This window comes from Nipponia nippon, unplaced genomic scaffold, assembly GCF_047370975.1.
Source record: "Nipponia nippon isolate SJK-2023a ecotype South Korea unplaced genomic scaffold, ASM4737097v1 scaffold_25, whole genome shotgun sequence".
Classification (NCBI taxonomy): domain Eukaryota; kingdom Metazoa; phylum Chordata; class Aves; order Pelecaniformes; family Threskiornithidae; genus Nipponia; species Nipponia nippon.
Genome location: NW_028262342.1, coordinates 6,149,736 through 6,217,539, shown reverse-complemented (window position 1 = coordinate 6,217,539; position 67,804 = coordinate 6,149,736). Strand labels below are relative to the sequence as shown.

Genomic DNA, 67,804 nt, shown 5'->3' with positions numbered 1-67,804 from the left:
AACAGGTTCATTCCAGCCCATTGACTGAGGCTCCTGGATGGGGAAAATCTCACGTCATGTTTCCTACGAGCAGGGAGCCTCGGAGCCCTCTTGCAAAGTGCTGAACCCAAGGGCCCCATCCCTGCCTGTCCCCAAAGCTGTCCACAGCCCTGTCCCCCAGCCCCAGGTCTCTCCTCTCCAGCTTTGAGGGCTTGGTGTGGACCTCCCCCTCCTCCTTCTCCTCCTCCTCCTCCTCCTCCTCCTCCTCCTCCTCCTCCTCCTCCTCCTCCTCCTCCTCCTTCTCCTCGGTAAGCTTGGTACCCAAACCTCTCTGCAAACAGGGTTGCAGACACACCAGGAGCCAAATATAGACCCATGTAGAGATTAATAAATTATAACCAACAGTCTGAGCTGCATCAGGCAGCAAACAAGGAGAGGGTCCTGGTGCACAGAGCCCTGCTGCTGGGGGTCCCTCCCGACTCAGTGGGGATCACTGGAGAGGAGCAGGGCGAACGTCTCCTGTCCCGGGGTGCCTTTAAAACCGCACATCTATCACTTCTGTCAAATGATGCTCACAGTCTTAAAGCACAGCCTCCCAAATCTACTGCCCTGTGAGTGAAATGCAGCCAGCTCTGGGGTGGGGGCGGCAGTGCTGGGGGGGGAAGGCAGGGCCTGATCCTGTCCCCCCGTGCCCTCTGCAGCCGGGTGCATCCCCGCAGCCCCGTGGTGGGTGCCCGAGCCCGGCTGTCCCATGGTGTGATCAGCCCTTCCCCAGGCCCTCGTGCTTCCCCCCAGCTTCCCAGATCCCACCTGCTCTGGGAAGGTCACGGCACCGAACTCCCCTCCCAGATGGTGCATGGGCTGTTTTTCTCTCTAAAGCATCTGAAATATGAAAAAAATAAAAAGAATAGTGAAACATCAGCTGCCTGGGAAACCCATTAGCGCTCCTGCCTGCTCCTGCCACCTGGCTTCCCGCGCTAGCAAACAAATCAAAACGTCCCACTGCCTGGAGCCTCTTCGCCTTGGCATCGTTTCGGCCGAAGCAGAGCTAAGCCCTGCCAGGGGCCACTGCAGCGAACCTCTGCCCTCCTCTGCCCTGGCTCCCGTCGCCACGCTCGGGCCTTCTTCCGAGCTGCAAACACTCCTCCAGATGAAAGGCAGGCATGGTTTTCTTTTTTTTTTTTTAAGAAAAAAAAAGCTTTGGAGATAAACAGGAGCAAGAAGCAGGGCGTGGGCGTTCTCTGCTTTCACTGCTGTTCAGCTGAATTGAGCTGTTTGGGGGAAACTTGGGGTCCTGGCAGCGCCTTTGCAATTTAGGGAGATAAAAAGAGCATCTAGAAGGAGGCGGCGTTGGAGGGACAGGACCATCCCCTTGGGTTCGAGGTGGCGATGCCCCTCCCTGCCATGCCCCGGGCTCTGGGGTGCATCCCTGGAGCCCTCTCCGCCTTTCCCCCGGAGGGTGGGCGCTGGGATGTGCATAATCCCCTGGACGTGATGCTGCGGCCCCGTGGAGCGGGGACTGGCAGGGGCCGGGGCTGCCGAGGGTCCGTGGGCAGACGCAGCAGAGCTGGGGGTGGGCTGGGTGCTGCAGAGCTCACGCGGGTGCTGTCAGCCCATGAGCAATAATTAGCGATGATCAAAGCGGCTTCTTCCCGACAGCCCCCAACACGGGTGCTTGGAAATCTCAGCGAGCGTTGCGCCTACCGGCAGGGAGAAAACAACACCCGCTCCTGCCTGCGGGCAAGTGCCTTGTGCAGGCAGTTGTCTGCTGGGGTTGAGCTGCTCCCAGGACCCCCAGCACCAGTGGGGTGAATTTTGGGGGGCTGGGGGTGAGCGTCCCTGTGGGCAGAGCTGTGTGCGCATCACTGGTGTGCAGGGCACGGGGGGCTCCTCTCCCAGCCTGGCAGCGACCAGGTCTCCGTTGCTGCATCTTTGCAAGTCAAGAAGAGAGAGTTAAGGTGAATAAGGAGGAGTCTGGCAGCTCCTCGGGGACTGGAACAGGCTGAGAAATGTCATGGTGCAGCTGCTGAGCTACCCCTGCCTGGGATTCGGCCCCTCCTGCACCGAGCTGGGGTTGTCCCACAGCCAGGGCACCCTGCCGCCGGCTCCCTCCCGGGTTATCGCAGCAGAGCGTGTCACTGCCCAGAGCTGGCACTAACCCCCTGCACTGGAGTCAGAGGCTGGCAGACCTCTGCTCCGTGCCCCGGCCTGCCTTTCCCTCCTCCTCGGAGCCCGCAGCAGGAGGGCTGGATGAGCCGTGCCTCGGCCACGCTACATGTGGTTTGATAAATTCTTGCTTTGTTTTTGTTCGATTTCCGCTGGCGCTCTCCGAGGACAGTGTGTGCGGGCTGATCGGAGCGGGGACGGCTGCCAGCTGCCTCCTCTCCATCATCCCCAGCCGAGGCACCAGTGGCTTCTCCTCCTGCCCTCGGGGTGCCTGTTCGCTCTGGGAGAAGCCGTTGACAGGACCCAGCTCCTCTCCCCCGCTGCCGCTGGCTGCGGCGGCTCCGTGGGTGTGCGAGATGCCCCCATGCTCTGCTCCGCAGAAACAAGCAGGAATCCATGGCAAACCCTGCCCAGCGCTCCCGGCCTCCTCCCAGCCTCAGCCTGCCGAGAGGGGCATCTAGAAAAGCCCCGTTCTCCCCCAAACTGGTCCCAGCAATTTCCCCGCTCACCCCCGACCCCCTCCACTTGCTCAGGGCTTGCACCTCGGCTGCATCCCCACCTGCACGGCTCCCCCAGCCCCCTGGGTGGTTTTCTCCTCCCTTCTCCTCTCGGTCCTTCCCTCTGGAATTGCAGGACAGAGCACATTGTGTCTGCAGAGCCCCGGGACCTCTCCCTGACTCTTGGGCTCAGTTTTGTCTCTGCCTTCAGGGAGGGAAGCTGCTGCCACGCTGAGCCCGACGGCTGGCCCTGGCTGCTGCGGGACCGTGTGGTGGGAGTGGGGAAAAGGGGGACATTTGGTACCTCCAGCCCGGAGGGGAAGGGATGAACCTGAGCCACGGGTCTGGTTTTGGGGGTGCTCTCCATGCTCCCACCTTGTGCCCCCTTGGCTGTCTGCAGGCACCCGTCCTCCGGGCTGTCAGGCACAAGCAAGCGGTGCAAGCATCCCGCCGTGTCAGGGACACGGGGCAGCCCCGGGGGCGGGAAAGCGCGGGGGTGTTCCTGTATTTCCCTGGGAAGAGCCGGGCTGGTTGCGGCTCAGCCCCAAGCGCGGCTCAGCCCCAAGCGCGGCCTTTGCTGCCCACCTCGAGGGAGGGGAGGAGAGGAAAGGGGGTGCCTGAAGCGGGGCCAAGCTAAATACGGGGCTGGGAGGAAGGTAGGCTGTTAGTCCCCAAGAGTAACCTCAGGGAAAACAGCTCCTGCTATAAGGATTTCCTTCCTTTATTTTTTTTTTGGGAGATTGCTCCAGCTCCTGCTCTCCCTGCCGACAGCCAGCTCCCTCCCGGCCGGCACCGCGCTGGAGGGAGGGGTTGGCTGCCTGCGGCTTTCTCCCTTTTCCCTGCAAGACCGAGATGCTGATGTGTAAGCTCTGGGTCTCTTTGGCTCCCCAGGTCCTCCATGGCTGAAGCAGCGGCCGCGGGGAGGAGGCAGCCAGGAAGCCGCCCCTATAGACGCCGCTATACTCCTCCAGGCTCCTGCACATACATTTCCACTGCTGTCTGCCTGTGCTGGAGGGGGAACGTGCAACTCCGAAGAGCGCGGGGATTAATGGGCTGTAAGGAACAGGGTGGCTCTCGCCGTGCCGTCCCTGTCCTGGCCGGCAGCGGGTGCAGCCCCGGCACAGCCAAGCCCCCGCTGCCCCGAGCCAGCTCCGCTCCAGCAGCTCCTCCGAAATATCCCGCCTCAAAGCAATTTTAAAACAAGCCTTCACTTCCAGGGAGTCTGACCTTTTCATTAATAAATCAGCTGTGTTATTGAACGTATGAATAATACATGATCACACCCAGCCCTGCGCTAAGCTCTGTGTGTAAAATTTAATTAATCCTCTCACATAACGCCCCCGAGGGCTGGTGATGAATGGTTACGCACAGCTCCGGCTGCCAGTGGTACCCAGCGATGGCTCTGGGGCATCCCAGCCCCAGCAGCTGCATCCCGGTCACCCCAGAGGGGTTTCCCTCCAGCAGTTTTTTTGGATGTTTCTTTCTCTGGGTGTTTTAAAGGGGAAAATTCCCCTTTGCTATGGAGCTGCTGGAGGAAACCCTGGCAGCATCCTCTCACCGAGCATTTCCTATGGGAAATAACATCAGCTTTTTCTTTCCCCGACCTTTTCCTGCTGTGGCTGTTAATAATGTGAAATCCTAAGTAAATGTCTCCATTCAGGTGTGTTTAACAGCAAACCATGAGCAAACACTGTCACCGCCGGTGCAATCTCCAGGAGACCCCCGGGTATTTAAATGGGGACCAGTCCCAAAGATGGCCTTGATCCCAGCAGGGTCCTTCCCTCCAGCTGCGACGTGGGAGGGGTGGGAACATGTTTGCTTGTTTTTAAACTCGACAAAAGCGTTGACCCCATGGACCGTGCCAGGGAGAGTGTTGCTTTGCCTGCGGGGGCCACGCTGGTTGCTCCCAGGCTTTGCCGCTGCCCACCGCTCCTCACTCCCCTGTTTAACCTCGCAAGCGCTGGGGATACGGAGGGGGCTTCTGCAGCGGCTGCCTTGGCTCTGCCCCCGAGTCAACAGGCTGGGGGTCTTGCAGGGGAAACCGCAGCAGCCCAGGGTTAATTAGCAAGCAGCACAACGAGGTCTGGTAGTGATTACATGCACCCTTCGCCAGGAAGCAGCTGCAGACTGACGTGGCCGGTGCATGGGGGGCTGAGCCCCTCCTGCCCTCCAGCAGACCCCCGGCTCAGCACCCTGCCTGGCGCCCTGCAGCCCAAGCGGGACGGCACCCGCTGCCCCACGCCACGGGGCTGCCCGGGGCCACGGGTGCCGGTGGGAGGGTCTGGGTGGGCAGTGCATGCATGGCCGGAGCCGGGGGGGCTTCGTGTGGGGGGAGCCCAGGTCCTGGGGGCTGCAGGGGTACCCAGCCCCAGCTGCGCCCCACGGCTCTGCCGGCTCTGCCAAGGGTGCTGCGCGGTGCCAGAGATGGCAGCCAGCTGCCACGCTCTCCCTCTAGCGGACACGGCCCGTGGGTGGGCGGGGGAGTGGGGGCCCCACTCAGCTCCCTGCGCCTGGTGCTCCCCAGGAGGTGATGTGCCGTGGGCTCTTGGGCACATTGGCATGGGCGCTGGGGATGCGGCCGCTGTCCCTGCTCCCGGCTGGCTTTGGATGCGACGGCGTGGCTGTGAGAGGATGGAGCGCTTCACCGGCGGCTGTTGCTGCCGGGAGAAGGGATGTGGTGTCACGGGGAAGAGGACGGGATCACGCAGGGACGCCGGGGTGGGTTTCGGGGCTGGCGTAAGCTGGCACCGGTCCCTCCGATGTGGGGAAAGCTCTGCCTGCTCCCACCAGCAGAGGAGCCGGCCCCTGGTCGTTACCTCTCCCCACCTGAGCACGCAATATTTCAGCGAATGTGCCGAAAAATAAACACGTTTCCTTATAGCTCCATATGTACAAATGTTACCCTTGGCTGCACGCGAGGGGCCGGCCGCTCCGGGACTGAAGGGGCTTTTGTTGGGGAAATGTCTGCAAGAATAATTTGAAAACTCCTTCTAGGTTTCTCTTCCTGCCTCCTTCTCCCAACCTTTCCCCGGCTGGCAAAGATGATCCTGGGGGATTCACAGCTCTGCCCCACGGCTGCAGCCTGCATGGCTCGGGGAGCATCCCCCTTCGCTGGGGCAACCACCAGGTCCCGATCCCCTGCGCTGCAAGCTCCTTCCCAGCTTTTCTCCCTGCTCCCTGCGGGCTGTGTACTCCCTGGGCTTCCTCCTCTCTCCCTCCCAGCCCTCCCAATTAAATGTTTCCGAGGGAGGTTGTCTTGAAGTGTCTGCAGCTTCAGAAATCCCCGGCAGGTTGCCTCTGAGGAGCGGTTTCAAAGGCTTTAACCGCTCTCTGATATTGGCTCCGCGCCGCTGCCGGGAGCTGCTGTAGCTCCGGGGTGGCTGCACGCAGCAAGCGGGACCTGGGGATGGGGACGACATGGCCCGAGGCACCGCTGTCCCCAGGTTTATACGAAATGTCAGGGTTAGGGTCATCAAACCTCCCAGCCCTTCGTGCATGGCTTGAGCCCTGGGTGCGGCTTTCTACAGAGGCAGCCCAGTCTGGAAACATCGCTTGTTTGCATCCGTAGCTACGGCTATTTTCTTCAATAGCCAACAGCTACGTAAGGAGGAGTTTGATTTCATACATCAGGATGGTGGCTGATGGAAAGAAACTGGGCGGTAGCTGGGCGGGTGTGTGAGCGACACCGGAGCGATGGGGAACGTTCAGCCTTGAATTTGGGAGCTCTGACTTGGTGTGTGAGGCTCGTGGTTTGCTGGGCCACCGGCTGCCTGCTCAGACAGGAGTTAAAAGAAATGCAGGCTGTGAAGCTGCTGCTCAGGATGGTCCCTCCTGGGCCCTGGGGACAATTTCCAGCCGCCGAGCAGAGGATGGTGCCAGCCCCAGCAGCGGCTCGGCAGATGGTCCAAGGAGCCACCGGGCTGGGATGTCCTGCCGCCCGTCCCGGCCATGGTGGGACAGCTCTGGCGCGGGGTCCGAGGGACGCAGGGCTGCCTGATGCCGCCGGGACAAGGCCCCAGGCTCCCGGACAGAGGGGACAGGCACTTCCCAGCGCAGCCTCCAGATGTGCATTTCACTCTGATTTAGTCAGATATTCACTGTGAGACCATAAAGCCGTGAACTGCCCTGGGACGCATTTCCAGGGCTATTCCCCAGCCTCTTCCCTGCACTGCCACCATCTCCAGCCACCAAGCCCTTCCCTTGCTGTTTAATTGCCTCACTTAGTCAATGCAAATGAGTTATGAGCCATGAATGGTCCCTGATCCCGGTGCAAATCCCTGTAAAACATGCAGCTGGAAAAACTCTTCCCCAGCCTTTGGCTGGTTTTCCTCACGTGTTTGCAGAAGCACGTGCTGCTCACCTCCCAGAGGCAGGCTGTACCTGCCGGGGGTGGTGTCCATTTGTCCGCAGGGCGCCGGCAATCCCACCCACGATGTGCCCTGCACCGGGGTGGCTGGCCGAGCTCCCCTGGGAACGTCGGAGGGCACGACTCAGGGCACCAGGTGCCCCCGTCAGCTAGAAAATCATCAGGGCTTTTCCTTTGGTGCTGTCCTCATAGCAGCATGGCTCTGCCCTGATCTGCCTCCCCGCCGATGTCCTTGCCTTCCACGCCTGCCCTGAGCCGCGGGTGCTGCACGGTCCGGTCCCTGCACTCCTCCCTGGGCATGCTTTTAATAACCCCGTTTCTGTGTATTGCCTCTGTCCTGCACGCAGCCCCGGCTCACGTTTGGCAGGTCGGCCGGGCTTGAACACCCCCAACTGTCAATGCCGAGCTGTATCAATATTAATTTCCAGTCCCACACGAAACCTACTGAGCCCTGGTGGCACATTTGCAAGAGTCAACCCTTTGGGGGTTTATTGAATGGTTCATTGTTGCAAATGTCAGGGAGGTTGGTTGTGAAGCATCAACAATTTCCTCGGAGGACAACAGCTGGATCTATTGATGTGTCCATCCACCCATCCATCCGTCTGTCCATCCATCCCTCCATCCATCCACCCATGCACCCATCCATCCATCCATCCACCCACCCGTCCATCCACCCATCCACCCATGCACCCATCCGTCTGTCCATCCGCCCACCCACCCGCCCATCCACCCACCCCCCAAACATCCCCGCTGCCCCACAAGTGCAGCAGGAAGGTAAGGGGGTAAGGAGGGAGGTGGGGCCACACGGAGGTGATGGCGAGCTGCGGGATGCGCCTGTCGGGTGCTGGGGATGGGCGAGGGGAGCGAGGGGCCGGGGGGGCGAGCACGGCAGGGCCGCGGCTGTGCTGCATGTGCCAGTGCAGCCGCCGGGGTTGCTGGCAGGGGCCGGGCTGCTGGCGAGACGCAGCTGGATGGCTGCACTTTTTTCCAGGCCTGTGTCTCAGTTTCTCTTTATTTTATGTGTTTTTATTTCCTATTAAAAGTGCGCTGTCTCATTTCCTCCGTGAAAAACAAGGCTCTTTCAGCGAGATGAATTCCTCCAGCTCCAGCAATGCCCCAGCCTGCACTGAAAAATAAACAGGCTGTGCGGGATGCAGCCACCTTCTCCCCACATCCCTTGCTGCTCCATGTCCCCCGCTGCCGGTGCTGGGGTCGGCTCAGGGCAGAGGTGCCGAATCCCCTCCCCAGGGGCAGACGGACGGTGCTGCTGCAGGCATCCATCGGGCCAGCGCCATTTGCTGCCCCGTGCCTCCCCTTCCCTCCCAGGAACCTTCCTTGTTTCGGGCAGGGTTTGGTGGCGGCTAGAGGAGGAGGAACAAGTGACACTTTTCCAGGCTGCTGTGTCCCCTTGCCATGTTGGGAAGATGCTGGGGGCTGCAGGAAAGAGCCTGGAGCCCTCTCAGCGCCCCCGGCATCTGCAACCTTCTACCCGCAGGAGGGACAGATCCCCGGAGGCTGCGGGAGCAGCTACCAGAGCATCTGCCTCAGCTGGAAGCAGCGGCGCAGATGCCTTCGAGATGAAAACACTTCCTCTGCCGCTCCACCTCCACCTGACATTTGGGAAAGCAGAGCCGCGGCTCCCTGGAGCTTTCCGGCTCTCTTAATTGGAGCCATTACACACGCTGCTCATCGTGCCGAAAGGCGTCAAGCGGTGGCGTGGGGCAGCGCTGGCTCCGGGAGGGAGCCTGGAGAGGAGCCGTCCCGGGCTGTTGTCCGGGGAACGGGGTGTTTATCCCAGCCGCAGCGCGGACCAGACCCGGGGGGGTTGTCTGCAGCCCAGGACAAGGCTGGCCTGCTGGGGGACCGGCTCCGTGGGTGCACTGAGTTGGTGGGTCCTCGGTGCCCGTTTCTGATGGGTACCACAGGCTGTGCCACCCGAGCGAGAGGTCTCTGGGTGACGGGTGAGCGCTTTGTGCAGTTGACCTCTTGCAACAAGCCAGCCCTTGCAGGGCAGAGCTGAGCTGCCTGGCGCTGGAGCACAGCCCAGCCGCCTTCCCCGAGCCCGAACACCCCGGGGTGGTGCCTCCGCGGGGGCACCCCTGCCTGCACTGCCGGTCCCCGCATCGGCTGCAGCTCAGCTCCAACAGAGACCCCCTGGCTGCAGATTTCCACCATTTTGGGGTTAATCTTTTTTTTTTTTTCTGGCCGTGCTGCAATTTAGCATCCACCCTTGTGAGCAGAAGGCAGTCTTTTGATGGTGCTGTGGCAGCGGGAAGATGTTGGGGTGGTGATGCCCTCCGGGGCAGCGACTCTGCCCTCCAGAGCTGCCTGTGCTTTGCTCTGGCTCAGCTCCAGCCCGTCCCTCCATGGCAAACACGGTGGTGGGTACGGCTGGAGGACGGCAGCTTCTGGGAAGGCTCCTGACAGCTGATTTTACAGCGTTGGCAGCTCGGCTCGGCCTTCCATCCGCTTCTGCTTCAATCAAAATAAATGTGCAATATTAAAGTATCAGAGCCGAACTCCCCAGGCAGAGAGAAACAGAAAGCCGTTTATTTTCCAGCCCTGAGCTATGTATTTATTATGAAATGTTGGTGCTTGTTGGGGTGGAAGGCCTGGCAGGGCTCTGCAGCCGCAGCTTGCCAGCCACAGTGCACGCCGGGACAGGGCAAGCACCTCTGGCCAGATCCTGCCCATGCCCGGCTCCTTGGGGACAGGCTGCAGGCTGAGGTGGCCACCGCAGGGACTGTCCCTTAAGAAGGAAAATAAGAAAGGGAAGAAATGAGATGAGGCTGAGGCATGTTGCTTTGACAACTTCCCAAGGTTTCCTTTGGAGGCTGAGGGCCATGGGAAGAAAATCCACCTGGGGACGGGGCTTCCCGGCACAAGGCGTGATGCTGGCGGAGGGCAGGGGGCCGGGGAGGGTAGCAAGGGGCTGGGAAAAGCGATGTGAGCTGCCAGCACGTCAGGCTGAGGTCTGACCCATCAAAGGAAAGGCGCAGCGATACCCGGAGCTGGTATTGCCTGCGAACACCCGACCTCCGAGCAATGTCTCGGGTCTTCCCAGGTGCAGGGTGAGAAGCAGCTGTAATTACTGAGTGCAAGCGATTGCATTAGCTGGGGAGTTATCAAATGCCCTGAGCTGCAAGCAGCACCTCGGTTACTTCTGGATGGAGGTATGAACGTTTGCACCTTCAGCCAGCAATTCCAGCCAGTTTTCAAGCCTGGGGGAACCACAGAGGCATCGGGAGGTGAGCCAGCAAGGGTCACGCTTTCCACGCCACGCTGGTGCTGTGCTGGGAGCTGAGGACACGCGGGCCTGTGGTCGATGGCATCAGGTGGGGTTTGGTGTCGTGCACAGAGGATTTTAGCCGTGGCTGGCAGATGTTCGGGGTTCATGGACTTGAATTTGCTGTGGAAATGTTTGTGTCTTCATCTGAGGATTTTCAGGACTCTGCAAGTCAGAGAAGATTGAAAGTGCAGGTCCGGTGGTGGTCCACGGGGACCGGCTGTGTTTACTGGGCTTGGGGAGCTCTCTGGATGAGGGAGGAAATAACACATGCACAAAATCCTCTGAGGATGCAGAACTGGGAGGATTTGCAAATACCAGAGAGGACAGAGAGGTTAGAAAAATCTGCAGGAAGCACAAAGGCCCAATTTGGAAAATACAAAGCAATTCATCTGGAGGGGACCGGGGAATGGCAGCGGCACGTTGCGGGTGCTGTGAGCTCCTCGGGGCCGTGGGTCTGGGAAAGGCATTCAGGAGGTGCCTGCTCAAGTGCCCCTCTCTTTTAGGAAGAGGCTAGAGGGGCTCTGTCAGCTTTAATCCCTGCTAGCCCGATTGTCCACACAGCTTGGCCTCTGGCTGAGCAAGCAGCCAGGTTTTTGGCAACGCCGAGCTCTCCGTAAGACCCGCGAGCGGCGGCTGGCAGGAGCCCTATATGCTGACCCGGGTCTCTGGCCACAGCCTCATGCTCTTGCAGCCGCTTTATCCCACGGGCGGCAGCTGGGATTGCAATCCCCAGGCTGAAAATGCTCCCTTCGGCTGCGGGGTGCCGTCCCCAGGCTCCCGTCCCAGCCCCAGGGCCACAAAGGCACCTTGCTGGCACCGCAGGGGTGTAGCGATTGCTGCCCGTCGGTCGCTGTCTCTTTGCTAAATTGCTGTTGCTGTCCTGAAGCGCAAAGGCAGCGCAAGGGGCAGGGAGCATGAATAACGATCGTGCAGCGAAGTGCTGCAGGGAAATAACTTCAGCTCTTGGCAGTGGGGTCTAATGGGGGGGACCTGCTCTCGCGCTGACACCCCCGGGAAAAATCCCGATTAACTTTGGATGTGCCATGTGAGGTGCCGCACAGCTCCGCTCCTGCGCTTTCTGATGTGTTACCCCTTCCGCTGCCCCATGAAGCCAGCGGGGCTCAGCGCTGGTCCCTGGCCCCCTGCGTGCTGCGGAGTCCCCGGTTCATCCCTGGTTCAGGTGCAGAGACCCCTGTCCCTGCTGCTGGTCTGCCAGCGCCGGGGTGGTGCCGGTGGTCAGGGCGGTTTCATGGTGTGCCTGGACCAGCTCCGTCCCTTTGGGCAGCTCCCGGGGAAGCGTCCCCGCGCGTGGGGTGGCCTGAATGTCACCCGGGGCAGTGGGAGCGGGGAAGCTTTACGCAGCGTGGAGGCTGCGGGAGGATTAAAGGCAGATTGATTGGGCCTTAATAGCTCTGCCATAAATTCCTTCTCCAAACGCTGTTTGAGAGCAGCGAAACCCCGGTGTTCCCAGAGCTCCCTTGCTTATTAAACAACCTAATGAAGTGATTTGATTAAATGCAGGGAAGTCTTTCTGGCTGCCCTGGTGCTTTGTAGCAACCTGAGGTTATTGAAACTGTTACTTGGGAGATACTGCGCTTTAAGATGCGCCGCCTCGACTATAGATCGTTTCTGATTTTTGCAGTGGCTAATTGCTGTGGTTGCTGTTTGTCACGGCTTGTGGGAGCGCGGGAGAGCCCCAGGCATGTGCACCGATGCCCAGCCAAGGCACCGGGCTCGAAACCAGCGATGCAAACGGCTGTGCCCCTCTGCCTCGCGAGGCTCGCAGCTCAGGGGTTAAGTGACTTTGTGGAAAACAAGATCCAGAGCTGTCGGCAGGGTTTCTCCTATAGAAATGCTGCCATTCAGGCCTGAGCTGCAACCGCAGAGCGGAGAGTGATGGATATCCCGGGAGGAGCGAGGGAGATGAAAGGGAGCGGGGCGAGCGCCGACTGCGGAGGCTCTGGCACCGGCCACCGCTCTGCGTTCAATGGGAATCAGCACCAAGTGGGATGGGCAGCTGCTGCCAGGGGCTCCTCTAATACCAGTAATTAATAGCAACGGTAGTAAAAAGAGCTGGTGAGTTTAAGAGGGAGAAGAGGGGAGTCCAGGCTGCAGAGGGAGAGTGGGAAGGAGCAGCATGAGTAACAGACATAAAAAGAGAAGAGGCAATGTGACCTCTGCAGATACACAAATTACTCAGCTCCTTCTGGCTGCATCAAAGATTTTCTGACTCACCAGCCTGGGGATTTAACCCCTGGATCTCGGGCTGCGCTGGCAGGCGGCTGGTGGGATGCAGGGAGGAGGCTGCTCCGGCTCCTCGCCCATGCGGGAGTGTGGCAGGGGGCTGCCAGGAGCCCCCCATCCTCTTCGAGGTGAGGAAGGCTCCAAGTGCTGCCCAGGCTTTGGGGAGGCACGGTGGGTTTGCACGGGGACCCCAGGACTGAAGAGGTGGAGGGATGAGGTCCATCCCTTCCAGCTGCCTGCAGTGCCAGCTCCCAAATCCTGCAAACATGCCTTGCTTGCTCCCTCTCCTCCCTCCCCAGAGCCCTGGGAGCTACCTTGGGTTCAGGGAGCGACCGAGAATCTGCCCTCACAGATCCTCCATGCAAAGCTCCAGAAAACCCCCTGTTTTAGCCCAGCCCCAGCTTTACCTTCCACGTCCTCGGCCCCGCTGGTGGGTGGAGGACCAGCCTGGGAGCTGGGGATGGGGGGCTCAGGTGCAGCTCTCCCTCCTTTGAAGGGGTTAAACCCTCCCAGGCTTGGGGTTGTTGTTCCCTTACACCCGTCTGGGGGAATAATTAGAACCAGGCTGCTGCTGAGCAGAGCTACTTGGTTGGAGAGTGACTGCACTGCTTCACCCTTCGCTGAACCTCGCCTGAAAAGACGGGGAAGAGCCCGAGATGCCGATGGGCATCGGCGCCTGTCGCCCTGTTCCGAGAGCAGGAAGGGCAGGTCCGGAGGGACACCAGCGCAGGAAAGTTTCTGCTCCCTCTCACCCCAGATCACCTGAAAAAAACAGGAAAGGAAAGAGGAGAAAGATATTCCAGCAAAGGAGGGAAAACAGCTGCGGGAGGCAACGTAAAGGCTGTGCCCGTGGAGCTGTGCCAGGGACGGGCTGGGAGCAAGTGGGGAGAGACGGGGCGATAAGGGATGGAGCTTGGCTAGGTGAAAAATACAGGAGGAGCTTGATTTATTTGCTGTTTCCCTTCATCTCCTTTGCTTCCAATTTTCATCATAGTTTGTGAAGAGTTTATCTTGAAGCTTGTGCAATGACTGGACCAGCTCCATGCAGAAACAGACTCAGAGCAAAACCACCGCCAGCAAAACAAACCTGGAGCCCGACCTGGGCTGTGATTGATAATCTTGACTATTGGGGCCTCTGGAGTTTGTTTAAACCAAGCTGGGATTTTCACCAAGACAACTTTCATTATGAGATTTCCTGTGCTGCCAGGAGAGTCGGAAACCTCGTCACAGCAGCCTCTCCCCGTGTGTTGCCTTTTCCATTTCTGGGCCTTGGTTGATCTCTGTTTAAAAGAAGAGAGTGAGAGCAGTGGCTGGAGCTGGACAGGAACAGGGGTTTCAGTTTCGCTGGAAAGGCCCCATATTCTGCTTTTTTTCCCACTCCAAAATAATACAAAAACAAAAATAAGATGTTTCCCGTAAAACAGAACTGTTGGAAAAATCTCCCTTGGAGTTGATGGAAACATTTTTTTTTTCAATACAATCAAAATATTTCACTCCTATTTTTACCTGCAGTAAAGCCCTTAATGGGAAATCGAGACTGTTTTTAGGGATGTGATTTTTACCCGCACTTGATAGTTTTTGCAGTGCTCGGCTCCCCGGAGCGATGCGTGCCGGGAGCTGCGGGGTCTCAGGGTGCTCGGCCAACCTCTGTCCCCTGGAAGCTGCTGCCCCGTTTCGAGGCAGAGGCCGGGGCTGAAGGAGGGGAACCGAGGGCTGTTACCCAGCGCCTCTTCCCGCTTTCCCCCTTTGCTGCCTGAGCGCTGCCAGCTCGTGCCCCCAAAACGGGAGCGGTGAGCCCCAGGGTCCCAGAGCTCCTGGTGCTGCTGCTTCTATGTGGGAGATGCTGAACCCCCCATCCAGGGTGGAGTTAGGTGCCCACCTCCCCTTGCGAATGGCTGAACCAATTTCTGCTCCATCCCTTTGCACAACGAGCTCTTTGCACAACTGAGCCACAAATATCTGGGTGATGAGTGGCCAGGGGAAGGGCTGGGTGATGAGTCCATGTTCTGGATGATTCCCAGCTCTACCAAGCTTGGGGATGATCCCGGGTTAATTACAGCCTTGCTCTTCCCCGGGGTGGAAGGGAAGTGTTTATGGGGAGAGGGGTGTGAGGATACAGCCCTTGGAGGACCGCTCCTGGAATGGTTTTGGAAATCTGATGCTGCCTCCGATGCTTTCCTGCTCAAAGGCTGACCCACGTGCAGCGACCACGAGCAAGAGTTAACTCTTCCCTGCAAGCGCTGTGCATCCCGCTGCAGGGCACGGGAGGGGGCTGGATTCGCCCCCTGCTCCTGGCTGGGCACGCAGGGTGCTCGGGCATGGCCAAATGTCAGAATGAAACAACCCGGCTCAGGGAAGGGGGAAACCCTCACCAGTCATTTCTTGGGGAGGGAAGAGACCTGTTTCCCATAGGATCTTTATTCCTTGAAAGAGGTTGAGAGGAGAAAATGGAGCATTTGCTTGCAAAGGGGAAAGCAGGAGAAAGGATGCTGGGCAAAGCAATGGTTTTTGGTTTCGTGATGAGAGCAAGGGAGGCAGAAAGGGTCAGGGATCAGCCGCTGCAGCCTGAGCGTGTCCGAGTAGCCCCAACGCCGCTGCAAATGTGGCCGTGGGTCTGGAGGGAGGGGGTAACTCAGCAGGAGGGGCGAGGGCAGACCCTGGGGGCTGAGGGTGTCCGGGTGTGGGACAGCACGGATGGAGGCTCGGTGGGGTGGGATGCGATGCTGCCCGGGGCAGGCAGCTCTGCCAGCCGGGCAGGACCTGGGCAGCCGGGGTCTGTGACGCAGGACCCGGGCAAGGAGCTGCGGAGGGACGGGTGCCTGCAGGGCTCTGGCACAAAGGTTAGGCACAGATGGATTAAGTCAAAGCCCCTGGCAGCTCCTAGCAGTTAGAAAAATGAGCTGAATTTATAGCTGTAATATTTGGAGCAGTTTCTGAATATCTCTGGGGTTTTGACAGAGGCCTGTTTTCTGCTCACACGCTGCCAAGCCATATAGGCAAATCTGCACCGGCTGTAACATGCTATAATACAATGGGGCCACGGAGTTTACTCCCCAGATCAGGCCTGTGCGTCCATCGTCCCTGGTCCCCCCAGCCCATCTGTGCTCTCTGGTTTCGCCTCCCCATTACGCACGGAGGAGGACACTAGCGCGGGGACCTTGGGGACCGCTGCACCCCATGCTGCTGGGAGCAGCTCACACACCCCGTGCTCGGTGCAGTCTCCACGTAGGAGATCTCCCCACCTAAGGTGTACGGCTCCGTCTCCAGCTCGGGACATCTCAAGTGCTTTTTGTGGCTGTGGCTGAAGTGCTTTTGGAGGTGACGGTCCCTTGGGCTGGGGTTTCCCTGGGGACAGCTGAGTGGGCTGCTGTAGGAGCTCCCATAGCTGAAGGGACAGCATTGTTTCCACCAGGGTGATGCACTGTTATATCAGCTTGCTGTAGAAATTTCTCCATGATGTTTCGCTTTTGCATAGGAGGAGAATATTTATTAATAAAAAGGAGCAATTACGAGGCTCTCCCCAACCATCCCTTCTCCAGTGGGGGCTGCTGGCCAGCACGAGGATGGTTTTACCATAGAGGTCCGTTAGCCCTAAATAGCAACACCCCAATTAATTTCTGGGATGGAGCAGCCCCCGGGGTGTGCCCTGTCCCCGGTGGGGACTCTGGTGGCGGGTGCCCCCTGCCCAGGGAGCGCAGGGGGAGCAGTCGGGCTCCCGAGGCAGTTGATGTCATGCAAGGAAAGCGCCCGGCTGGCTCCTGCCTTCGGAGAGGAAAAATACTGGACCAGAAGGAGGAGGGAAGGTTGAAGGCCAAACCCAAGGGAGGACCAGACACGACCTAGGTGTTTCCATTGCAAACAGCAGCTTGGCGGCGAAGCCCAGACGATGCGAGGGAGGTGATGGAGGCCATCGGCCTGGGGCTCCGCTGCGCAGCCGCAGGGCTCGGGGCACCTGCATGGGGGGCACCCCCTGCTTCCACCCCTGCAGGGGCTGCCCAGGGGCACAGCCAGCCCCGGCCAGCAGCGACGGCCGTGTGGCACCCAGGAAGGCAGGGCAGATGTCCGTGGCAGCCTGGTGGCTCCTTCGGCATTCCCAAGGCCTTTTGGATTGTCCAAGTCTTTGTCTTCATCGACTCCTGCCACCCCAATGCCCCCATCTCCCTACGTGTGGGCAGTCCTTTATGTATTTTATTATGTATTTATTTAAAACCATACTAAACCCTTGGCCTGAGCGGCATCTTGTGGTGATGGGTCCCACCGGCTAATTGTGCGTTCGGCTCAAAATATTTGCTTTCATGGTTTCCAGTGTGCTTCATTTGGAGTTTCATTGAATCACCCCCTTGTTCTTGTTTTAACCAACGCTGGCAGCTGACACCAAGAGCCCTTCCACCATTGAAAGTGCTGTCGTGGCTGGAGGAAGCCTCTCCAGTGCAGTACCCCCCATCCCTGCTGCCAGTGTGGTCTGGAGCATGCCGTGCCTGGCTGAGCCCGTGGGAGACATGCCTCGTGTGAATAGTGAGAAGGAGGGGGGAAAGCTGTCCTCTCTTTTACTAAAAGCTAAATAAAGCGTGGCTGCTGGTGGGCAGGCAGCTGCAGGGCTTGGGGTGCCAGCGCGGGGCCATCTGCAAAGCGCTGCAAGAGAGCAAGAAGCGAGCAAAGCATCGCAGGGAGTGCGCGGGGCCGCGGTACGGCGTGCGCTCTCGTGGGGCAGGCGGGCTGTGAGTGGGGCTCGGGGTGCAGGCGGTCCCCTCCCTGTGCTGGGGGGCACCGGGGAGCTCCCATGCGGGGCAGGATGGGGGGGTCACCCTTGGTGTCTTGTCCTCTTGCCATGGGAAGGGCAGAGTGGACGCAAAGTGGGTCCCCAGATTGGCACCGTTTATCCCTGGGGGTCAATTGCTCCCCTGAGGATTTAAGGGGTCTGTGGGTGGAACAAATGGGGTGCCAGGGGGGTGGCAAAGGCCATCCCAGCCCTGCTCCAGCTGCAGCCCCTGGCTGGGAGGTGATGGATGTGCAGGGTCCCCTCTCCAGTGGCTTGGGGGGGTTGGCCGGCCGTGCTGGGGACGGGGCAGTGGCTCTTTGTGCTGGGGCGAGGGAAACCACCAGCCAGAAGACCTCCTTCACTCAGCTCCAAAATGTTTTGTTGCCAGCATAATGTTCTGCTAAACCCGGCACCAATAAGAACTGGTTCAGCCACGGGGCAAGCTGCTGGAGCTAATAAGGAGCAGGGAGAGGATCTCCTCGCTTTCCAAGGGCTGCAGCAAAGCAGCCAGCACTGGGAGAGCTTGACGTGCTGGAGCCTTGCAAGGTTTCTTGCAGGCCCTGGGGGAGGGTGGGTACAGGGGGCCGCCTTCTTGCTCCCAAATTGGTTCCCTGGGCGTGTGCCTCAGTTTCCCTTCTGCAAAGCAGGCAGCAGAGCACTGGAGGCAGCTGTGGGATCAGCAGTGGGATGTAGCCCCTGAGATGGAGCAGCGTTACTGGGGGAGGCTGCGAGTTACCGCTTCCTAGAGAACAGCCCCACGGCGACACACAAGGCCTGGGAGCCTCCCTGGGGAGCTTGGAATCACTTTTGTCTTTGCTTATTTAAAATGTCAGCCCTGATATTGCAGGAGCAGAGAGACAGGATTTTTCATAGCTGTACCATGCCTGGAGCTGCCCAGCTGGGGAATAACGGGGGGTTGTTTTCTCTGGGGGTCCCAGTGGCAAGAAGCCAGTCTGGGTGTCACCGGGCTCTGCTGCCTCCAAGCCTGGGGGCTGCAGCCCAGCAGAGAGGGCAGGGGCTGTGCTGGGGGGACCCCAGGGGAAGGAGGGGCCCCCGGTTCCCGCACCGCTGCCCTGTGCAGGCACGGTTCCCAGGGCCCGCGGTGATGCTCGGCCCCCGGTGCTGCGGCTGCGAGCTGATGTGCTCAGCAGCCCTCGGCCCCGCTGCCAAGAGCTAATAAGCGCCTGCTCAGCCTTGCAGGGGAAAAAAAAAAAAAGGGGGGGTTTTGGACTTCTCTCCCTCGGAGAAATGAGTTGGATGATTTAATCCCTGAGAAATGTGAGGTTTGATGAATTCTGTATCCCCTCCCTGCACTTAAAGCAGCCATGAGAACAGCACAGGAGATGGGAGGTGGGGTAGGAAGGGGCTGGGGGATGCAGGGAGGGTGGGGGGCTCAGTGGCCGTGGCACAGGGAGTGGAGCCGGTAGCCACGCTACGGCCACTGCTGGGGCCAGGGCCTGTCCTGCTGTCACCCCGTCCGTGAAGGGCAGCGGGGACCGGGTCCCCACGTGCCACGATGCCAGTTGCCACTGCTGGGCTGCTCCCTGTTGCAGAGAGCTTGCACTCCCTCCCTCCACTTTGCCTTTCGCTGCGCAGGGACCAAGGCTCCTCCAGGCTGTCCCAGCAATGAGTTTGCTGAGTCTCAGCCCTTCTTGGAAGGACTGCTCCTTCCCTATGGGGGGACCATTGCTTCCAGTTTGGCCTCTTTCCTGGGAGGATGGGGATGATGGAGTGGGTGCCATCAGGCTGGGGAGGGGGTGGGCGAGGGCGGTGTGCTCTGTGCCAGGGATGTGGACAAGCCTCGGGGCTGGGATGTGAGCGCTCTCAGACTGGTGTGCGTGTGTCGGCCCCTCTGTGCCAAGGCTGAAAAGAAATAAAAATAAAAGCTTTGCATGACTCTGGAAATACTATGGGTTGTCTAAACAGAAAAGGCAGCTGGCTCCATGGCCCTGTGAGCGCAGAGCTCCCTGCTGCCTCAGTTTCCCCTGCGGATGATGGGAATGAGGATCCTCCTTTCTCCCCTCCCCGCACCCTCTGCTCAGACTGTGATGGGGGGTAGGACCGGCCGCCGGCCGTGCCTGGCTCTGGGCAGGAGCCCCTGGGACCGTCCTGATTTAAGCTGTCTTGTGGCACTCGCTGGCTCCTCACGCAGTGTCACGTCTCTGGCAAAACCCGAGCGGAAAGGGGTTTACGGCTGCGGGCGGGAAGCTGAGGCGCTGCGGTGGGGTTCGTGTTCCTCTGCTGTGTCTGCACCAGGAGCCAGCGCCGAGGGCGAGCGGCTCACGGGTGTTTTCCATTCCCTAACCCTTCCCTGGCTGCCGCAGCGCCTGGGCTCGGGCACCCGACGCATGAGGCTCTCCTCCAGGGGAGATTTGCCCATAGGTTTAATGACCAAAGCAGCAGCTGTGCTCAAAACAGGGGTTATTTCTTGGTTTTCCTCTCTTTTCTTTTAAACACCTGGCTGGGGCAGAGGTCAGCTGCCTTTTCAGCTGCATTTCTTACTTGGGAGCGAGTGCAGCTTGTTCTGTCCAGCCTGGCCCCGTCTCTGTCCATCTGTGCTGGTGAAGCTGCGTGTCCTGGTCCACGGGGGTTTTGCTCCCCAGTTCAAGCAGTGTGAGATGCTCAGGGATGGATGGAGAGGCCAGGCCGCACCTGGGAAGAAGGGTCAGGTATTTGGGATGAGCATATCTGCACGGGAGGGATGCAGGCCACCTCCTCCTCTCCCCTCCCTCCCTCGCTGTGTGCTGGGGTGACCAAAGTGATGCAAACGCCCTCCCTGGGCAAGCACCAAGCTGAACCCGCACGTCCTCGTGCCTCTGGAGTGCTTTGGGCTGGGGGCTGCTTTGTTCAACGGGGGCTTTGAGCACCTTCCACGTGTCCCCTCAGCAGCTGCCATGCTCACAGAGCACGTTCCCAGGTGTTCCCAGATGTTTGCTGGAGATGGAAATGTGGGCATGGAGCCGGCATGCTCTGCCCCTGCCCCACGTGCAGCCGGGGGGAGGAAGCACATAGTGCAGCATCTCGGCAACGTGAGAGCGGGATCCATGCATTACAAAGCAACATACTTTTCCCCTTCGCTCACTTCCCCCTCCAGAGCTTTGCTCGGAGCCAAGCGTTTCTCCCAGGCTCACGGTGACGCTCTCTGGCTCTCGTGTGCGGAGGCTGCTGTGAGCTCCCCCCGGGGCGGAGGGGGCTGCAGCCCGGGGCTGGGATGGGCAGGAGCCTGTGCCCGGCTCCCGGCGAGGTTTGGGGGAAAGCGAGTGTAATTTTCCAGGCCAGTGGCCACCCGATGCCAGTGGCAACACCCTGTGGAGGGGGCGGCACGCAGAGCCCCGGGAGAGCCGTGGCTCCCCCGAAGGGCAGCGCAGCACCCTCCCATCACAGTCCCAGGGGAATGGGTCCATCCCAAACCGCTAGCCATCATTTTGGGGGGACCTCTGGGCTCCCCTTGTCCCTGCTCAGTGGCTCCTTCCCACGACACTGGTGGCTGCTGATGGAGAGCACGGCTGGCTTGCAAGGCTTCACTGCCAAACGCCTGAGATGTGGTGTTTTGCACAGAGCACATGCTGCTCTGACCAAGTGGCCGTGGGGACATCTCAGCTTTCCTGCTCCTTTTTTCCCCCCCCCTTTTCTGAAATTAAATTTTTTAGCTCTCCGAAGGGAGTTTTAAGATCTGGCTGTCAGAAAGCACCGCTGTGCCGTAAATCATCTGTGTTTTTACAGCCCCAAGCAGTGGAGGCTCGGCTTGGGATGGGGTGGCTGATGCTGGGATAACATAAAGAATAAGCATCTCCCTCTGGCCAAAAAACCATTTTAAGCTGCTATTCCTGAGGAGGCCAGGCTGTGGTGTGGGGAAGGTGAGCCTGCTTTGAGGACAGCCCTTTGCTCGGCTGTGTTTGAGAAGCCTCCCGTGCTGCCTTGCTCTGCAAAATTCCCCTTCTTGCAACCCCTGGGGCTGGGACCGCCAGCCCTTGGTGCTGTGACATCCCCTGGGGCTGTCCCCTCCGCGTCGGGCCAGGGGGAACGGAGATGCTGCGGTAGCTCGAGCTGCAGATGGCCGGGGAAGTCAGTGTGGTGAGGCTCAGGGAGGGACCTCCTGCCAGGGGAAGGGGATGCTTCCTTCAACCGCACCTGATGCGAGCCGCTCGCACGCACGAGCCCCCCGACGTGGTGCGCGAGGGGTCTGGCTGGGATGGGTGGGAGGACGGGGAGGATGAGGGATGCGGGTGCTCGCTGTGTCTACTAACGTTTCCCAGCTGGAGACGATGGAGCCACTGGTTATAACGGGGTTTTTTTGCTCACGTCCTCCTCTTAAACCCTCTGCTGCCTTTCTCCATGTTTCCTCATTTGGGGTGTCTGCATGGCTGCAATCGACTCCCTGCCGGGATGGCCGGAGTGACCGGGGCATGGCCGGGTGCCGAAACCTCGCTGTGCCTGATGAGCTGGTGGGACGCAGCCTCCGGGCTCGCTGGGGACCACATTCCTCTGTGTTTACCCGCTCGATGGCCGTCCCTTGTGTTGCCCTTGGTCGAGACGGGCCATTCTTGCAGCCCTGGCTCTGTCTCCCGGTGCTTTCATGCTCAAACATTTCCTCTCCTACCTCCGCCAGACCAAAGCGGTATTTCTGTTACAGAACAAATGGGCCATGGCCGGGAAAGGGGAGAAACCGAAGGGACGTGGCATCAGGGGACCGGGATGACTGGGATGCAGCAGCCCACGGCAGGGGCACTGAAACCGGGATCTCCCCAAGCCCACAAGAGCCGTGAGAACAGGTTTGCTCCATGGCCACCCTCCATCATCCCCTTCGTCTGCAAGAGCAGGGCCAGATTCTGCTCCAGACGTAGAATAAACCGAGCGCTCAGTGCCCAGAGCCACGTTCAAGGCTGCAGCCTGTTGCGTCTTAAAAATTTAAAAGGACGTCTTTGAAGGTTGATTCGAAACTTGGACACTGAAAGAAATTCCTGCAGGAAGAAAATTCAACAAACAAAGTCCCTTGGCTGAGAGCAAAATTTATACTCACCAGATTTGCTGAAGGTTTTCGTGCTTCCCAGCAATGGGAGCCGTGTCAGCAGCTCCGCAGGTCGGACAGCGTGGTGGGCAAGGTCTGGGATATGAAACCTTTCCATGCCTGGTATTGCAGGGTGGCTTTTGTGCAATTGCCCCATTCGGTGCCTCAGTTTCCCCCTTTCAGTGCCCAGCTGAGTATCTGTTAAAAAATATCTGTTTTCATGGTGAAAAAAAACATGAAACATGTCCCCGTGTATTTAGGCACTTTTGATTAGTTTTTAAAGCAATTGGCCTGAATCTCCAAGCAGCATATTCTTACCCTATTGATTCTGATCCTTCTCCAGCTGGCAAGCACACATCTCCATCTTCAGCCTTTGTTTAAACAACGTGAAATACCAACGTGGTTTCTCTCCTTTCCTTTTCCTGGCTTGCACTCGAGCTACCTGCTGGTTCTTAGGCACCCGAGTGCCCCAGCTCGCTGCAGGGCGAGGGCCGTGCCCCCGGACCGTCCCGCTCCCGGCAGGCAGCGAGCAGCGCTCACCGGCAGTGCGCCGGTTTGGGGGTACGGGGAAGGGCATCGTGTTGGGAACAAATATATTTAAGGGCTGTGGGGAGCCCGGGGCAAAATGGGGGAGTTCAGTGGGTGGGAACTTTGGGGGAGGCTCTGATTTTGGCTGTTTGAACCCGCTGTTGGTAGCCACCATCAGCTGAGGGTGGGGGTGCAGGATTGGACCCTCCTGGAGGGCTGCCAGGCTCTGGTAAGGTTTGGACTGGGTTTTCAGTGGGCCAAAGCAGCTCAGGTTTCCTGGCCCCTGCTGCAGATCAGCTTGGCTGGAGAGGACCCCTGAATCCTGTGTCTCAGGGCTGCCCGGGACGGGGATGCCTGCAGGAGGGAGATCCTTGTGGCTGCTGTGCCCCCCGGGACTCCTTGCTCATGCCTGGGCTGTGTCTGAGAGCTGTGAACATGCAACAGGTCCCAGGCCGCCTCTGAGCTCCTTGGAGCAGAGATGTCCACCCTGAGCATCCCCGAACAGGCGGGGACATCCCCTGCCCCAGCAGGGACCCGGGAGCCCCGGGGGTCCCTGGGCCGTGTCCCCTCAGTGCACAGCAGTGTGCCAGCCCGGGACCTGGCTGAGGCTCCATGCAAAACCCGGTGGCCCCACGCCCGTGGCCTGCTCAGCTGCACGGCACCGCCGCGGCTCCCCTCCTTTCTCGTTATTAAGTGCCATCAGGTTTTAAATTAAAGCTTATCACCAGCTGGGAGCGAATGAACCCTGCATCATGTTTTATGGTGCCATCTGCCAGGCAGGAGCAGAGACCCCAGCACAGGGCTGGCTGCCTTCAGCAGGGATGGGGGGCAGCTGGAAGTGACTCTGTCGGTGGGGGACCCGGGTGGGACAGCCCTGGGGACAGGCTGCCGGTGACACTGCTCTGCACCCCCGTTGCGATTCAGCCGTGTTGCTGGAAAGCACCGTCCCAAACGCGCGCTGCTGGAACAGGGGCCGTGGCAAGGGAAGGGCTTATTTAAATTATTAATTAGCTTTGTTTTTAAACACGGGCTCCGAGCAGCCTCCGCAGCAGAAGGAATTGTTATTAAACGCCAGCCCTCCGGCAGGCAGGCCATGTGTGCGCAGCAGAGCCCGCAGCGCTTGGCTGCCAGATAAAGACGTTATTGTTGTCATCGTGCCTCCGTCCCAGCCCTCCGCCTCCCGCACTCCCACCCACCCTCGGCCAGCGGCTCCCAGGAACAAAACCCCCGCGCTCGGCCGAGGCTCACTCCTGGCCCTGCGGAGAGGAGGCGGAGGCGGAGGAGGGAGACAGACAGCCAGAGAGAAACTTGTCTTGGGGATTAATAAGAGGCAGGAGGAGGGAGAGGTGCACACAGGTAAGCTGTGGGCAGGTGCTTTCCCCCAGGCTCTTCTCGCCTCCCTCCAACCCAGGACGCTGCACTGGTCCACGATGCTCCTGCCCTCGCCAGCCTCCCTTACATGCAAAGCAGCGTCTGCTCTTCCTTTTTGTTTCTCTCCTCTTGTTGGTTTTTCTGTTCTTCAGCAGCTGGAGTCTTTGTTCCTTCCTTTTTCTCTCTTTGCAAGAGTTTTTCTCAGCGTGGGGCTGGGGTGGAGGGGGGGTCCTTGGGGCTGCAGAGGAAAGTCCCGCGTGTGATCGCGTCGCAGCTGCTGCCAGTCGCTTTCTGCGGGGGTGGGCGAGGACCCCCTTGTGTCCCCCCCGCCCCGACCCGTGCCCTCGCACCCTCTCAACCCCACGCACGCTCGGCTCTGGCTCTGCAGCCGGGGAGGCAGAGCTGGGGGGGCTGGGGGGCTGCACAGGGCAGCCATGCCTCGGGAAGCAGCAGGGAAAGCAAGGATGGGGAGAGGCTGAGAGGGGCGCAGACACCTCCGGAGCCAGGACCCTCCGGTAGCACCGGGTCACCGTGCCGTCCCCGTGCTCAGCACGGGCTCCTTGTTCCCAGCCAGATCTGCAGAAGGGCTGGGGAAACGGCCGGGGCTGGGGGCCTGTGGGGGGCTGCTCCCATGGGAGGGGGGCTGTGCGAGCCCCTCGCCCCTGCGCCGGAGCGGGGAGTTTCCCTGCCCTGCGGAGGGGACCAGCATCGCGCCGCTTTGAGAGCGAGGTGGGAGAGAGCAGCTGAACAGCACCTCAGCTGCAATTTTCAGCAAACTGGTTTTCTGCCCGAAATTTCGGTGGTAAAACCCAGCTCTCCTGCCCGTGCCTGGATCATGTAGCCCATTCCCAGGGCGTGTAACACCACTTTTGCTGCCTCGGTCACTGAGATTTGAGCCAGCTCTGCTCCAGGCAGCGGAGAGGGGCAGCCCCCTCCCTGCACCCCACCGTGGGGCGAGCTGCCGTGGGGGTCCCGTGGGGAGCCGGCTCTTTGTCTCTGCTCCGGCAGAGGCAGGAGGTGATGGGAGGCAGCAACAGGGCAGCGATGTTCGCTGAGGTCCTGCGGAAAGGATTTCGTTGTGTGAAAGAAACTCATCTCAAACCTGCCCTTCCCTGCCTGTTTGAGAGTTTTAGGAAAAGCATCTACAGGGCAGAAAGGGGAAATTCGTCCCCTTGGCAGCTGAACGCAAAGCATGTCACCCATGAGGGCTTGGAAACTTTCCTGGGAGCCTGCGATCGTTGGCCTTCCTTATGTGGTGCTCGGCCGATGGCATCCCGCAAGCTGCCGGAGCTGCCTCCCGGGAAGCACCCTTTCCTCGGCCAGCCCGGGACAGGCGGTGCGGAGCAGAAGCGCAGGGTGCTGGGTGTCGCTGCTTCCCTGGGGAAAGGGGGGGCGAGCGGCTGAGTGTTTTCACCTGGGAAGAGATAAAAGTGCAGTGGTGGGAGGTTTCCTCTGCCCTCGGGAAGAGGCTGGAGGGGAGGGATGAGGCAGCAGCAGCTGATAAGGCATCAGAGCAGTTTCCCACCCTTAGAGAAAGCAGAGCCCAGGGGAGGTATCTGCTTGGAGGGGAGCAGGGCGTGCGTGGGGAGCGGGCTCGGGGCCGGGCTGCGGGCCCTTTGGCAACATTTTCTCCCATGATTTGCTTTTGTCTGTGTCCAGCCAGTTCCTCCGTGTGTGGCAGAGATCTGCGGGAGGGCTGAGCCGGGAGCAGCCCCGGGAAGGGTCCGGACACGCAGCGAGGGAGGCGGAGGAGGGAGGAATTGCTGACACGGAGAAGGCAGCGGAAAGGTGTTTTCTGCCAGGGCTGCCTTCCCACGGACCCTGCTGTGGGAGGAGGCTGCTGGAGGGAGCAGCGAACACGACAAGCCTTTCGCAACGAGTCTGGTGACTGTGGGACAGTGAGGAAATGCTGCTGGCGCGCAGCGGGATGCGGGAGCCGCGCATTGCCATCCCTGCGTCTTGCAGTCCTAGGGCTGAGCCCAAAAGTGTTGTTCAAGAGCCTGGGAGCGTGTCCAGGCTGCTCTCCGGCAGGGTCTCCTGGGACACCCATCCCCTGCATGGCCACAGCGCTATCCCCGCAAGAAGAAACGCAGCGGGGCTGAGCCCCTGCGGCTGCCTCGGCCCCGTGCTGGCCCCGGCCCCAGCCAAGCGGCTGCCTGCGGCTCCGCTTCTCGCTGGGAAAGTGCTGGGAAAGGGCGAGGGAAGAGCAAGTTGTCGCATCAGGGCTCTGCTCCCCAGGGGAGCCTGCGGGCGCCTGGGTGACAGTGTGTCTGCCCTCCCCTCCGAGGACAGGCTTGTGCTGTATTTAGCCCTTTTCCACCATTCCCAGCTCTCCAGCGCCGCTGGATAAAGAGCTCCCTGTTTTGGTTACAGCTGATCAGACCCAGGCTCTTGCAGAGACATGAACAGGCTGCTGCAGTGGTTGGATGCGAGGGAAGCTAATGGGAGCTTTGCTGGCTCCTTTTGGTTATTTTTAGCTTGCCCTCCTTGTTCTGCTCCAACATGCAGGTTCCCAGGCTGGGTGGGGGCATTTTTCCAGCCTGGGGGCTGCAGGGATGATGGGAATTGGGGGTCCCAGTGGAAAAGCTGTGAAGGGAGCTAGCAGGGTTATGGGCAACAGGCTGGAAAGGATCCCTGGCCCAGCCATCTAGTCTTTCCCCTCTCCTCCCAAAGTTAAAAGCTCCCTTTATCCCTCCCAGCCCCTCCACAGGAGCAGGGGTCCCCGATGCATTGGTGATAACTATGCAGGGCCAGCTGCTGCTCTCTGCATGTCTAACTGCTGCAAGGGGAGGCAGGGAGGGCAGGAGGCACCCAAGGGAGAGCAGCGGGACCCTGCCCGTGACAAATCCTCCCCTGACCTTTACATAGCTCGCTCTTGCCCCAGAGGTTGTGATTTTTGCCTGCCCTTGGCACCAGTCGCGGGGCTGGCAGTGAGCACTGCTTGGGCGCTGCGGGTTAGGGAGATGCAGCGGAGATAAACTATTTGGAAAGCAAACACCAGTGGCATTTGGGGCTGGAATTTCCAGCTGTTGTGCCGAATTTTTGTCAATTGTAATGGGATGACTGAGGGAGCAGCTGCCTCTTTCTGGGAAAAACCCTGGGCTGGCATCTGTTGGGTGCCTTGGTCTTGCACCCAGACCAAGCTGCTCAGCCCAGCCCGCAGCTCAGGAGGTGTCAGAACTGTTTTTGTCCATGAATCGAGCCTTTTCTCCACACCAGGTGGTTGGTTTCCTGAATGCATTCATTGCTTCATGATTTAACTTTATTCCAGTTGCATGGATTCCTTGTGGGTACCCGGGATCCGAGCTGTCCTGTGCGCCAGGGAGAGGTGGGAAAGGTCGAGCGGAGGCATTTGCAGAGCAGGCGCTGTGCCGTGGCTCTGGCCGCGGATTCAGCAGCCAGTGCTCGTGCAGAATCAGGGTGTGGAATTTTGAAATCTGGCTTCTTGCATTCACGCCAGTAAATTCAACTGCATGAAACTGGATGGAGAACAGACTGCCGACTGTGCTGGGTCCAGGGAGAGCTGGCTTTGAACCTTCCAGCGTGTTGGAGGCAATTGTAAAGCTTGTGGTGGCCTCAGGCTTGTTGCAAAAAGCCCGGCTGCGGCCCTGTTGAGGACGTTATTCTGGATGCGGGGCTGTTGCGGGGACTGCTGGCTGTGAGCTGGTTTCTGGCAGATTGCTTGGCAGTGGGTCCTGCTTTCCCTGAGCGGGCTGGGGAGCGGCGGGCAGAGCCTCTGCGGGGAGCTGCAGCTTTGCAGGGAGAGGCTGGTGGGGACCGACAGCACAGAAAGGCCACGGCAGCGCTGGCTCTGCCTGGCTGCGATGGCAAAGGGGCTGTGGCAGTCCCCATGGGGATGTGGCAGCGGGTTGCAGGCAGCACAGTGTATAAAAGGGGCTGCATCTGCCTCCTGACACTTTCCTTCTGTGCTGACAAATGCCACATGATGCTGCCACGCTCCAGCCTGAATTTCTGGCTCGATATTTCTGCTATATGCCGAGTTCCTAAACATCTGCAGCGTTAAAGCCTCATGCGGAGGGGATGGCACAGGCTGTGTGGGGCCAGGGTGTTCCTGGAAGGGCTGAGAGCTCAGGCAGCTCCCTCGACCCACGGGGCAACAGCTCTGCCCTGTCCCCCACCCTCCCTGTGACGCTGCCCGGGGTGGCCCGAGCTGAGCATCGCTCCGCGAGGAGGGAGCCGAACGCCCGGATCATAGCATGTACTGGCTGGAATATCGTGTCCTGGCTGCCTCCTCACTCTGCAACGGGCCAAACGCAGACCTCAGCCCCCACCGCTCCCCCGAGCGTTGTGGGTGTTAAAATCCAGGTCTGAGTTTTGGAGCTGAGGCAAAATCCCATGGAAAGGTCTGGGACAAGGTGGGGGGGAGAGCCACGTGCAGGGAGGGACGTGGCTGGGAAAGGAGCGGAGTGCTGCGGGGCCAGGGAGGGGAGTGCACGTAGAGCAGCTCTCTGTCACGAATTTGTCCATTCTCTGCAGCCCGCCGTTGGATCTGAACTCTCACAACACAGAAGCACGCACGTACATCCCCAAAGGGGACTCGCTGCAGCGCTGCTGAGCTGAATGTCTGGCAGCATTCGGCCCCGCTGCTCTTCCCCTGTTCCTCCCTTCCCCCAGCGAGATGCCAGAGCTCTGATTGAAAACAGCAGGCATGTGAGGCTTGTAGGGTTAAACAGAGCCAGATGGGAGTGGAGTGCGGCAAAAAGGAAAGTAACAGGCTGGGCCTGGAGGGGGGGTGAGAACAGGATCTTTTCTTGGAGAAAGAGCCATTACTTGGAAAGAATCAATTACATGGAGCCCCAGGAATGTGTGGGATCACTTCAAAGGGAGCCGGGCTGGCGAAGCTCTGGGAGCAGTGGCCCATGGAGGGGCCCTAGGGGCATCCCCGGGTGGGATGTGGACCCGGTGGGAAGCTGTACGCAAAAGGGGCTACCCCAGCAGCGTTGGTCTGTGCCGCTTGCTGATCGGATGAGGGCTGGGCACATTTCCCTGCTGCTGCCCAAAGGCACATGCGATGTTTGCAGCTCCCACCGGGCACGCTGGGCTGAGCGGGGCTGGCTGCGCCCGAGGTGCCACTGACCCCAGGCGTGACGGCAGCGCTGCGCACCGGCAAGCTGCAAGCTCAACTCTGTCGTGTTGCATGGGAGAGCGCGATGAGCCGGGAGAGCTTGATTTCTCTCCAGCATCAGCATCACCGGCTTCAGCATCACCAAGGCTTCTGCCCCCACACTCCTGTCCAGCAGCACTGGCTCCCACGGCAGATGCTCTGTTTCCCCAGGAGATCCATCTTCCTCTGAGTCTCCTCATCTTCCTCTCCGTCTTCCTCCCTGTCTCATCTCACTTGATTCTTTTTTCCCACCCTGCTTCTGCTGAGCTCCTCCATCTGCCTTGCCGTGCATCCAGCTCGGCTCTGTTCCTGCTGGGGTGACAAATGCCGCTGGGAAAAGCCTGGCGAACACCCCGAGGTATCTGCCCAGGAAGCCCACAGCCTGGCCTGCTCCAGCTGGCCCCGGCAAGTGTCGGAGCATCCAAAGCACCTTCTGCATGGGGCTTTCTGGGGAGCTCGTCTGCAACAAGCTGGATCCCTCCATCCTCCAAGCATCGGCTGGAGAGCTACCAGCAACAGTCTTGCAGGGACGATTGCTGCTGTTCCAGGCAGCAGCAGGGAGGGCAGAGATGGGACAGGCAGCCTTCACGGGCTTGGTAACGACCCAGAGGGAGAGGGGGTTTGTACAGGGTGTTGGGCTGGTGTCCAGGAGAGGCCCTCTGGCTAGGAGCAAGCAGAGACCTCGCCTGATCCCTCCAGACCTCCCACTTCTACTGGGACTCTCCCCAAATAACAATCCCAGCCCAGCACCCTGCAGTGGGACTAGAGGCGATGGATCAGTTATTTGGGCAGCACAGGGAGCTGTACAGCTGAACACCTTTGGTATCGCCCATGCATAATCTTGCAAATGGCCTTTTTATCACACGGCCTTGAAAATGGGCTGTCCTGCATTAAATCCTTGTCCCTGCAGCACAGGACCATCCATCTTTGCTGCCCCACTTAACTGCTGCTGGCCTCCCGATACTGTTGCTCAGCCAATTTCCTACTGAATCATTGATTTTTTGGCTCAAGTGCAAAATTAAGCCTAATCCATCAAGGCCTCTGAAGGGGCAATCCATCCTTCGGCGAGAGGGCACAGCGGTGTTGGGACTCCCGGGGCGGTCCAGGCTCTGCGAGGCAGCGCTGGGGGTGATGTGCGAAAAAAGCCCAAACCAAATGTAAAAAACCCAACGCCCCCCCGCAATGGCATAAAGCTGAGCCAGAGAGAGGGGATCTCAGTGACTCACGCTCTAGAGAGGGGTTGGATTTAAAGATAACTTCCAAGGGGAAGGAGAGAAAATAGCAGGTTACTGGCAGGGATGTGGGGTAAATTCCCGCCTGTCAGAGACTGCAGTGATGGGGGAGATGGGAGATGATGCGGTACCTAAATCGGGTGCTTCCTAACCCACCTCTTCTTGGTGCCTCCCTCAGGGAAACATCTGGACCATGAAGGTGGCCTTCAGATTGCTTCTCCCGCTTGTTCTTGTGCTGATCTCGGAGGTGAGCGGGCAGCGGAGGAAGCCTCCCCGGAAACCCACCCGCCCGCCTCCCGAGCTCGTTGAGCCCGTGGAGCCCACAGAGCTGCCTCCGCCCCTGCCACCGGGCCCCCCCTCCATCTTCCCCGACTGCCCCCGGGAATGCTACTGCCCCCCAGACTTCCCCTCCGCCCTCTACTGTGACAGCCGCAACCTGCGGAAGGTCCCCATCATCCCGTCCCGCATCCACTACCTCTACCTCCAGAACAACTTCATCGATGACCTCCCGGAGGAGTCCTTCAGGAACGCCACGGGCCTGAAATGGGTCAACCTAGACAACAATCGCATCCGGAAGGTGGACAGGCGGGTCCTGGAGAAGCTGGAAAACCTCATCTTCCTCTACATGGAGAAGAACCAGCTCAAGGAGGTGCCTGCCTTCCTGCCACCCAACCTGGAGCAGCTGCGTTTGAGCAGGAACCAGATCTCCAAGATCCCTGCTGGTGTCTTCAACAAGCTGGAGAACCTGGTGCTCTTGGACCTGCACCACAACAAGCTAAGCGATGGGGTCTTCAACAAAAACACCTTCAAGGGACTCAAGAACCTTATGCAACTCAACCTCGCCCACAACATCCTGAGGAAAATGCCCCCCGGGGTGCCCAGTGCCATCCACCAGCTCTTCCTGGACAGGAACAACATTGAAGACATCCCCAGTGACTACTTCAAGGAGTTTCCCAACCTGGCGTTCATCCGGCTCAACTACAACCAGATCTCTGACAAGGGGCTGCCCAAGAACTCCTTCAACCTCACCAACTTGCTGGTGTTGCACCTGGCCCACAACAAGCTCACCAATGTCCCTTTCATCAGCCCCAAGCTGGAGCACCTCTACCTGAATAACAACTCCATTGAAAGTGAGTTGCGCTGGCCGGGAGGCCACGGCGAGGTCTGGGGGGGAACGGACGGGCTTGGGGATGGCACGTGTTTCGTTGAAGAAGGGCATTATTCACTCAGTGGGATGTGAACTCTTCAAAGGGGGATGCAGTGGTGAGATGAGCTGGGGGGTCTTTGTAGGTGAACAAGGCCCTAAGGGGGATGGATTTGCAGGTGGGGAAGGATGGCCTGAGGATTAGGGTGGTAGCTGAGGAGCAGGGCTAAAATCCCCCTGGTGCTGCAGGGCTTTTCTTGTTCATTGTCATGGGCAGCTCTTCTTTGGGGCCACCTGCCATCTAAATAGTTACTTCCCCAGCAGGGCTCAGAAATAGGGATATTTAAAAAGGAGAGTCTGTGCACATATTTTAAGAACAGATGCCAAATACGCAGTCAAGATGGTTAGAAATAACCCAGCTTAGCTCTCGAGCTGAGCCTTGAAGAGGAAGGAACAGGGAGAACAAGGCTGTGATGGAGGTTGCCTTGGCAAACCAGCCGGGGCAGTTTCACACCGTTGCAGGCAAAGCACTGCAGTTTCATGGGAGAGGTGCTGGCCTGTGAAATGTGTAAACATAGCTAGCACATATGAGAAGAAGACAGAGACCCATTCCTGGTCACCCCAGATGTTTCTGCTATTAGAGGTCCAGCAACCTGCTGTCCTTGCTATCCGCGGGGAAGCAAGAATGCGGCACTCCTGCCAGAAACCCTCCACGTGCACCGGGAAAAGTGTGCTGGGCTCCTCTATTTCTGGCTGCAGTGGGGTGTATGGGGGCTGCAGGACCCACCCAGGGCATTACTGGCCTGCGAAGCAGCCGCCGAGCAGGACGCTGGTCCCCACAAGTGGTGTGACACAAGCACTTCCCTGCCGCAGTGTTTATTGTGCAGTGGTGGTGCGTGGCTTTGTATGTGAGGGTGGTCCACTGCCAAAGAGGGGCTGTAAAATCACAGAGCAGCGTTAGCGGGCCGGCTCCTGCCCAAACAGGGCACTGAAATGAGCCAGGAAGGGACGAGCAAGAAAGCTGCTCTTTGCAGGCAAGCCCTAATAGCGTTATGGGATGTGATGCCAAGGAAAGGGACAAAACCCTCACAAAGCCACATCCCTCCTCTCAGGGGGTCACCGGAGTCGGTTGCCAGGGCATAATGACGCCGTGATGAACGTCTGGTTCAAATGCCAGTTAATCTGTATTTTATTTAAACACCACCAAACTGGAGCCAAGGGGGACCTTGGGGCAAAGGTGGGGACTGCTGCTGGCTCCAGACACACCGGTACCCAGGTCCTGCCAGGGCTTTCCATGGAGAGACGCCCGCGTGGCCGTGCACATCATGTCCCAGCTCTTTTTTTGCCTATTTTACCCAGCTTTTATAAGGTTTCAGTCCCTGAAGTTGGGTAACAACATAAGGATCTCCCAGTTTATTTTCCATAACGCAGGCCCCAGGGTGGGGAGAAACACGTGGAAATCCAGAAGTGAGCAACGAGCCGGTTATTGACGTTATCTCCAGCGTAACGGTGCTGCAGCATGTTTCCTTGATGTTTTCTTTGAAGGCTTAGGGCTGGCTCGGCAGGTTTCATGTTTGAAATAATCCCTTTTCTCTCTCAAATGACACTGCATCCCTTACTGTGCTTTGGCTGAACGTGACCTACTTCATTTCTGAACAAAAGCAAGATTTTCCTCTCGCTGGGGATGCGCTGTCTTCTGGGGGAGGCTGGGGATTCTTCCCCTCGGTAGCAAAGCAACCCCATTCTGGGGTTCGACAGGCAGGGGCAGGCAGGGAGGGGGGTCTCTACATCCCTCTCTGTCTCCTTTTCCTCTAACCTGCAGCCTGCTTTTCCTCTTGTCCCTGCAGAAATCAATGGGACGCAGATCTGCCCCACCTCGCTGATGTCCATCCAGGACTTCTCCCCCTCCGACCTGGACAGCGTACCCCGGCTCCGGTACCTGCGGCTGGACGGGAACCTCCTGAAGCCCCCCATCCCCTTGGACCTGATGATGTGTTTCCGCCTCCTGCAGTCCGTGGTTTTCTAGCCCTGCCCAGCAGCACACCTCTCCCAGGACTTGGCTTTGCACAGAGACTCGACCCCTGTCGGTGTTTGACACGTGGGACCCTCTTTGCCTCCCTCTCCCCCTGCTCACACCCCGTCTCCATCCCTCTTGCCTTTTCCCCTTTCTTCCCTGCAACGGCCGTGGACACGCGCAGCATGTGCGTCCTTGGGTACCGCTGTCTGCAGGACAGCACCGTGTTGCAGCAGCCGTCCCAGGTCGCAGCATCAGCCCGGGGTGGCTGCCACGCTCGCCCCAGCTCCCTGCCTGTGGGCTCTGCCTTCTCTGCCCTCACCCCAGGCCAGCCCTGGAGCTGGGTCTGTCTCTCCCCTTCCACCCGGCAGAGTTTCAGGAGGTTGGATTCGGTTCTAGCCAAAAGCATCTCCGGATGGAGCTGACGAGGGAGCCCAGGGGCCACCTCGCTGCAGGACTTGGGCCATATCATTGCTCCGGGTGGCTGCACCCGGAAAGCCTGCGATGTCCCTGGGGAAAAATCCCCAGTGACGGAGGTGGAGCGGGGATGCCCTGGGCTGGTGCGCTGAGGGTGCAGATGGCCACCCCGCAGCCTTGGGGCTCAGGGTGATGCCAGCCTGGCGAATGGGTGTTGCGTGGCTGGGGAGCAGGATGCGTGCAGGAGGAGGGCGGCTGGGTCTGGCGCTGGCCGGCAGGACCGGCAACGACACCTCGTGGCCAGAGCCACGTCCCAGGGCCCCGGGCGAGGGACACGCTCCTCTCGCCTGGGCCCTCCTGGGGGGCTTCGGCCTTGGCTCCGCATCGTTCTCCAGGCCAAGGGGCTTATTCCCTCCTGGAGGTGTGAATCTGGCAGGAGGGAGTAGGGAGGGCATCCGGCCCCTGCGGCCGGAGCTGGACTCTCCTGCTCCCTGTGTGGGTTGCACCCTCCCCACAACAAAACACCGTGCACCCTCCTTTGCAACACCAGCCCCCTCCCCAGCTTTCATCCCCCCCCCGCTCCCCGCGGCAGCATCAGTCCCCGGTGCCGCAGCCCCCTCCCAGCATCCTGCATCCCCCCGCCCCGTGCTGCGGAGACGCAGAGCTCGGTGCATCGGCTGCCCCCCGCTGCTTCCAGCCAAACCCTGCCCTCCCCGGCGCGGGCAGGACCCAAAGCCTGCAGGACCCCGATGCCAACAACCTCCCCTGGGCCCGGGACCCCCCGAGGGCAGCGCAGAGCCAGCTGCTCTGCGGCGATGCCAGCAGGACGCTTGCCCCCGTATTTAGGCACCTGGGGCCGGCTGCTGACGTGGGTGTAAACCCGGGCTCTGCCAGGGCTGGGTTGACCCGTGAGATCTCTGCTCTGCTCTCACGGTCCCTCTGCCCTCCTGCCTTGGCTCCCACCTCCTGGAAGTTTTACTCTCAGTTGCTTTCTTGAACCAAACACACATGACTGGTTTTGCCTTTTTTTTTTTAGAAAAAAGGAAAGAAAAAGAAAAGGGGAGAATTACTCTTTCGGATAAAGCTATTTTTTATTCCTCCTTCTCCCTGTTTTGACATGTATCGCTTCCCTCTTTGATAGCTGTACCTGCATATATAGGGTGTCTGGGTTTAGGGGGTATTATTCTCTTTTTTTTCTTCCTGATTCTCAGGATTTAGATTTAAGGCCGAGCATTAGAGGAAAAAAAATCCAATTGAAATAAGCATTAAAGCAATAGACCAAAGAAACCAGCCGTTACCTCCTTTGTGTTCAGCCACCAAAGCTGACCCTCCTCCGAGACGGGCACGGACGGGCACTGTGTCCGCTCCCTGGGAATGGGCCAGGGATGCTCCCCGCAGCCGGGGCACGCACCAGCGACCCTGCGAGCTGGGTATTCCCCCCTTCCCAGCCCTGGAAGGTTCATTAAACCCCCGCGCTAATTCAAGCTTGTTTTTTCATGAGAAAAGTCTCTTCTCCAAATCTTCCTCCAGTGGGCTTTATTGGGTTTGACAGGTTTCAACCTTAAACCCGGAGACCCTATGTATATATTTATATATAATGTGTATATATACTGGTAGACTGTACAGATATATCTAGAGACATATGTAGTTCTCGACTGATTTCAACTTAATGGTATTTTCACTCCTACTCTCCGCAGCAGTGAAAATAAAATGATTCACAAGGGACCCAGAGCCGCGGTCAGACCTGCCTCTCTCTCATCCATCCTCATCTTCCTCGCTGCATGGGAGCTGCCGCTTCATTCAGGACCAGATTTCCTCTGTTGCGGCCAACTTTTCCAACAGTGGGAGCTCGGGAGACCCCGGGGGTCCCCGCAGCGGGAGGGTGGTGGGCTCGGGGGCTGCTTGTGCTGTGCCCTGCTGGAACCGATGGTGGGCTGGACCCCCAAGCAGCGCCAGCACGCCTGCAGAGTGGCGGTGGGCAGGCTGTGGAGCATGTGCCTGTCTTAACGAGCACCTCTGCTAATTAAGAGAGCCTGACCTCGGCTGCGGGTCCCAGGGCCGTGGCTGCAGCTGATGGGTGTTATTGTGCCCGCAAGCCGGCTGGCAGAAGCCAATAGCTGCATGCACTGCATGTCAGGGCAGGTTGCACGAACTCGGGCTGAGCTGCCCTCACGTCACCTTCGTGCTCCCAGGGAAGCCGGACGAACGTCCCCAGGGTGAGTTTGCCCCGGGGGGCAGCACAGAGGGGCCCCAGGGCGTGCGTGGGGGCAGCCGGCGGGGAGGCGTCTCTCCCACCCACAGCAATGAGCCCGGATCCATCCCCAGGGCTGCGGTGGTGCGGGGTGTGTGCGTGTTTTCACACGAGCAGAACGGGTGTAGGCAGCGACTCATCCTTCTGCCCATCGCTGCAGCTTCAAAAATCTCCTCTTGCTGCTGCTCTCCCCACGTGAATCATGAGCGGAGAGGGAGGACGGCTGTGGGCGCGGGTGCGAACGCATGGGCTGCGGCGTGGGGCTGCTCACGGGAGCGTGCACGCTGGCGGGAGGGGGATGCGTGTGTGTGTGCAGAGCAGGCGCAGGCAGCCAGCTCCCCGTATGTTTTTGTGCTGGAGAATAAAATCTCTGTATTTTGTGATCGGGGCGTGAATCATGCACCCCCGGGTGTGCATTCACTCCCTGCCTCCCCAGGCATGTCAGCTCTGTCTCCCGGGGGAGCTGAGCACCGCAAAAGCAGGGAGCTCATTTCTCTCTGCAAACAGCTGCTGTGCTGCCCTGGGACTGGGACCTGGGCCGGCGGCGTGGGAAGCTCTCCCCTCGCCGTGCGTGTTGTGGGGTCACGGGGAAGGCTGGAAACCCCTCGTTGGTGGAGGCTGAGTGGGGCTGCTGGGGTGGGCATGGCAGGGCTCCCCAGCACGATCTGTGCTGATCTTCCCAGTGCTGGGGAGGGAGCTGTGGGCCCACTGGGCAGCAGCTGGATATGGCGAGAGGCAGTTTGGAGCAGGATGAGTTACTGCTCAAATCAAGCCCCCTTGCCGCTGGGGACCCCCCCACCCCACTTGCGGGTGCCTGAGCAGGGACCCCTCCTGCTGGGAGGGTTTGCACCGACCCTTTGGGTGACGCCATCCATGCAGGCGTTCGCTGCGGCTGCTGAGACGCCGCTGCCTCTGGGGATAAGGGAAGAAGTGGGCACCGGGACGGACACCAGCTCCTTCTCTAAGGCAGCAAAACAGCCGCCCCGGGGCCCCCACTGCCCCGGGGCCCCCCGCCAGCCCCAGCCCAGCCCAGACTTTTGCTTTGCAGCAGTTTCCACCATGCTGGGCTGCCGGGCAGGAGCTGCCCCCTCATCATCCCCACAGCTGGAGCAGAAGGTGCCATCCGAAGGCCAGGTCCCCCGCAGCCGTGCTGGACCAAAGCCCCTGCTCCCTGGGGCGGGACAGACTCAGCCGCTGACCCTGGGCAAGCGCCTGCAGCCCCTCCAAACAGCGGAGGCACCGGGTCATCTGTAACGCCCTCCCCAGCTGCCACATCGCCTCCATCACGGTGGCTGCCGAGCCGCCTAATGAGGGGCTTAACGAAGCTTAGCGGTGGCCCTTTGCTCCGCTCCGTGCGGAGCGGGGCTGGGGCTGCCCTGGCAGGGGGACGCTGGGGGCGAGGGGGCTGCGGGTGCGTGGACAAGGCCCATGCCCACTGGTGGGGGGCTGCCAGGGTGTCCCTGCCTGCCCAGCGAGCACCGGCAGATGGGTGCGACATCTCGGGTGGGTGAGCGCGTGGGCTGCGATCTGCCTGCGAGAAAGAAGAACATTTTTACGGCAGTGGGTGGCTGTGTGTGCACAAGGCTGCCCAGCGCTGCGAGGAGCCCGTCGGGCTGTCGTGCGCACCCTGCCCGTCCTGGGGTGTCCCAACCCCACAGGACACGTCCCTGGCAATGACATCCCCCCCTCCAGAGGATGAAGCAGGGCCATGGTCCCCGAGCTGAGCCCTGTGGGGGGGGTATCAAGCAGGCCCCTGCCCCAGGGCACATGGGTGTACACAGGGGGAGATGGGGGATGTCCCCCATCCTACCCCAGTGGGGGGAGCAGCGCTGTCCCCCCCCATCCACGTCAGCTCCCCCTCCCCAAACCTGCCCCACGTTTCCAAAGCAACAGTGTGCAGAGGGGCGAGCGGCGCCGAGCCCCGCGGGAGGCAAGGGGGCGGGCGAGCCGAATCTCACCAGCCATCTGGCTGCTGGGGTGGGCCTGTGCAGACCCCCGAACCTGGGGAGCAGCAGGTCCCCCCACACCCTCCCCAGGGCTGGGATGCTCACTGCGCCCCGGGGTCCCACCCAATCGAAACCCGGATCAGCAAGGGGGGTTGCGCCTGGTGCTTTGCCATTCCTGCATCCCTGGGGACGGCCCCAGCTGGAAATTGCTCTGTGGCTTGGCAGGACCTGGGCTTGTTGGGGCAGGGATGGAGCTGGCTGTGCCCAGCGCTGTGTCCCCCCATCATCCATGGGGACAGCAGGGCAGGGAGCACAGCATGCTCCCCGTCCCGTCCCGTCCCGTCCCACCCCGTCCCCCAGCCCCAGACACAAGCCTGGGCTGTTGGAGGACAGCCACCACTGGGGCTGGCTCACCCCTGGGGACAATATAATGTCCCAGTGGGGGGCTGCCAGCTTGATTGGCCGCATCCTGCCTCTCCCCTCGGCAGCAGCCGTGCCAGGCCCCTCCATGCAGCCCCCCCCTCCTCTCCATGCATTAAAAGCCCAGCAGCCCTTCCCCAGCCAGTGCACCAGCCCCCGAGAGGAGAACAGGGCTCTCCCACGCCGACGAGGAGGGGAAAGGGGGTACGTCCATGCCATCTTCTTTCTGCTCCTCCAGCACCGAGCAGAGCCCCGCAGGGCTGGGGTGAGCTGCAGGGCTGGGAGGGTTGGGGGCCGGCAGCGCATGCGGGGGGCTCCCTGCACTCGTAAAGGTTTGGTCTGTGGGAAATGGGCAGAAATCAGGGAGCAGCATCCTCAGCCTGGGGTGCAAAAACTCTGGGCTGGGTCATTGCTTTTGCATTTGGTTTGGGAGAGACGTGTGGGAGGCTGCCGGTTGCTGGGCCCCTCCGCCTGCTCTGCTGTGGGTGCACAGGTGGGCGTGCAGCCCGTTGGGTGGGCGATGCTGCAGCACAGGGTTCACGGTGGGTGCTGGGGACCCATGAGCAGGGGCCAGCTTTGGGTGGGAGTGAGCTCCCTTTAGGAATGGACCCCGGTGGGTTTGGGTGGGGGGCTGCCAGAGGCACCCTGCCCGGGCTGCAGAGCCGGGGGGTCCCCGTGCAGGCAGCCCCTGTGCTCAGGGTCGAGTCACAGGTACCCTGTGGCCACCAGTCCCCCCGGCGCTGGCTTGCCCGGGATGCTGGAGGCTGAGAAACATCTCAGGGCTTTGGACCTGGGTGCAGGAGCAAGGGGGATCGAAGGGGAGAGCAGCGGAGTGCCAGGACTCCTGCAGTCATTTCTGCTTGGCTGCTGGGTTTATTGGGCCAGCAACCAGCTTCACCCACTGCCTTGAGGGGCCGGAGCAGGACCCCAACCCCCTCATCTGCTTCCGACCCCCTCACCGCCTCCTCGGGGCTGGGAAAGCCGGGAAGCGAGGGCAGCCCGGCACGGGCACGGGGCCTCTCCTGCACAGCCGCCCAGCCGAGTGTGAAATGGGCTGAAAAGAAAAGGGACGGCGTAATGTTCCCAGGGCCGGGGGCGAAGGCCGGCTGGCCCCCGCGGTGGCCGCAGTCCCCCGCACGGCTGCCGAGCGGGGCTGGCTGCGGACGGCATGCCGGTCCTGCCTTCCCATCCCTCTTTGCTTTCACTCCTTTGCAACCATTTCAGGGCACCTGGCCTCATCCTGCCCGCATTGCTGACCCTGTCGGAGCCCTGTGCCCCGCAGGACCATGGTCCCCAGTGCTGCCCTCGGAGCGGTGACCCTGGTTGGGTGCAGGATGCGGACCCTGGCCTGGCTGGGCATCGCCAGCCTGTGTCTGGGGGCAGCTTGGGCTGTCCCAGCCAAGGAGGAGAGGAGGAAGGCAGAGAAGCCAAAAGCTGATCTTGCACTCTATGAAAACCTGGACCTGGACAACTACGACCTGACGTTGGACAGCTATGGGGAGATCCTTGACCTGAGCAACTATGAGGAGCTCTACGACTACGGTGACCTTGCTCCGAAGGTGAGGGGGATGCAGGAGAGCACCCGGCGCACAGGGCAGGTCTTCCCTGGGTGCATCCCGAGAAAGGGGCTTGGTCCAAGGGATGGATGGGGCACAGCTGGAGAACCAGCCTCTGGCACAAGCCTACGAGCCCTGGTGGCTCTTCCACCACTCTTGCTGGTGGCAGGAAAGGCTTTACCTGACCCCGACCTCCACCGGCCTCCTCGTCCCCTGCCAGCGCCTGCCCAGAGCATCGCTGCGGGAAGCCAGGACCTGAGCCTTCCTGCATCCCTCTGGGCAAATAGGGAGGGGGTTCTGAAACCCTGAGCTAGGAGAGCTCTCCAAGGAGGAGCTGGCTTTTCAATAAGACCGACCCAGTGCCCTTGACCCCTTGACCAGTGCCTCCTGCACTGGAGGGGAGCGGGAGGACTCGCTCGGCCGCCCCAGCCCTCACGCCCAGGCTGTGTTTGCAGATCGAGGTTGGCACCCTGGCTCCTCGCCCCAAGGACCCCGCAGCCCTCCCAGACCTGGGCGCCACGGCTGAAACCCCAAAGCTGCAGCCTCCGACCACCGCCGGCCCCGTCCGCCTGGCACCCGTCCCCCCGCAGGGTGAGTGCGGACCCCTGGGTGCAGCACAAAGGTGCAGCCAGGGGGGTTTGGTTCCCGTGGGATGCAGCCACATGTCCCAGGCGTGGCGGGGCTGCTGCTCTGCAGAAAAGGGAGCAAATCCTTTTGCCACCAGCAGACAGTAGCTGTTATTTGCTCTGCCCGGGGTGTTGGGGGTGCATCTTATCACACAGCAGGCAGGAGGGCTGCAGCGAGACATTTCTGGGAAACAAGAGCTCCAGCAAAGCAGCAACATTTTAATGAGCAGAGGCATTGCGACAGTCGGACAGAGTAGCAATTAGATTAGTGACAATTAAAATCCTGTAGCGAGGGATAAATATCTTTATTCATTTTCTGTCACTCTGGACTGGGACAAATTAAGTAGGAGGCAAAGGGAAATTGTTGCCTTGCTGCTTTGAACTCCCCCACTAATGGATGCCGAGTCTCGCGGGCACTGGGGGAGAGGAGAGGGAGCACATGCATGGGGGGACACGGCTTTACCTCTCCTGCTGCCCCTGCCCGCCTTGCCGGGACCCTACACAGCCGAGACAGATGTTTTGCTCGATGCAAAACTGTTTTCTTTTGTTCTGTTTCCTTCTGTGGAAAAACTAAGGGGGCCAAGTGAGCCCTGGGTGTAACGCTGCTGTGTTCGGCAACCTTGCATCCCCCCCTCTCCTGCGGGAGGGATTTGACCCTGAGCAGCTTCATGTATTAGCAGCTCTTTTGGCTGGGAGTTTCTGGCCCTTCCCTTGGTGAGGTGCCCTGGGCTGTTTTGCTGATGAAGGTGCTGGGGCTGTGACAGCTCCGGGTGCTAAAGACTTCGTGTACCCACAGCATGGGCAGGGGTGGGCACATCCTCCCATCTCCCTGCATGCTGGGGTGCTTTGGGGGGGTCAGGGGAGCCGCGCCGTGCCGTGCCATGCCAAGGGCTGCCTCTGCATCCCCAGGCCTGCCCAGCTGCCTGCTCTGCCTGTGCATCGGCACCTCCGTCTACTGCGACGATGCCGACCTGGAACACATCCCCCCGCTGCCGCCCGAGACCACCTACCTTTACGCCCGCTTCAACCGCATCGGCGCGATCCGGGCCAGCGATTTCACAGGGCTGAGTATGTTGAGGCAAGGGAAGGGCCAAGCTCCACAATGGGGCATGGGGGGAATAAGCGGTTCTGCGTGGGTCCCTGTTCATCTCCTCCCTCCTCTCCCACCAGAGAAGCTGAAGCGAATAGACCTGACCAGCAATTTCATCTCCTGGGCGGACGTGGACGCCTTCCGCCTGCTCCCCAGCCTGCAGGAGCTCATCGTGCCCGAGAACAGGCTGACGGCGCTGCCCGAGCTGCCCCGCAGCATCGTCCGCCTGGATGCCCGTCTCAACAGGATCGCCAGCACCGGCCTCCGGCCCGAAGCTTTCAGGGTGGGTGCTGGGCAGCACCCACCAGTGGATGAATCCAGGCTGGTTTTAGCCCAAACCTGTCATGCCAAGGGGTAACAGGGTTGGTGCAGAGGGCCGGAGCGGGGCTGGGAGCAGGGAGCTTCATCTCTCCCCTCTTCCCGCAGGACCTGAAGCAGCTGCAGTTTCTCCATCTGTCTGATAACCAGCTGGACCATATCCCGGCGCCCCTGCCCGAGAGCCTGCGCTCCCTGCACCTCCAGGTGAGACGAGCCTGGACCCAGGCTTGTGTGTACCCGAGTCTAGCAGAGCCCGCCACCACCTCCTCCTCTCCCTCCTCCTCCTCCCCATCCCTTTGAATCTGATTTTGCCCTTTGCCTCCCTGGCCAGAACAACAACATCCAGACCATGCATGAGGACACGTTCTGTGACAGCCAAGACCACAGCCAGATCCGCAGGGCGCTGGAGGACATCCGCCTTGACGGCAACCCCATCAACCTCAGCCTCTTCCCCAACGCCTATTTCTGCCTGCCCCGCCTGCCCACAGGCCGCTTCTTCTGAGCAACACGGCCCCAATGCTGGGAAACAAGGGCAAGCATTCCCGGACACACCGTGCCCCCACCCCAGACCCCCTCGGACCCTGCTGCCCCACGGAAAACGTGGGGTTAAGGCAGATGCATTTAACCCCGGTGTGAGCTGAGCCTCTGTGTAGGGGTGAACTCGGTTCTGGGGCACACAGAGCAGGGGATGGGAAGCTCTAATAAAATGAAGACTTTAAAAATGCATTCAGTGTCTTGTTCTCAGCCCCGCCGTGTCTGCTTTCAGGGTTTACTGGACAGGGAGCGGGAGCTGCATTGCTCCAGAGAGGCGATGCTTTGGCCACATCAGGTTTGACCTGTGTGATCAGGCTGTCCCCTCGGCCGTCCCCTCAGCCGTCCCCAGGTCCATCAGGCCGGGCTGTGTGGCTCCGGAGGAGTGTTGCACACCCAGATGTGAGCTGGGGCCACAGCTGGCCTGTCCTCATGTGCTCCGAAAGAGGATGCAATAGGAAACCTCAGCACGGGGCAACCGGAGTCCTCCATCACCTCACCCCAGACCCGCTGCAGTCCTGTGGCCCCTGCTCCGCAGGGACCCTGACCCCCACTGGGACTGGGAGCTGCCCTGGTACCAAGTGGGGTCTCCAGCATGAGCTCTGCCCGGAGGGAGAGTGTCCCTGCATTTGGGTCTGCTTCAGCTGCAGAGACCGGCTGGACCAGCACCGGAGCTTGCAAGCCGAACGGCCCTGGGTCCAGCAGGGAAGAATCACTCAGAGATAGTTAAAATATCTTGTACCGTCCCAGCTTTCAACACCCAAAAAGAGCTGCCCAGTGGTGAGATATTTTAAATATAATGTATTCATCCTCTATATTTTTATACACATGTAACAAACACGCATACCGTGAGAGGGATGACACATCCCTGGAGAATCCAAAATCCCAAACTGAAACCACTGAGCTCAGCCCACATCCTCCAGGGCCGGGGAGGAAAACTAAGGCGGCTGGAGAAAACCTCGCAAGAAGATCCAGCTTCTCATCCATGGGCACGCTGCAAACGCCGCTGGGCGCTCGTGCCTGCAAGCCTGCCTCCTTGGCACAGCACGGGCACGAGCATGCCAGCAGCTGGTGGCACGGAGCGTGTGTGTGTGTGTGCTCCATTTCTCTCCTCTTGCCTTTCTTTTCCATGCAAAACCCAACTCAGACACGGATTATGTTGATGCAAAAGCCAGGGCCCTTTGTAAATGGGAATTCAGAGCCATCCCAGCCTTTCCTTTCAGGCTAGATCGAAAATGCCAGGATTTGTTACTGCTGTTGTCAAGTCATCCTTGAAAGAGCTGTATCTATCTCTCTCTATCCCCCCGTCTCTCCGCCTTCCCCATCCATCCTTCTGACACCTTCGCACTGTCCTTTACCCCCGGTTATCTCATCTGCTCCCCTGGGATGAGCGATTGCTACGAGCCCGGCTCGGCTCCAGCGAGATGGAGTTGGCCAAGGCTCCCAACGGCGAGCCCCGGTCCTTCGCGTTCATCCCACTAGATGGCAAGGCAGAGTGTTTGGAAATGCCTGACCTTAACTTCGGACTGCAAACTCACTCTGCTGTTTGCCTCCCTTCTGGGGTGGCTTTGTCGTCTCACGGGCATGCCCACGCAGCTGGGGAATAGCCCAGGTGCTTGGTGTTGGCAGAGGAAGGATTAAAAGGAGCTGATAGGGGAGAGAAGGGTTTGCTTTGTGGGGGAAGAGAGCAAGGTAGGTGGAGGGATGTCTCTGGGGGAGATGGGGCTGCTGGCTTTGCAGAAACCAAACTTTTCTAAGAGCAATGGGGTGGCTCTGGGGGGGCTTTGCTGGGGGGAGCTGAGGCTCAGCAGTGCTGTCTTGTCTCGCCTGGCTCTCAGGTCCCCCCGCTCCCCTGGGGAGGAGGGAGCGGGCTGGGGCAGCAGGTCGTCATCTTCCCTGAAGCCTGGGAGGGGGCCGGGCTGGGGCTCTCTTTGGGAGGGGGCTGCTGGGGGCTCCGCTCTGCTCTGCTGCCGGTGCAGTTATGAACCGTGCTCTCGTGTCCTTGCTGCTGCCAAGGTGGGGAAAGAACCCGACGCCTGTCTTTGCAGTATTGTGTAGGGAACAGCAACCCCCTTCTGCTGCTGGCCCCGCAGCCCTCACCCACCCTGCTGCAGTGCCTCATCCCTCCATGGGGGCCGGCTGCCCCCCGGCTCCCCCCGAGCACCCCGGAGTGGTGGGATGGATCCTGCCCTGCAGCCAGAGTGGAGGCACAGAGCCTTCCCCGGGGCTGGAGACAGCAGTGGGCATCAGAGGGGCTCTGCTGAGCCCTCCTGCCAGCAGGACAGCCCTGCTCCAGCTCAGCCTGGCTTGGCAGCGTGTCCGAGACCCAGCCACCCCTCTGCTGCCCTGGCTGCCCACCGCTCGTCTGCCTTCGGCTGTGGCCGGGCAGCTGGGAGTCCTGGCTCCTCTCCAGCCCCCGGTGTCTGCAGCTCTGCCCAGCTGATGCCGCTGCTTGTGCCGCTCCCCAGGGGCAGGGTCACCGCCTGGCCTTGGGACCTGCCTGCATTTTAAGCCATTTCTGCGGCAGAGGCTTTACAGGGCTGCACAGCCTGTCCCATGCATATATGCATGCAAGGGACTGTGCATCTCTGCTGAGGTACACGTGCTGCTTCTGCCAGCCTGCACGGGCACGGCCTCAGCCCAGCTCAGGGGGCCAGCAGGCAGCAGAGGAGCAGACCCAGGTGGCAGCAGGGGAGGGAGCTGAGCAGCCGGAGAGAGGAATTAGCGCAGGGCCCATGTTAGAAGCCGTGAGCTGGATCCGTGCAAAGGCAAAGCGTCGCTCTGATCTCGGGAGTGTTTGCTGAGTAACAGCAGGAGCTGCGGGGCTTCAAAGTAGTCTGTGATGGGAAACGGTGGCAGCCCCACTGCTGGAGACAGTGGAGTGATGCGGGGTGGGGGGAGCACCAAGAACAGTCCTGGTCGGAGGGGATGGATGAGACGAGTGGATGCTCCCAGACTGTTTTGTACACGCAAGGAGCTGCGTCCCCCTCGGTACAGGGTGTGCAGGGATGGACAGGGAGGACCAGACTAACTCCAGGCACAAAGCTCCCTCCCCTCGTCCCCTCTGGCTGGATCCGCGGCTGCCCTCTCCCAGGGCACACAGCAGGCTCTGCAGCAGCCAAGCCGAGGGCTCATGTCCTCCCTGTCCCTCTCGTTCCCCTCCATCCCTCCTCCCTCACCCAGAGACCATCTCCCTGTAATTCATGCAGCTCTCCTCCCTCCGTCTCTCTGCCGCTCAAGGTCACCTTCCTCGCCTGGGCTGGATTTTCACATATTGATTGCTTGGCTCTAACAGCCGACTTCTCGGTGAGCTCCCGATCTCACGCCAGCTCAGCATCTTGCCACTCTCTGGGAGAAGCATCTCCATATGGGCCCCCCTCCTCCTCCATCCTGCCCTCCCCCTCCACGCTCTCCTCACAGCCCCAGCCGTGCATCATTAACCGGCACCAAAACAGAGACAGAAAAGTCTTCAAGCCCTGGAAAGCAGCAGCCTTCTCCCTCCTCTGCCTCTCTGTCTCCTGGGGAGCATGCCCTGAGCACGATCCTTCCCTCAGGTTGATTTAGGAGGAGCTGGGACACCATGTGCCATCCTTGCAGGGACTCAGCGTGCTGCTACGCCTGTGAGCTGCCTCCATCCTCTGCTCAGGCTTCCACCCGTAAGCCCTCATCCCCAGTGGGAAAGGAGCTCCTCTCCCATCACCATGCCCATCCCTTTTCCTGCTCCCTCCTCCTTGCCCGGATTTCTTCTCTGCTCTCCTCCCACCAGCATGACCTGGACCTCCCTGTGTCACGCTGGGCCATGTCTCTTGGCCACCACCTGGGGACAGAGCCATCCTTTCCCAGCTTCTCAGCCAGGGCAGCACAGGCAGCTTACTGCAGGGTTGTGGGGCCAGGTCAGAGGCGGAGCAGTGGTGGCTGGGGTTAGGGACCCGAAACAGGGATCAGAGCAGCAGGAGGAGGAGGACAGAGGCTCTGAGCCCTCCTGGGACCCAGGTAAGCTGGGAAGAGGCCACTGAGATAACACAGGTCTCCCTGTCTGGGACAGTGGCCATGTCTGTGCCAGCCCTGTCCCCTGCCCGTGCACAGGGCAAGCAACCGGTGGATTTATTGGCCAAGTGCAAAATCAATGGCAGGATGGAAAAAGGCCACTGAACTGTGGATGCTGACAAGCTCCTGGCCTCCTCCAGGCTAGAAATCACCCTTAAACGCTGCTGGGGAGGAAGTGCTGTGGCCCAGCTTGCTCAGCGAGCGAGGCAGGGATGATAACAGCTTTATTTATAGCACTTAACTGGCTGTTGGCTCAAGGCACTGATTTCTGCTTAGTGTGCGATCGTTTAGGGCGGCTGTTTGTGCAGCTCACGGCTGGAGCGCTCGCGCAGCCCCGCCAAAGCCGTCGGCGGGCTCCCACTGCCTGGCAGCGGGGCAGGACTTTGCCTGTGTTCAGTGTGTCCCACTCCCTGTCCCCAGTCCAGGCAACTGGCCGGGGACCTGGCTCCCCCAGAAACTCATTTTCCTGCCTATATTTATACAGCATCTCATCTGGAGAAATCCTGATCGGTGCCTTACTGTCCGAGAGGTTGTACATCCCTAACGCTAATGGAGTAATTAATAGCGGCCGCCCGGGGAGACTTGTGTTGCTGCTCGGTTTCCAGATCTGTCCTTTTTTTCTGAAGGATCCCAGTGCTGGGGTTCATTAGATGGGAGCTGCAAGGGCTCTGGAGATGAAAGCGCTGTTCATGAATTATCACCGGGGTGCAGACAGCTCCCCGGGCCCCTTCAGGGAAACTCGACAATGGAAATAGCGGGGGGAACCTGCTTGGGCTTTTCCTCTCCTCATTTTCCACTTCACCACTGGAAAAAGGAGGAGGAAAAACCCCGCAAAAGGAAGAGAAAGAAGAAAACACATTCTTTCCCTCTTCACATCTCCCTCCCCCCAAATTGTGAATGTTTAGCATTTAAATAATCTGTAGAAAATCAGCCCCCTCCCTGCAGCACTCTGGGTCTCCCAAGGGCTGGGGGTGCCTGCAGCACCCCGGGGCTCTCCCGGCTCTCCACCTGCTCCGGAGCAAGTGGGACTCCTTGCCATGAGCTGCTCCGGGATGGGAGATGCGACCAGGATACAGCTATTATTAGCAATGTTGCGTTAGGTCTTGTCAACAGGAGCCCTGACGCCTGGGAAAGGCTCTGCAACAGGAGGCACGTGGCCTCCGGGAGGGGGGCACCCCCACCTTAACCCAGTTCCTGCGGAGGGAAGAGCTCAGAGGGGCCTGGTTGGGGGTGGGGGGGCTGCGGGGAGGCTGGGGTGATGGAGCTGAGGAGGGGGGAGTCTCTGCTGGAAGCACCCGGGGAGATGCGGCTGGTCTGGAGGATGCTCGAGCCGGTGGCATGTGAGCTGGTGGCCCTGTTGCAGCCAGGAGTGACAGTGTCACCTCCTGGGGGGGCGAAAGCTGCTTGGTGTCTCCCCAAAATGGGGGGGGGGGCATTTCCACCCTGATGCTGCTCCCAGCCTAGGGGCACCCGGATCCACGCACCCCCCCCCCTCCCCCCCCAGCAGCCCTGGCCTGTTGCTGCGGAGGGAAGAGTTTCTCCAGCATTTCCAAGGTGACTCTGTTCCTGCACCATCTCCCGTCCGCCGCCTGAGCACGCCAAACTGTCTGACCGGGGAGATATGATGAAATGGAGAAAAATGCCCGTAAGTATGGCTCTGCCATGCTGCCAGCCAGGCTTTTCCAGGGCTGCTGGGACAAGGACCAGTGTCCTGCTGGGCATGGGATTCTCCCCCACCAGGGACTCATTCCCCAGCTCAGGGCTTCCCCACTCCTGGCTTTAGATTTTTTTTTTTTTTTAATTGACCTGAAGCCAAACTCTTTCAAGCATGAACTGGGCGGACATGTGTTGGTTTAGGGGTGATGCACCCCTAAGGAGGAGCTTGGCGTGGCAGCAGCCAGTGTGTTGGTGTGCCACGGACCCCGAGCGGGAGGAGGAGAGCCGAGCTTGGCATGCCTGATTGATCGCCGTCTTCTAAAATAACCAGCCGGAGCCTGGATCTTCCGTTTCTGTAGGATGTGGAAAACCTGGAGAGGGGGAAGAGAGAAACAGCTTTGAGAGAGCGAGTGCAAGTATTGCTAATTTATGATCAGAGAAATATATGTTTGAGTTTGAAGATTGCAGGGAAAGGACCTGGTGTTCAGCCGATGATAAATCTGGTTTATCAGGGGGTTGTGAAAAGGCTTCCCCACAGGGCAAATTGCGGGAACGCAGAACGTAATTACCCCAAATTCCAATTTGAGTAATTATTTGTACCTACCTGTCACTCCCCTGGTGCTTTCAGCTGGATGGAGAGGTTTTGCTTTTCCGCGCCTCTCTGCTTAAGAGCCAGAGCCATTGTGCAGCACCGCTGGGCTCTCGGAAGCGCTGGGCCAGCCCTGCCCGTGGGACGGCGCTTACCTGCAAGGCTTTGGGGCTCGCTGCTCTCCCAGCCCACCCTGAGAACTGCCCTTTTTCCATGGCTGCTGGGTAGGGGCTGGCAGATGTGGCTTTCTGCAACCACATTTGCACCCAGGCGGGGAAGAGGCAGGCGGACCAGGGCGGGGGGGATTTGGGTGGCCGCTTCCCAGGATGTCCTTGCCCTTGCAGAGAGGGCAGCACCCCCTTGGGTAGCGGGGACCCATGGGGAGAGCCCATGCACAGGGCCAGGAGGTTGACTTTTTTCCCCCGTGTCCCTCTCCGGGATGGGTGACACGTGGCAGAGGCGGCCGGGGGCTGGAGGGACGCTGGCTGTGGGGGATGCCCGGCCCTGTGCCCTCTCTCCCCGGCCCCCTGGGCTCTGCGCCGTGGCGGTGAGGTAATCGAGGGTTTTACTGCAGTGGGCCGTGGATAGCTTTTCTAAGCACCGTCTCCTGATGCTTCGCCAAAGAGCCAGACAGGCTACAGGGCACATTAGGAATCGATGCACATCACAAATGGATTGCCTGCGCTCTCTCCTCCACCTCTCCATGCTCTCCGGCTGTCTCTGTGCTTGCTCCCTCCCCAGCGTGGCCAGGGCTGCCCTGTGCCAGCTCTGCCCTCCCAGTGTCACCCCGGTCCCACCAGGATGGACCATCAGCTCCAGGTGAAGCAGCTGGGCTGCAGCCCCTTGCCTCCTCCCCGGGGACTCGCCGCAGACAGGCGCTGTGGACGGAGTGGGTGACAAGTGTCTGCACAGGCCAGCCAAGCGGAGAGAAAAAAATGACCCCAGCGAGAGCAGGGATGGGCTCTGCATCTCAAGTGGCTCCCTGGGAGATGCCAGACCAGGGATGTGAGGAACAGGGACCCGTCGCCTCCCAGAGCCTCCCTCTGCGGAGGGGGAAGTAACGGCGGTGATGGCACAGCGAGTTCAACTGCAGAAGGTAGAAGCATTTGGAAAAGCAATTGCTCTCCCCGCAGCGGTGCGGAGCAGCTCATGGGGGGAACAGCCCAGGAGCGGGCTTTTCTCTTGTGGGAGTTTTCTCCAGCTCCACCAACAGTTTATTCTGATTTACCCCCTCGCTGGTGAAAGGAGAATTGGATCCAAAAAGGGCTCTGAAATGTGCCATTCATGCACCCAAACCTGCGGCTGCCAGCCCCGGTCCCTCTCACCCCCAGCTCCGAGCACTCATAGCAAAGAGGGGGTGAGATCTTCATAGGTGAGGGAAACTGAGGCACAGTGTGTCCTGCTTTCAGCTGGGATAGAGTTAATTTTCCTCTTGGTAGCCGGTATGGGGCTGCGTTTTGGGTTTAGGACGAGAACAGTGTCGATGACACACTGATGCTTCGGTTCTTGCTAAGCAGTGCTGAGCTGTTGCTCAATAGGCGCTAAGCGGCGCTCAACCGGTCAGGGGCTTCTCAGCTTCCCCGGCTCCGCGGGGGCACGGGGGGCTGGGAGGGGGCACATCTGGGGGGGCTGACCCCGACCGGCCCCGGGGCTATGCCATACCGTGTGGCGCCATGCCCAGTATATAAACTGGGGAAGAAGGAGGAAGCGGGGACACTGGGAGTGATGGCGTTGGTCTTCCCAAGTCCCCGTTACGCGTGATGGAGCCCTGCTCTCCTGGGGGTGGCTGAGCGCCTGCCCGCCCGTGGGAAGGAGGGAATGAATTCCTTGGTTTGCTTTGTTTGCGTGCACGGTTTTCGCTTTGCCTATTTAACTGTTCTAATTTATTTTACTTCAATTATTAAACTGTTCTTATCTCAACCCATGAGTTTTCTCCCTTTCACCCTTCCGATTCTCTCCCCCATCCCACCGGGGGGGGAGTGAGCCAGCGGCTGCATGGGGCTTAGTTGCTGGCTGGGGTTAAACCACGACACAGAGTGAAAGGGGCCTTTCCCAAGGACCCAGCGAGCCGTGGGACAGGGCGTTGATCCCTCGCACACCTCTGTGGCCTCAGTTTCCCCCCAGCCAGGAAATCACCCACCTTGAACTGTGGCTCAGCACAGGGATGGAGAGCCCTGCATGGGGATTTGGGGATGCCGGGGTCCTCCATGGCAGGAGGGGAGCAAGGATGGGGGTGACCTGGGTCAGGGTCCCACTCAGCATCTTAAATGCTCTTTTGTCTGCTCAAATGCAAGTTATTCCATTTCCCTGCGAACCTGCTGCCTGACTCCTGACTGCCCTGGGTCTGCTGAAGAGAGAGAGGACACGTGCTGGTGGCTGGGGACAGAGGGACTCCTTGGATGGACGGACAGGGCTGCAGAGGGGCATCTCTTAGGTAAGCGGGTGGAGAAGGAGAAGCAGAGGGACCCGCTGGTCTCCAGCGGATCATTAGGTGGCTTTGCCAAGAGGCCAACTAGGCTGGGAAAGGCAGCAAAGCTGGGTTTGCCATTCCCCGGCCGGCTGCTCTGCACGCCGCTGCCGGCACTGTGCGCGGCGATGCCCGGACCTGGCGGGTGCTCACGTGGCTCCGCTGATAAAACTTGCATGAGGACATGCGCAAAAATCGATGGTTGTGCTTATGAATTAATGATCGCTGAGCTGATTGATGCAGCCTGCCCCGTGCATGCTGTATTGCTAATGAACACCAGCAGTGGGAGTGCGGGAAGGGCCAGCAACGTACTGCTGCAGCGCCTTCTGCATCTCTGTTTATTCATGTTTTAAATATATTTTGCATTTGCTCCCAGAGCTACTTTAAGCAGAGAGCAGGTGATTTCCATGACAGGGCCCTGGCCGTGCATGCTGTGGGGAGGGGGCTGCTGCTTTTTGAGGAGGGGGGACATTGGAAAGGGCCGATGGCTCTCAGCTCCATGCTGGAAGGGGTTGTATCAGAGGCAGGCTCCATAAATATGTATGTGGGAAATTTCTAATCGAACACCACAGCTCTTGGTGCTGGCATGTGTCACTCCCGTGGCATTATCGCTGCAATTAGAGCCTTTTCCCACAATTGCATAAGAACCTCTCGGTGACTCACCGGGTTTGGGGGGAGAGAGGCGAGCGACGGCTCGGAGGCGGCCGGCTGCGCCTGCATGCGTGTGAGGTGCGAAAATCAGCCGCTCAGGTGCTCCGTGGTTTGCAACTTGCTCCCGAGCAAACCTCGCTCCCAGCCGCTTGCAGCTCTGCTGCCCTCCCCGACATCACCGCCAGCACCCTGCTTTGGGGACACTCGGCTGTCCCCCCACCAGCGAGCTCCCCGTCCACCCAGCATCGCCTTCTGCCAGGGGTTTATTTTTGTCCTTATTGTGGGTCTGTTTGCGCGTTAATGACCCTTTGGCGCCAATAATAGCAGGTTTCGGATACCTGATTAAAACTGCTGCCGTGTCAGAATCAATAAGCATTGGCGGCCGAGACCATAATAAGTATAATAATCCCCATTAGGGTAACAAATGGGGGGGAGAGTGCAGGGCTGCTGATATGGTAATGCCATGGATCTGCTTCCATCGGCTGGAGCCGCAGCACCCTCCCGTCAGGGGCAGGGACCATGGCGCTCTCACCGTTGCCATCCCTGGCATCGGCAGAGCCCCCGCTTCTGGCTGCTGTGACTCCTCGTGTGCTCCGGCTTGGAAATTTGGCTTTGTGGTGTTAATTATTGGGTCTTTGGAAACGTGTGTGACTGGCATCCCCAGCGTGGGAGGGAGCCAGGGCTCGGTGCAGCCAGGGGAATTGCTTATCCTGCCCCAAAGCTTAAGGAAAATTTAGAGACTGAGATTATCGAGCAGGGGAAATTCCTGCTCTGACCCATCCTGCCGATTTGTCTTGCAGAGATGGAGTGTGGCGAGGGCCAGGAGGGAGGGGAATGCCAGTGACATTAAAATAGCTGCCTAGGAAAGAAATAAAAATCAATATGTAATTGTGGCCCCATCGATCTGTGGCTCCGCCGCTGCGGCTCTCCGCTGTGCTTTGATCAGTTTTCACGGCTGCAGATGAGAGAGTCCCAGCAGCTGGGGGTATTAAATGATGCCAAACAGTTTTCAGGTGAAAACTATAGCATTTTTCCTTAAATAAACTCAAAATAGAGTAGCAGCTGTGGGGGTGGGGGACTGGAGCAGCCACGGGGCTGGGCACACTCCTCATGGGAGGGATGCTCGTGCCTCTCTGCTGGGACTTCTCTGAGAAGCTGGAGCGATGCTCCCTGCCTGCGGCGGCTGCTTGGTCACCTCCGGCACCCAAGAAGCACCTCCGGCACCCAAAAAGCTGCTGGCCGAGCCCTGCTGCAAGTCCGTGGCCATGGAGATGCCCCCAGCGACGGGGCACAGCGTGATGGGGCTCGGGGGGCTGTGCACGTTTTGGGGGCAATATCTAACCACGAGCCCTGGGAACGAGACCAGTCCCAGGCAGAACAGATTGGTAATTTTTAGACAAATTGTTTTTGCTCAAAAAATGGAGGTTTGTTGAAACGCAGCGTGTTTATAGAAAAACATCGGTTTCAACAGATTTCTGTTTCAACGTGTTTTTTAGAAGAAAAAGGAAAGCTTTCCAAATTGTCAAAAGACCCCAATTGAACACTTTCTCAGCAGAGCATAATCCATTTCTCAGCTCCAAATTACTTTTCATTTTGCAATGTAAGTAAATGTATTGCAAAATCCCCTTTTGAAAGGGGGCTGAAATCCTAGTGAAATGGTCGGGGAGGATCTCAGCAACAGACTGGGATTAACTTGTTCGAGCCTGGAGCCTGGATTTTCAAACCATGTCCTTTTTCCTTTCTTTTCAATGATGGTTTTTCATCCTGCTGCAGGATGGTTAACACCAGCAATTCCTTCCTGGTGTGGAAATTGCTTCATCTACAGGCACCAAATATTACAGGCTGGCAGGGGACCCTAAGTGGGGACAGAATAGCTCACTTTTGTGCTGGTTTTCCCTGATTTACCCTACCTCTGCAGCACTTTTACTGGCCTCAGTCAGGGAGACGATGCTGGTGGATGGTCTGGTCCACTGCAGGCGTTTCTCCCGTACCAACAGGCGATGCTTCGTGGCCAAACCGCTGGAAGATCTTGTTGTCACACTGACCCAGCAATAATTCCCTGCAATGGGGCATGGGATGACATCTCGGATAGGGACCACCTCCATCCATACGAGTCTACGTCTTATCCGAGCCAGTGCAATTGCAGGTTGGAAATGCAGCCTCTGGCGTGGGGAGCCCAGGGGAAGCTGAGAGCACCGGCACCACGGTGATTTCCCTTGGGAACGTTGCTGGAGCTGAGAGCAACGCTCTCTGCTTGCCGGAGAAGTTGGGAGGCCTCATCAACATGCACAATAGAATAAAATATGCAAACGTGCGATCTATTCTGTTTATTAAACTGGAATCTCCATAGATTTTGCACTCTTCTCCACCCTCTAAGTATTAATCAAACTAATAACTTAATTCCAGATGTTAGTTTTCCAGAGAGGAAGGGGAGCCCAGCCCGCGGGCTGTGCACGGCTGAGAGGGATGCTGGGGCAGAGCGAGGGCTCCCTAAATTCGCAGTGGGATGCAGGCAGAGCCGCAGGGGTGCAGGAGGATCTGGAGAAATCTCTGGTTTGGTTCTGGACCCAAAGAACTCTTTCAAACAGTTCTGCCCAGGGCAGTGGTTGAGTCCCCATCCCTGGAGGTATTTAAAAGGTGTGTAGATGTGGCACTTAGGGACACGGTTTAGTGGTGGACTTGGCAGTGTAAGGTTTACGGTTGGACTCGATCTTAAAGGTCTTTTCCAACCTAAATGATTCTATGATTCTAAAGCAGCCCCCTCCTCCCCTGCACAAGCTTTTCCAGGCACAAGAGGGGTTTGGGAAGATGGGGTGAAGACGGGCCTGGACCCCCAAACAGCATCGGGTTCCCAATGGAAGTTGCATTAATGGCTCAACTCGACTTAACAAAATGGTGGCTGTGTTGGTGAGCAGCCAAAATCTGACCTCCTTTTCTCTTTGTTATATCTGCTTGCAGATCTCATGCAACTCTTTAATCAAATGTTTCAATGCCTCCATAGAGCTGGAAAGGATTCAGAGAATGTGGCTGGGTTGTTTGCAAACTTCTTCAGGCTCCAAGTGTGCTCCAAGCTTTCCTTTTTTCAAGAAAAAGGGGAATCAAAGCCAGCGGCCAGGCTCAGAGGTGTTTGGACTGGGTCCTGGCTGGAGCAGCGCAGGGATTAGCAGCAAAGCCCAGGGGCACGGGGAAGGGGGCATCGCCTCCTTGCTGAGCCTGGGGGCACTCAGAGCCCACAAGGGCGTGCGGCCAGGGCTGGGCCCTTTGTAGCTGACCTAGGGCTGGGGTTTGGTGTCCACACGGACTCCAGTGGCTTTGGGTCTGGTGCCTCCCTTGCAATCAAATAGAAACCTGAAATTATAACAAGCCTATAAATGCATCTGGTAGAGTCTATGATGGGTTGGCAGTGGGATATCCAGTTCCCAGCCGGGGAAAGTTTGAGGAGGGTGGAGGGATGCAGGGAAGAGCCAGGAGCTATTTCAGCTCCCTGTGCCACCCCCTTCCTCCTGCTGCTCCAGCTCGAGTGCTAACAAATGCTTTACGGGGAGCTGTGCCAGCGATGCTCAGAGCATGCAGCACGAGAGCAGAGCGGATCCTTGCCCTGCCCTGCACAGGGAAATCCCTTTGATTGCTAAAGTGGCTGCAGGGGGAAGGAAGAGGAGTGGGCACGAACGCATCCTGCTCGGAGCGACGGGCTGGTTCATTGAGCAGAGCCCTGGCAGGCACCGCCACGTCCTTCTGCTGCTTTTCAGTGATAGCTGTCGGATTTGATAATTGCAGCAGGCTGGCTTTCCGCCTCCTCGCTGGAAAAGTGCTGTCTTGCTCCGTACCTCCGTGCACCCACAGCGAGACGGGTCTCCTACGGCTGGTGCCAGCCAGGGGAGGAGGGCTGATGCCTCTGTACCCTCAGGGGCAAGGAGATGAGTCTGATGTTGGAGGATAAACCCTGGAGTGGGGTAGAGATGCTCAGTGCTTGGGATGCAGCTGGAAGACGGGGCAGAGTCTCTTATAGACAAACCCCAGGGTTGTGCTCCCTGTTGTCCCCTTCCTCCTGCCTTCGCAGAGCGAAGGGAAGCGCTGGCAACCTGACAAGGCTCAAGTGGCCTCTGGTAGTTGCAGGGGTATTTTCTGGTGGCGGGGAGGGTCTGGGCAGTGATGCTGAGGCTGTTCAGTGTTGTCATCCGTGACGCAGATGTGTCACCGTCCCCCGGGGTCCCCGTATAACAGCTTGCGCCAGCTCCTGCCGTCACGGCAGTCTCTGTCTCCACAAGCGCAGGCACCTGGGGCAGGAGCATCTGTGCCTGCAGTGGGAAGCTGGCCACGAGCCCTGGCTGCTCTGGGAAGGGCTGCGGTCACGTCCTGGGGATCGAAATCCCTGCCTGGTCCCGAAGGGCTCAGGGGAGGTGGGGGAGGACACACTGGCTCTGCCTTCCCCCTTAGACACCCCCCTGGCAGCATGAAATTAGACGCTGAAAGCACAGGAATCTGATGCTGGTGCAAAGCTTGCTTCTCCCTGGGTTTCGCTGGGGCTGCCTGCAGATGGACAGCCCTGCTGGCAGCTCCGGGATGGAGGCAAGGGAGCAATCTGGGGGAGCAGAAAAACCAGGGCCTGTCACCTTTCCCAAATCGTCCTGGGAAATCTGGGGGAAGAAACATGGAGCCAGGGTTAAAACCCTGGACCAGGTCTCAGCAGTCGGAGCATCTGCTCCAGCTCCGACACAGCCCACGCTGCAACCTGGGGCAAATCCCGTCACCTTCCCTGCCCCGAGCCCTCCCATCGCGCGTGCACGTGTCCGTGCAGGAGCAAACACCCAGGGACACCCGCAATCCCCTCCTTTTGCGGAATCTGCCTGCCAGGGACTGATCCAGGCCCCTCCGGCCCCAAACGCCAGCACAGGTTTTTGCTGGGGAGGGCAACGGCTCTGCCGCGGCCAGCGGGATGCTGCTTCCCTCCGCCGCGGCTCTGTCCCCGTCTCCCAGGCCCTTCTCTCTCCCAGGTACCCCCCAAAACCCGCCGAGCTGAAAAACCCACCACATCTTGGTCCTCATCATTTCTCGAGCCCAGTTTGTTGCCAGGGGTTTCCCCAGAGACCTCGCTCCTGCCTTTCCCCAGCAGCCTCCCTGCAAAAACACTTTCCTAAGAACTCTGGAATAAAAAAAGAAAGAAGAAACAGCCCCCTTGTTCTGCTGCGATGAACTGGCTCTTTTTCCAGTCACAAGGGCGAGCTGAAGCAAAACTTTCCATACTGAACAGGAACAGAAAGAGAGAGGGAGAAGTAACGAACCTTCCTTTAAAAAAAGTTTTAAAACCCAAGAAACCGCCCCCCAACAAAACACCAAAGCCAGCAAACCCAAGCGCTGTCTCTCCCCCGTCTCCCTCCTTTTTGAAACAAGCCAGCGAGTTTGCAGAAGTGCGTTTTAAGCAGGAGCAGATGCCGGCATTCCTTGGGCTGGGAGGGGCGAGCCGAGCCCAGGAGGGATGCGGAGATAGAAAACAGATTGCAGCAAATATTTGTGTATTTAATTGCTATGCGGGATGGCGGTGCGAGGGCTGCTGGGAGCCAGCTCTCGTGCGTTTGGTGCCTTGAAATATGGGTGTTTAAGGGGTTTTATTGCCTTGGTGTGCAAGAGTTTCCTGGCTTGCTTGCTTCAGGGGCCGGAGAGCCAGAAATGTGGTTTAAAAGCTGAAGGTCCCTGTGAAGCCTCGGGACGCCGGGCACTGGGGCTGCGGGGAAACACCGACTGGGAGAGGCGGGTATCAGGTGCTGCCTTTTGGGCCGGGAAATCGGCTGAGAGCTGCCAGTGGAGCTGTAGTCTGAAGCTTTGCAGATGTTTGGATCCAGGGTTTTTTGGGTCCCGCTCACCCTTTGCTCGATCAGCGGCAAGCGTGCCCGGAGGCGGGTGCCCGTAGGATGCCAGGCAGTGATCTCTGCTGCCTGGAAAGTGGTGGCCCTGGTTATCGGCAGCGCTGTTTCTTGCATCGCTGTTGGAACCAGAGGTCACGACAAATCAAGGTCCGCACGGGGGAAGGCTCTGGATGCAGATGGGGATGACGGTCCCCATCCTGCAGCGCTGGCTTTCCAGGCACCATCGAAGCGATGAGACGGTCGCCTGGGGAAGAGCTTCTCCAGAGCACCCTGCAGAGCTATGAAGAGCCCTCAGTGTCTCAGCCCTGTTTTTTAGGATTTATCCTTGATCCGTGAATGTGCTGGGTCTGGTACTGATGTGCCCATTAACAGTAACAAAAAAAAAAAAGCAAAGTCAAATTGAGGCCACCTTGCTGGTTAACATAAAACCAACTCCAACAGCCCAACGCCAGCGTCTGCCCATCGCTGCTGCTGCTCTCTAGATACCGCTGGGGTCCTCAGCCCGGAGAAACGCCCCAAGAAACTCAATAAGTCTGAGCAAGGGAAAAGGGGTCAGAAGGAAAGTTGGGCCGTACGAGGAGTGCCGGTGTCCTGGCATGGTGGGAAAGCCGTGAGAGGCTGGCAGAGCACCGGGCTGTCTGGACCTGCCTGGCTTTGTCCAGTGTCAATCGGCTTTTGCGATGAACCTGTTCCTCCCAAAATCTCAGCTACAGGTTCCTCCCATTAGCAATGCCCTCCATCCTGCTTCTGCTAAATGATTCATTCCCAACACTCTCGTTATTGCTCCCATTAGTCACGCTGATATGAATTCTTCTTTGACAAAACGCTATATGTTTCTCATCAACTCCGCATGACCCCGATGACTTGTGTCCTTACAACCCCATCCAAATGATGTGACTTTTCCGCACTCCCCCCACCCAGTAAATTAAAAATGATGCACCTGCTTTTGCTTTTTAGCATGAAGGGGAAAAGAAATAAGCAGGGTAAGAGCAGCCGTGCCTCTTCTGGCTTGTCCCCAAGGGCTCCAGGAGCTGGGTGACCCCAGCTGCGCCATCAGCAGAGGCAGAGGGGCTGGATCCCAGCCTCCCAGGGCCGAATCCTTCGGGATGGCTTTAGGAAGCAGCACATGGTGTGATGAGATAGTCCGGTTCGAGATGCTCCTTTCAAAAGTTACTCAAAAACGCAGTCCTGGAAGAAACAGTCTCCTTTGAAAGTTAGTATCTGGCTGCATCGCTCTTTGCCCTCTGCAAGGGACCGGCTTGGGATGCAAGTGGCAGCAAGCGGGGGTCCTGCGCCCCAGCCCGCTCTCCTCCGGGGGTTTCGGTCTCGCTGGGCCCGGGGGGCTTTGGCTGAGGGTATGGAGGGAGTCTCGCTGGGCGCAGCCTCGCACGTTAACACCGGCTGGCTCCCCGGCTCGGCCGGGGCGGTGGGCACGCAGCCGCCCTCCTCCAGCCTCCTGGAGCCGGTCCCAGCCCTGCAGCACAGGCAGCTCCGGGGACAACAGCGACAGCCTTAAAAGGGGTGACAAGAGCAGCAGCCTGGCTCTTGTGTGACCGGCTGAGGCTCAGGAGGAGCACCACGCCGGGAGGAGAGGCAGGGACACTCCAACAGTGACAATTCCCCAAGAATTTCCCCCTTTCGGCATCTCTTTCCCAGCATCGGCATCACAGGCCGGCTTGGGGGCATCTCCCCTGCTCAAAGCCGGACAACGTTACCTGTGCGGAGCAGGGACGGTGCTGCTGTCCCCAGCCACCGCAGCTCTGCCGTCACTTGCAGAGCGGGGAAATGTCCTGGCTGCGATACCAGCACCAGGCAGCAGCTGCTTAAAATACTCCCGCCAGCTTTCTCAGGAAGGTTAGATGTTGTTTGCAGAGATGATGTGGGAAAGATGAAAATCCCCCCTCCCCTTGAGGTGACCCTCCCCTGGGGAAGCAGCGCTCGCTGGGAGCCGACTTCTGTCGTTTCTGGAAAGCAGTGCTTTGAGCAAACTATTTATAAACTGAGTTTGCTTTAACTCCTGAAATTGAGCCATAACTTCAGACAAACAGGAAAAAAAAAAAAAAAAGAGATGCAGGCAAATAAATGCAGGCAAAAATAAATGTACAGGCAGCCTAAATTTGCAAAGCGACTAGTGATTCTGGGAAGGCTCTGGGTTCGGAGGCATCTGCAATGGGGCTGGTAAAGGGTCTTCTCAAAGGGCTTCCAGTGGCCCAGGGGGCTGAGGACCGGTGGTGGCACAACCCATGGGATGGGGCTGGTGGGATTTTGCCCGGCTGCCCAACACCACGACCGCTCCCCAACCAAAATCTTGCTGATATTTAAGCCCTGCATCGCCTCTGCTCCCCGGTAATCACCGCAGTGGGAAATGACAGCCAGCGTGACCTTCCTCGGCGCGCTCTGCGGATTCGTGCGGGGGATTTATGACCTGCATCACTCAGGTTTTTACAGGCTCGTTTGTCACCATGGCCTGAAACGCCAGCAGGGTCGGGCGATGCCGCCCAGCCCGTGCCGTGTGCTGCGGGGCACCGTCAGGATGCACAGGCTGCCCCATGGTGCTCCTGCATCCCGTGATGCTCCTGCATCCACGTGGCACCAAGGGCTCGTTTCGGGCTGGCGGATGGATGACACCTCCCTTTCCTATCAGACCACCTCTTTTATTTTAAGCCTTTCTTCCAGCTCGTGCTGCTGTGGGACTCGCTGGCACGTGCCCGCCCGCGGTGTCCCTGCTTCTCCCTCCCGCCCGTCCCCGTTCCCCCACTGGCACCCCCAGCCCACCCCTAAACGCATTCATCTATTTCTGCTGCGGGAGAGAGCGGCTTTGGGAAACAGGTCCATAAATCACCGGCAGCGCTTGGAAATAAAAATCATTATTGTGATGAATGGGGTTTTATTTCTCTTTTAAGAAGAGGGATCATGAAAGACCGGGGCAGGGGAGAGTGGGGAAGAGGAGGTGTTGCATTTTCTATTTTTGGCTAGTTAAGGGGAATAAAGCTAATTGCATGAGAGCTGTTTGAAGAGAGAGGGGAAGAAATGAGTGTTTGCTGCGTATCCCTTGCTGGGGATGGAGGAAATGGGAGCGTGTGTGAAGGCTTCCCGTATGACCCTGCATTAGTAGGATAACATATTGCACTGCTCAGGGTCAGAGAGGTTGTCCTGGCCGTGGCGCAGTGCTTGGTGGTGTACAGACCCACAACAAATGCTGTCCCTGGCTCAGTCTGTGGGTAATTTTCTGCTGGGCCCACCAGCATCTGCAGCACCCGCATCCCCCAGCACCCGCATCCCCCAGCACCCACCTCCCTCAGCATCGGCTCCTACTGGCACTACGGGCACCATGGGCTTGGGGAGCAGCTCCCGCAGCCAAGGGGAAGCTTTGCACAGAATGACTTCAGGATTTGGCCCCAGGCTCGCGGGGATGGGAGCTTGTATTAATTAAGCAGCAACGATCCAAGTCACAGGGCATTTCCTGGGGATTAATGACTGGCTGGGAGTTTATGACTTGAGATGAATCCAAAAATCCCATTTACCCCAACTGGTGCTGAGTCCCAGCACACACTTTGTGCCAAGGTCAGCACCACCATTTTAAGGCAATTTTAAAAATTATTATTAATAAGAATAATAAAATGTTGGAGATGGATTCTCCTTCCTGCCACGGCGATGCAGCTCGATTGCCGCGGGCAGGCTCTCGAGGAGAATGGATGCCCTTCATATTAAGCCAGTGTATCAAATGGAAAGAGCATCCCTCTCCCTCGGCCCCCGTGGGAGCCCTGCCCCGGCTCTCCCAGCACCTCCTGGGACAGGAGGGTGGCGGGGCTGGTCCTTGGCCTCTGCTTGCAGTTTCCAGCTGCACCAGGATGGCGATGCTCAGAAGATGCAGGTTTCAAAGGCAAGAGGAGCCGTCGGGCAGAAGGCAACCTGTCGCAGCGTTGTGCCCAGAGTAGATCAGGATCCGGCCTCTCAGCAATTATCCCTGATAAATGTTTTAGGGTTGTCATGGCAATGAAAGAGCCCGGCTAATCCTTGGGTTTCCTTTCTTCAAAGGGAAGAAAGTTTGCATACCTGGCAGCAGGCGTGAGCAGCCCGGCGGGATGCTCGGTCTCTGCGCTGCCAGCTTCCCACGCATGCACACACACGCTGGAGTAAATGCAACCCGAATCCGGCCCGAGGAGGGGGAGAGCACCTCGCTTCTGGGCTCCGTTGCCACTTGACGCAGGGATGCAGCTTGCGGGTGGATGCAGCCAAAGTGATGCTCGGGGAAAGGTGATCCAAAATACACCCTGCCCAAACATCTTCTGTTGGGGGAAACCAGACCCTGGGCAAGTCCTGCCCTTGGCCTTCCCCCCCACCCCAGCCCCGGCACGAGCAGGCGGCAATGTCGTGGGCACCATGGTGAAGAGCATCCAGCCCAGCGAGCATCGCTGTCTCCTGGCCAAGGGGATGTCTCCAGCCAAGAAGCTCCTCTCTCTCCAAAGCCAAAAGGGAACTCAGTACTCTGTGAGCAAGCGGGGACTGTCCCTCGCCTCGGCGGGAGCAGCGCTCATCCCCTAAACCCTGCTGGAAACTCAGCACCACTCCCCTGCTGCAGCCGGGAGCCTCTTCAGCTCCTGAGCCGCTTATCCCACTCTCGCTCTTATTACTGGGAAGTTTTATAGCCACTCACTGTTTGTGATTAATCATTTTGTTTTAATTGCCGCTCCTCTGGCTGGCAGAGGCTCAGCAGGGATTTTACGCCTCTTGGCTGCTTCCCCCAAGTATGTTCCAGGACTGGCCGATTGCGAAGCACCGAGCCAGAGCAGCCCCCTGACAGCGGGCACCCCAGTTCGGTGGGGTGCAGGTTTGGGTGGTGCCCGTGCCCCCGACATCGGCTCATGAGCAGCACCCCGATGGAGGCTCTATGTGATAATGAGCTCCCTCAATAACGCAGCCAAACGTGCAGTAGCAGCAGCTCTCCCCGGGACCGTGGGCTGCAGCAAGGGATGGGGGGGACTGGGGATGCTCTGCACCTCCCCGGTGCTCCCCATGGATGCTGACATCCTTCTGCCGAAGGCTGGAAGCAGGCAGAGGAGGGATGAGACCCGGGAACTGTTAGATATCCTTCAATGGTGTTTCTGCACACAACTGAAACGAAATGCAAACAGCAGCCTCAGTAGGGAAATAAGAAACACGCAAGCTGGAGCGTGCCCAGGGCAGGGTGGGATGCCCCTGCCTCTGCAAACAATGTGGCGCTGGGGTGTTCCCAGGCTCGAGCTGGTCACAGCTCCGCACCGCTCTTTTGTGGGAAACGATGGCATTTGAAAATGTGATTTTGATTCAAACAATGCTCAGGGCTTGCTCATCAGCTGGGAACCCAGCAGAGCTGCTGGCAGCCCGAGGACGGCCCGACGTACTCCCCTTAGGGGCCTGCCCGGTGCTCTCCCGGCGGGTGACGCTGGCCGGCTGCACGCGTGTCGTGCCGGGCCCCATCCCGCCAGGCAGGAAGGAGCCAGAGGGGCAGAGATGACTTTGGCCAGTGCCCTGATGAGCTGCAGCCCCTGTAACCATGGCTTGGGCATCCAGAGCACATGACGAGCATCCTCCAAGTGTCTGGCATGCTGCCGCTTCTCCTGCCTTTCCCAAACCGCCCCTGGCAGGAGATGAGCAGGGATGTCTGTCCTCTCCTTGCAGGCAGCTCAGACCCCTGCCCAGCCCGCCAGGTCTGTGGGACCAGCCCAGAGATGGGAGCAGTGGAAATCTTCACCTTGTCCAGCCTTGGGAGTGTGGGGATCAGCGTCCCTGCAGATCCCACTCAAAGCAAGCCTTGGGGATGAGGACACGCTGCGAGCCCAGAGCAGTGCTGCCGGGAGTGACTCCGTGTCCAAAGCAGCAAATCCAGGGAGCAGCAGAAAACATGTGAGTGTGGAAACCAGGCAGCAAATTTAAGTTTGCAGCAAGAAGACACAGCATTGCCTCCGTCCCAGCGAGGCCTCGCCTGGCTCGAGTGGCCTCTTGCTTCCTGGAAGAGTTTTCATGGGAATTAAAATGATTTAGCCCAGGACACTACTGCCAGAGCTGCCTGCACCTTGCCTGCACTTTCATGCTGAATAATTGAAAGCTCATGCAATGGCCACAAATATTTAATAGCTTGTTCATCAAAAATTTACCCTTGTTAAAGCCGTCATTTTAGATGTCTGACAAGGCTGGAGAAAAGGCAGCGGGGAGGCACGGAGGGGCAGCGAGGAGGGGATGCTCTGGCCAGAGGGAGCCATAAAGGATCGTGAATTAGGGGATGCCACGGCCCCATGGGCGGCTGAGCTGGGCAGGGGCCTGCCCCGGTGATGGGGCCCTCCTCACTGAGCGTGGAGGGATCAAAAGGCATCTGAGCGCGGCGATGCCACCATCTCATGCTCACCACCTCAATCTGCTCTGCTGCAACATCCCCTGCCCCGGGGAGGGCATTGCATGAACTCAGCCACTTCAATTAATTCCCCATCCCTTGTTCCTGGCCTGAAACCATCCCAGGGCCCTCTGGGACCTGACACGGTGTGGGATGCACCCCGATGGCACTGGTGGCTGGTGCCTGGGTTGGGTGCGGCCCCTTGCAGCACTGGCACGGCCATGGCACAGGGCTGGGTGCGAGGGCAGCTCAGCTGCACACACTCTGATCACTTTTTTCCTCGGCTGCCGAGCAGGCAGCAGGGATGGCTCGGAGGCCTGGAGCCTCCACAGCCACCGGCAGCGATGGCAGAAAGAGATATAAAAGGCCGTCCTACTTAACAGGGTTTATATAAGGAGGCGTCTCCATGGCAGGATGGGAAAACAGACGGATATTGGAAGCGATGCTTTGAACATTGTCTTAGCAGGGGCATCCCTGCTGATGGGTGAGGTGGCACCTGGAACCCACTGCGGCATGTGGGGGTCCCAGCCACCCCCTGCTGTGTCCCCACCGTGTCCCCTCCATGGCCCCACTGCAGGAGCAGCCCAGGAGGGGGTCCCCCAGACAGGGCTGCCCTTCTGCTGGGGGTGCACAGCTCAGCCAACTCCTTTCCCTCTCACCTGCTCTCCCAGGGCCTTCTCATCTCTAATTAACACTCTCGTTAATTAATTTATTTAATGGCCTCTTTGCCTTCAGCTCACACAGTGCTGTGACCAGCAGGTCAGTCTTTGCTGCTGGATTCAGGGGTGCTGAGCAGAGGTGCTGTACTGACCACAGGTGATGTGCTGCCGGGGGGTGGTTTGGGAGGACGGGGGCTGCACGTGGGCTCTCACCCGAGCACCCTGCATGGGGTGCCCAGCAGACACGGGGGTTCAGGCTCTGCAGGAGCCCCTGCTGCCCCTTCCCTGCCTGGCCCCCAGTGACCCGGACTGGAAGCAAGCTGGCAGAGAGCAGCACCTCCGCCAGCGCTGCCGCCTGCAGTGTGCGGTGCCGGCAGGTTCGCTCCCCTTATGGAAAGGCATGTCATGAGCAGGCTCGCAGATGTGTTTATTCCCGTCAGCCCTTGGCCGGTGGCAGGGAGCAGGATTAGTCAGTTGAGGAGCAGGCACCTGCTGCCAAGTTCCCTCGAGAGGCGCATGGAGCTGGGCACGGGTGGCCCTGTGCCACAGAAGATAGCTGGTTGGGGTTTGGGGGGGCTGTTTGCAGAGGGTGAGGGGTGGATGCTCTGTGTTGGCTGAGCCCTGCATCGGGGTCTGTGCCTTGGCAGGATGGGTGCCTCCCCCCTCCCAGGGACCTGCTGCTCCTGGGAAGAGCAGAGCTCCGCAACCACAGAGGCTGCAAATTAAAGTGAGGAAAAGGAAAGAGAAATCCCCATAATCACAGGGCTCTGGGAGCAGAGGCTTTGGGAGATACACCAGATTTCCGTGCAGCTTGGCTCCTCTGACAGCCAGCTGCGGGTCGTGGCACTGTCCCAGCTCGGGGCAGGGGAGCCACAAATGCTCAGAAGCACTGGTAAGGCAACAGTTGTGAGAGGGCATCCTCTGAAGGGGGACGGGGCAGGTTTGGGGGTGCACGAGTGGCAGGCAGAGCACGGAGCTCTGCTGGAGACCTGGCACCGAGCTGCCATGAGTCCCGAGTGCTGCCTTTGCTTGGGTGCAGGCTCTGCCAGCCCCCGGATCTTCCCAAACGGGCTGCGGGGGATGCTCGGAAGTGCTCGGTCTAATTAAAAGCTGGCTGACGTGGCCGGCAGCCGCCAGTGGAAAAGCAGGTTAATGTCCTGGTGGCCTCCAGGCTGGCTGAGGCACTGGGCCAGGGAAGGCAGCGGGCGGGCAAGGCTGCAGCAGACCTCGTTCCTTCAGCCTCTGTGAGCCTGGCATGAAAGCACAACTGAGCCTGAATGCTTGTTCATTATCATAATTCATTATTATTATTCATCAGGTAGCTCTCTCCTCCAGAGGTAGCATGAGTACGTGTGCACCTTGCACGCTGCCTCTGCCCATCCTTCGTCCCCCCATCCACAGGGCATCCACAGACGCTGCACCAGCCACCTTTCTGGCCATGCGGCCATCTGTCTGTCCAGGCACTCGTCTCTCTGTCCCTCCACATCCATCACTGCTCACTTCTGTCTGTCTTATGCCCAACTGTCTTCATTATTCATTGCTTTCCTTGCACCATCTATTTATCCATCTCGCTTGCCGCCCATCCGCCTGCCCAGGTGCTGGCTGTCCCCAGCTGCCAGACAGAAGCAGCAAATAACCCTCCTTTGGAGCTCCCCTAAGGACTGGTGACTGACTGCCGAGCCCATCCGCCCTCAGGCGATCGGCTCAGCCCTGTCCTGGCTCATGGTGGTGGGGAAGCGTTTGGATGTTGATGAGCTGCTGGGGGAAACGCAGTTTTGTGAGGCCAGGCTTGGAGTCGCTGCCTTATGTGGAAATCTGTCCCCACTAAGAGCAGGGCCAAGAGCCACCAAGTGCTTTTCACAGAGCCTGGCACTGGGGCACTGGGCACTCAGCCTTGAGTCGAACCAGTCCCCAGGAGAGCTGGAACTGGTCGGTTTTCCCCAGCCTGAGTCACCTGAGCTTCCCCTGTCAACCAGCAATAAACAGCTACTCCTGCTTAGAAGTTGCGTCCCAGTTTCTCTTGCTGTTTACAGTCATCCACCTTCAAGGGTTTGCTTTGCTTTGCTCCATTTTTTAATGTAATTTCACCAGCCATTAGCCCAGAATGCAGCTCAACTCCTCTGCCGCTTAACACATTTTTTTTTGCTAAGCATCTTCATCTGAGAAACCATGGAGCTGCTTCAGTAGCAAAGGTACAGAGGGCTCCAGCCCCTTGCCGTGACCTGGCAGTGGTGGAGGGTGGTGCATCACCGAAACAGCCTGATTATGGTCAAACTGCTGCAAAACAGCTGTAACTGCATCCTTGAGCTGCTGGGAGCCTTGAGCTGCTGCTCCCTGGCCCTGGGGAATGGCCCTGCGGCTTTTTCACCTGCAGACTGGTGATTTCCCAGGTGGATCTGGGTGCAGGGGGGTTAATTTGTTTCCATGCAGATTGTATTAGGAGGGAAAATTAAATGCTGAGGCACAGAAACACTTTCACTTCCCTTAAAGCTAATAATAGCACCCAATGCTTTCAGCGGTGACTGCAGCCAAGAGGCTCCCCTGCGGTGCGGGAGAGGAGGGTGGTGGGGAGCTGGGGAAACTGAGGCATGGAAGACCTTAACCTGGTTTAAGGCGGGGTTAGG

The 67,804-nt window shown here is 59.1% G+C and overlaps 2 protein-coding genes and 2 long non-coding RNA genes across 6 annotated transcripts; all 4 read left to right on the top strand.

Moving 5' to 3' along the window:
• Nucleotides 1-10,185: 10,185 nt before the first annotated feature.
• Nucleotides 10,186-22,706, top strand: LOC148055274 (uncharacterized). The gene is made up of 2 exons (XR_015705754.1): nucleotides 10,186-10,256; nucleotides 21,934-22,706. It is a non-coding gene; the product is annotated as an uncharacterized LOC148055274 (long non-coding RNA).
• Nucleotides 22,707-23,903: 1,197 nt separating this feature from the next.
• Nucleotides 23,904-35,870, top strand: PRELP (proline and arginine rich end leucine rich repeat protein). Of its 2 annotated transcripts, none has more exons than XM_009465606.2 (3): nucleotides 23,904-24,192; nucleotides 30,743-31,694; nucleotides 33,556-35,870. In XM_009465606.2, the coding sequence occupies exons 2-3, from the start codon at nucleotides 30,758-30,760 to the stop codon at nucleotides 33,732-33,734; spliced, it is 1,116 nt and encodes a 371-aa protein (XP_009463881.1). In that variant the 5' UTR covers nucleotides 23,904-24,192; nucleotides 30,743-30,757; the 3' UTR covers nucleotides 33,735-35,870. The 2 variants fall into 2 exon arrangements, with proteins under 2 accessions (XP_009463881.1, XP_087618410.1); XM_087762284.1 differs by lacking the exon at nucleotides 23,904-24,192 and adding an exon at nucleotides 28,625-28,874.
• A 4,220-nt stretch (nucleotides 35,871-40,090) lies between these two features.
• Nucleotides 40,091-42,848, top strand: OPTC (opticin). 2 transcript variants are annotated; one of them, XM_087762238.1, is made up of 6 exons: nucleotides 40,091-40,315; nucleotides 40,768-40,903; nucleotides 41,848-42,006; nucleotides 42,109-42,311; nucleotides 42,455-42,550; nucleotides 42,678-42,848. In XM_087762238.1, the coding sequence occupies exons 1-6, from the start codon at nucleotides 40,091-40,093 to the stop codon at nucleotides 42,846-42,848; spliced, it is 990 nt and encodes a 329-aa protein (XP_087618364.1). The 2 variants fall into 2 exon arrangements, with proteins under 2 accessions (XP_087618364.1, XP_087618363.1); XM_087762237.1 differs by having other exon boundaries at nucleotides 41,848-42,311.
• Nucleotides 42,849-44,439: 1,591 nt separating this feature from the next.
• On the top strand, nucleotides 44,440-54,447 carry LOC148055273 (uncharacterized). The gene is made up of 3 exons (XR_015705696.1): nucleotides 44,440-44,569; nucleotides 51,464-51,603; nucleotides 54,285-54,447. It is a non-coding gene; the product is annotated as an uncharacterized LOC148055273 (long non-coding RNA).
• Nucleotides 54,448-67,804: the final 13,357 nt, after the last annotated feature.

Excerpts from the sequence above, each read along its gene's own strand:
- PRELP (XM_009465606.2), top strand. The coding sequence starts at position 30,758 with ATGAAGGTGGCCTTCAGATTGCTTCTCCCGCTTGTTCTTGTGCTGATC. Across the intron at positions 31,695-33,555 it reads GAATAACAACTCCATTGAAA|AAATCAATGGGACGCAGATC; the intron begins GTGAGTTGCGCT and ends TTGTCCCTGCAG.
- OPTC (XM_087762237.1), top strand. The coding sequence starts at position 40,091 with ATGCGGACCCTGGCCTGGCTGGGCATCGCCAGCCTGTGTCTGGGGGCA. Across the intron at positions 40,904-41,847 it reads GGCACCCGTCCCCCCGCAGG|GCCTGCCCAGCTGCCTGCTC; the intron begins GTGAGTGCGGAC and ends CTGCATCCCCAG. Across the intron at positions 42,551-42,677 it reads TGCGCTCCCTGCACCTCCAG|AACAACAACATCCAGACCAT; the intron begins GTGAGACGAGCC and ends CTCCCTGGCCAG.